Source organism: Asterias rubens, chromosome 10 (assembly GCF_902459465.1).
Source record: "Asterias rubens chromosome 10, eAstRub1.3, whole genome shotgun sequence".
NCBI lineage: Eukaryota > Metazoa > Echinodermata > Asteroidea > Forcipulatida > Asteriidae > Asterias > Asterias rubens.
This window is the reverse complement of record NC_047071.1, coordinates 8122343-8194431: the sequence shown is the minus strand read 5'-3', so window position 1 is coordinate 8194431 and position 72089 is coordinate 8122343. Positions and strand designations below refer to the sequence as shown.

General features: G+C 38.2%; 1 protein-coding gene across 1 annotated transcript; it reads left to right on the top strand.

The window, feature by feature from the left end:
* Nucleotides 1-20886: 20886 nt before the first annotated feature.
* LOC117295615 (gonadotropin-releasing hormone receptor-like) lies at nt 20887-43558 on the top strand. The gene is made up of 2 exons (XM_033778320.1): nt 20887-21326; nt 42830-43558. The coding sequence occupies exon 2, from the start codon at nt 43010-43012 to the stop codon at nt 43556-43558; it is 549 nt and encodes a 182-aa protein (XP_033634211.1). The 5' UTR covers nt 20887-21326; nt 42830-43009.
* The last annotated feature ends 28531 nt before the right edge of the window (nt 43559-72089 follow it).

Below are 72089 nucleotides of genomic sequence, written 5' to 3'. Positions count from 1 at the left end.
ATTTACCCGCTGACGTCCTATGCTCCCCATTGTTCGGAACACGTCACTATGGTTGACGAAATCCACGGGATAACGATCTGACAAAATTTATAATTTGTATAAGGAGAGGAAATGGGTTTTTTTCTTCAGATTATGCCGTCAAGAAGAGCGATAGATCTCCGCGTGACACGAGTTCCTGGTCCCCTTCAACTCAAGAGTGTTAATGAATCATGCAATGGGTAAAAGCTTCATTACAATTAGTGCCCATTTCAACACATTTTGAGGTGTACCGTGTGTGCGGCCCCTAAATGTAGCCCGAGCCCTAAATGTCGCCTACATTTAGGTCCGGGCGACATTTAGGTACAGGTTTTGGGCTACATTTAGGTCAGACGACATTTAGGGCTCAGGCTACATTTTAAGGGTCTCACAACCGTGAGAGAACAACTGGCCCCCAGTTCTAGTTCGTTGCCCAACATGTATTTTCTGCCTTTTTGTTTACAAACAACCATTGATACATATAAAAAATAAACAAAAGGAAAGTAATAATAAGTGTTTGCGTGGCTACTTGTTCTAATTTAACTGTTTATCTGGAAAACATAGCGCTATATGTTCGATGTATTTTTGAAAATGGTAAATTTTAGTGTGTATTTTTATACAACATCTTTTTAGACACGCAAAACCAAAACGCATTTCACTGTACAAATATTTTTATTTTATTTTTACAAGTGACAATAAAACATTATACTATTCTACTCTATAGAATGGGAATGCCTCACATTGGGTCTTTCCCGCGCGTCTTGCCGCATGTACAAGGGTTGCAGTCATTCACATTATCTGTATTATGAAAACATGTCATTTGAAACAAAAAGAAAGTTTCACTACAAATTTGATAGCTTTTTGCGCAAACAATTACCTGCTCTGGGGTAAAATGACATCACCTGATGTTTAGTTTTAAGTTCACCTTTGTTGGCCTTCATCGAATGATTCTAACAAATGCACTGAAACAAGAAAAGGTTTGCAACTTGAGATACTGACTTTCCCTTTAAAAGTATGGTAAATTGTGCCATAGAACATCCTCGAATGGGTAGTGTGGATTTACATGTTAGAAAATATCGTGATATGAAATCCTTGTTTTATATAGCCTACAACCAAGTCAATATTTATTTATTTATTTATAAAACTTAATCTCTCGGGTCAGAATTCAACCACACGTTGTGAATAGAAACCTCTCAGGTAAGCAAAGAAGGTTTGTAAATGATGCCGGGAGTAAAAAGGGGTACTCTATAGCGTTGCATAAGTCAAGCCATAAGCGCTACATCTTGTTTGGAGTAGGAGTCAAGAGATATATTTTTCATTTTGGAGGAACCAATGTAGAAATGATACTTTGACCAGATCATCTGTACACTACGCCATAAGGATGACATTATTAATAAATGTTGTTTTATTAAATTGTCAGCCAGTGCAGCGATTACCTTCTCAAGTTACCGCTCCCTGAGACGCTGTCTCTAACCGAACCTGTCTCTCACTCGGAGATTTATCTTTCCAAATTACAGCACAATTCTTGCGTAGTCAAACAGTGTTGTACCGGTGAAGGGCCGGTTGGAAAGATCAGAGGGAGCCGACCAGATTTCATCTGCTCCTTGTGTTAAGATGGGGACTGATTCATTTTATTAAGTAGATTGTTTTTGTCCCTTTCATGGCTGATGTTGAGATGGTCACCTCTTTCTTTAAGTTTATTAGTTTTGAAAAAGACACATATGACTAAAGGGACAGGTAAAACAAATGCTAAAAAGGTTGTTTTTTTTTAATAAAAAATAAAAAATGATAACCATTTTTTTAAATATTTTTTTTTAGGTTTTCTCGGTCAATTTCGGCAAATAAGCAGCCAATTTAACCACCAAGCTGTTCTATTTCGCGCGAAATCGAAATGCTACTGAAAGGGTCATTCGATTTCGTTGTATGATTAGCAAATGTAATGTTGCATCCTTCGATTTAACAAAATAATCATTCTATTTAACAATTCATCAAAGCAGCATTCAAATTCGCAACGCTTCTTGAGGCGTGTGTGCATCGAAAAAGAATGACGATACGCTTAATTGAACAGAGTGCTAAAGGAATTTGAATCGACTTAAACGAAATTGAATGGCCGAACTCACGCAGTAACAACTGGAGAGGCAAAACAGCTTTAACTCGAACGCATGAAAATGAAATTGGCTGCTCATTTTCTGAATTTGACCGAGAAAACCTATATAAGGGGAAATAATTTCGTCCCCTCGAAATAATCTTTTGTTTCCTCGAAGTTTTCTTTCGTTAGGCTCTCCATACAGGGGCATGCTGGTAACTCATAGTAAAAATGACATTTCCATGTGTAAGTATTTTCTACTGTCGCCATTGCCTTTTTGGCGTCAAAATTTTGATACTTCTTCAAAGAAAGCACGTTTTGATTAACACTTCAAATCAGTAACAAGTGAATTTGTTTTTAAAATTTATATTAACATTTCTAGTTACGCTTATTGGCAATTCTCCTTCTTATTCAGCATTTCTTTTCAATTTTAACAAAATGCCGTTTGTACTAATTATGGCAAAATTCACAACTGCACTGAGTTATACATATTGTAAAATGATAGCATTGATTTAAAGGTCATCCTAAAATATTATTTTCTGAACGTAATGAAGCAATAATAAGGCAAAGTACAAGTTACCTTCTGTTAGGTCTCGGAAATCGTCCATTTCGGTAATGAATTAGCAACGTAGAGTAGAAGCTGGCAATTATGTTTAATGTGTGGTAGCTGTTGCGTAGTTTTCAGTAATTAATTGGTGCTTTCATGTTACCATACGGAATTTTCACATTCAACACCTTCACATGTAACCCGTAATGGTTCCCTATATCATGCATAATATTTTATAAACGGATGCTGATGGTTCATAAGGTTTATAAATACAATTCTTAACGAAGCATTTATCGAGGAGTCGCACAATATTACAAGGTATGTTGAGCCAACTGATCCATTACAATGTTTGTACAAAAAGAAACGTTGTTTAGACTGTGGGAATTTATCCAAAATGATACTAATTATAGGCACTTTAATCAAAATTAAATAATGAAGTTAAACGGATACTAACGAAAGCAAAAATGCAATGCACACAATAGGGTTTAATGCGTAACGCAGTAAACCGATTTAACACCGGGAAATATGCATAATTATAATCACGTTGCACAGTCGGGGCTAAGCGATTGGGATTGTCAGGGCGCAATCAGCAATCAGACATGGTTCCATTGTTCTTTTCAACCAACCAAAGCAATGCATTTCGGGGAAAGGGTGCTTGTCTTTCTGGGAACCGTCATTGAATATACTGCCACCGAGGAGTTAAGATAGATTGTATAGTTGCGCAAAATTCAGTACCTTCTTGGCAACTCGCTGGAAGTGGGAACCGCATTGAAGAAATCCAAGGGATACCTGATGATGAGGGCGAAGATGGGCGGCTACAGAGAGTGGTGAAGCCGATGGCTTACTAGCCGGGCCAATCGGTCCAGGTGAGTCGTTACATTTTCAGACCTAATGCTGGGGCAAGTACAGCCCCAACAGTAACGCTAGTAGGTAACACGAGTACCGTGAATACGGAAAGGTTTCAAACATCTAGTGTGTATAAAGGGCCAACATTCTCAAAGCACGAGTACAGGTACACAAGGACAAGAAAGGGCGAACAATCATAATTTTTCTGGCAGCTTGCCGTTTAATATGAAAGTTAGTCAGAGCTTGTGTTAGTCAGGCCAATCAGGAATAAGTAACCCTAGTAGTTTAGTGTACAACTTGGCGAACTCTAGTCAATATTCAGGGTATTCCTTACGTAACAGGGATGGGGCATGTAATAGGTTAGGAGGGACATCATCTTCAATAGAACTGGGTGGTGCCCAACTTTCAAATGCAGGGTGCAACATCAACACATAAATGTAGCATATGAATTAGCCATCAACTCCCTTTAATCCATTGATATCGGTTTGTAGCGAACTGGGCGAGGGCCTACCGCTAACCTTAACATTTTAAGATTATTCATAGCGAGTTTGTGGATTTCGCTGTGATCTTATAAAGAAGAGTGATCCTATAGTAGTACAAACAGCGGTCAAGACACAATAATTTTTGCTGGCTGTAAACGAGGGGGGCTCTATAATATGGAAAGAAAATAAACACAGGCGTGCAATAACTTCTATACATACATGGACCTCTGCATTTTTGACTTATGCAGCAGTGTATTTGCGAGCTCATCTCCATAGAACACCTAGAATTGTTGAAATATTGTCAGATTGTACGCACAGAGAGCAGCAGCTCGTCCAATAAGGGGGGACAGTCACATGGAAAGGCGTTTTTGGGGCACGCCTGGACGGCTGGGACTAGGCTCAGGAGATTCCTGGCAAAAGGCGAGGTCCCGACGACAATAGTGTTACATCTAAGGACCAAAGATATCTTGAAGGAAAATTCGGGACAGATAAGACATAGGGTAAAAGGGAGCCTAAAGATGTTCATCAATCCGAAGCAAGAACGTGGGTACCGGGACAGTATCATTCGCCACAGCAGCGGCACAGTGGTGGTACAGTGACATGGAAAGGCGTTTTTGGGGCACGCCTGGACGGCTGGGACTAGGCTCAGGAGATTCCTGGCAAAAGGCGAGGTCCCGACGAAAATAGTGTTACATCTAGGGACCAAAGATATCTTGAAGGAAAATTCGGGACAGATAAGACATAGGGTAAAAGGGAGCCTAAAGATGTTCATCAATCCGAAGCAAGAACGTGGGTACCGGGACAGTATCATTCGCCACAGCAGCGGCACAGTGGTGGTATAGTGACATGGAAAGGCGTGTCTGGGGCACGCCTGGACGGCTGGGAATATGCTCAGGAGATACCTGGCAAAAGGCGAGGCCCCAACGACAAGAGTGTTATATCTAGGGACCAAAGATATCTTGAAGGAAAATTCGGGATAGATTAGACATAGGTTAAAGAGAGCCTAAAGGTAATTAGGAATAACCTACCCTACACACGGTTAATTTGGTCAGACATTTTGTTAAGGGCGAAGTATCAAGGTAAAGTTAAAGGAGGGCAGACAAACGCTGGACTTGGGATGTTAATATGTATGCAAAGAAGATACTTCGGGAGATGCAAAACGCACATGTTATAAAACACCCCCATCTCATTAACCCTTCCCGGAAGGTGCGTACTGGCAAGACATGATTCATTTGGTCCATCAAAATAAAAAAGGGGGGGGGGGTGTTTGGGCAAATTTTTATATCAAAATTTGCTTTGGCGGTAAGTTTAGGTTGTTCCTATAAACAAGAAGCTAATAGGCATGGTAGCCTGTGAGGAAGTGGTCAATTAATTTATGTGAATTGATATGGATAAATATGGTGGTAATAAAATGATGTGATTGTATATAAAGAAGTAAATTAATTTGGTACCTTCTTGGCAACTCGCTGGAAGTGGGAACCTCATTGACCCGGAGTTTTCTCCAGTCAATGAGTGCATTTATAATTATAATAATTGTAATTGGTCTGGTACCTTCTTTGGCAAATCGCCGAGAAGTGGGAACCTTTGCGGATTGGAAATTTACCGTTCGCAAAGTGAGGAATTGGGAACCTTTGCGAATTGGCTGCAAAGTGTATTTATAATTGGAACTGGTATACATGTACTTCTTTATGAGTGGATATCACTGGATGGAATTAAATAAAGGGAAATCCCTTATATTATTATGAATTGGCGTTTTACCACGGAATTCAGAGTACGGAATAAATTAACTCTTGGCAGAGTTCACTACAACAACAAATCCTTGGGTCTATTTATCAGGTGGTAATGGGGTGTTAAATCTGTCACATATATAGCGTAACAACACCCCCAAAATACAAAAATATACACCTAAGGGATTTTAAAACAACAATTATCTCCGCAAAAATAACACCATTGGAGCTATAATTATAATACCCAAATATGTTTTAATAGATGTAAATTTACATCGAATATAAAAAAATACACCCAAAGATGTTCATTTTGAGTACTGCTTCGGTACCTAGATTTAACAATACCGATGGTTTTAGGTTCTTCACTATAGTTTTGGTAGTGTGGCCAACTTAAGACTCCTGACTCCCTCTACACTCTTATTTTTTCTCTTGATTGGAGTTACACGACTCCGTTTATTCACACTCAAAAATATCTCATCATTCACAAACAAAACACTCCAAAACTTATTTACAAATTAAAGGCATGAAAGTAATTAATATATACACAGATTATTATTATTAGCAGCTTTATAACATTATTAGGTGTGCTTCCCCTCTTTCTTTTTTTTTAGGTGGGGGGGGGGTCTTTAATTGTGTCGACAAAGTATCATGTGTGAGTAAAGTCAAGGTTATCTTCTTTATCCCGAATGGAATTGCTGTACACTTTGAAGTTATTGCGGTACCGGTTGTTAATTAAATGTTTCGACCAGACCTCTCGTCCTCAAAAACACTTGACGGTCTCCCAGGCCCACTTTCAATAGCTTTAGCAAAAATGATCGCCAATGAAACCTTGTCTTGTTGTTAAACAGTTCTGGTAAGTAAAGCTCTACGAATTTTGGCTGCTTAAAGGGAAGGTATACGTTTGGTAATATTGCTTGGTGTATCCCAACATATGCATAAAATAACAAACCTGTGAAAATTTGAGCTCAATTGTCATCGAAGTTGCGCGAAAATGATGAGAGAAAAAACACCCTTGTTAGACGAGTTTGTGTGCTTTCAGAGAGGAATAAAAGACTTCTAGCTAGAAGTCTTTTGTTATTTTAGTGAGAAATTTTAACCACAGTTGTCAAGAGAGAATTTTGGCTTAATGTTAGTTATATTTCGTCTGAGAAACAACAGTCTGTTGAAGTATTTACAACTAGAATGATTTATGAATGGCGGAAGTTTTTTGCAATAAACCCGTTATTGCACATCAATTGCTTTTACTATCTCATGTTACTTTTCCATGCGTCCTCCTTTCAGGCAGACGACATTATCGTCTGAAAATGACATTTCTAGTACCAATCCTCCAGAGAAATATTCACATTTGAAGTAATGCTTTATCATTTTAATGTGTGTAAAAGCGCGTATAAAATATATGGGTTTATTTTTATAGTGTATTTTGTGTATATATGAATATTTTAGTGTTCAGCGAATTTGAACGAAATTGTACCGGAATTTGCGCTATATATAAATTAATTATAAGTATGTATATTATGATGCAAGTCAGGGATCTAGTTCATTTCCATTGCCACAAGCAGACACGGGCACGTGATTAATATTCGGACACAAACCCTCAAAAACAATGGTTGTTGTTGTTTTCACAGGCACCCGACAAAAATTGGTAAACTTTGTTTTTTTCACTAGAATGGAAACAAGTTCACATTTCAAAAAAAAACAACAATGTTATACCCTGTATCTTTATAATCCAAGAAATGACTATGTTCATCACAACGACCTTGTAGTAAGCAGCTTCATTATATTTGCCGGTACTTTAGCAAATGACAAAGTAGTCCTAATTGACCCATTAAGGGAGTTTTATTGCCGGTAAATGTTCTGTGTCAAGAAATAAAGCACTTGAAAAAAAGATGAACGAGGAACATTCAAATTGTTAGAGATAGATAGATGGGGGACCAACAATGATCAATGTTCAGTCAGTGTGAATGTTGTTCCAATGCATCCTGATGCACAGTATAGTAAGTAAAGTAACAACTATAATGCCAAGACTGTTAAAGCGGGACATAAAACAAACCTGGGCCCAATTTCTAAGAGCTGCTACGCACAAAAATTTGCTTAGCGTGAAACTTTTGCCGTGATAATAACATGATAACCAACCACATTTCCACGTGATTTATGGAAACAAAAGATGAGTACCTGTAACAAGCAATATGCAACAAATTGGAATTTGGTTGGTGTAATCCTGTTTTTGTCTTGGAAGAAATTTCATGCTAAGCAAATATGTGTGCTTAGCAACTCTATGAAATTGGGTCTTGTTATTTGCCGACTTTAAACTTGACCTTAGCCTAGTGTAGTGTAAGAATATTAAAAAGAGCAAAGTCAGTTTAGTTTAGTTTATTTTTCCACAAAGCGATGAATGAAACAGTCGCATAGTTTGTCTACGCCAGCCTTACATGATGTAGTCTGATTACCACCTACCCACGTGCTAGAACCTTAAAACCCACCTGAACAAACTTCTTATACTTTGTTATGACTACACTCTCACCGGTGTGTTTGTGTTTGACTTCTTTTTGTAGGTTATCGCGAGAGAGAGAGAGGAAAAAAACCAATCAGCTCTCTGTCGCCTTTGCTACTTTGAGTTTATTCCCTGCGAGATTATTACTTAGCAAAGGTTAAATCTCTCCAGTATAACCAAGAGTCTACTTTCCATCTCCCCTCATCAGCAATTAATTAGACGGGGGAGATCTTTTTTCCAGGAGATAGTGCTTATCTTAAACGTCGCAAAGCAGGGAAGATGACATCCCGTTCAGTCTCCACTCTTCTTCAAACCAAAAATGTCTCCCGTATGGCCACAAGACGCCAACAATCTTCCACATTTGACATACAAAACATGATTTATACGGAAGTCGCACTCTTCAAAAATAACCAGTTTGGATTCTGCCTCCTGTTTTGGCTGATTCTGAGCGGTACATGAGAGTTAGCCCTTATCACGAGTTGGCTCAACTTGTTGATTTCCACGGTGTTTATTCCAACTGACAGGCGAAGTTTCTCCTTCTCAGGATATGGTGTATAATCAATAAAATGGACTTGGCCGTCAAGACGCAAGGAGATGGATTTCACTCTTGAAAGTACAATGGCCCAGTGGCTTACAATCAAGGTTGTTGTTCCTTGATGGGCGTGCCTTAAGGCAGTTCAATCTCAATCAGACATCTGCCCTTATGTATCTCTCTATCACATCGTCCGGCCTTCATGCCTCATTTTCTTTGATTCCAGTCCGCTTCGGGGTCTTTCTTGTTTTTCAACTTAATTATAGTTTTTTCTTTTCATAAAATTCGCACTCTAGTTCTGCGAACTGTTGCTTTTTATTCAATGTATGTGATCTTATTTCATCTGTTTCCTATTTCTTTATGAGGTTAGTTTTATTATGTTTCAACCCAGTACGGCTTTATCAACCTCATTTTGTGTTTGCATTTTTTGTTTACGTTTATTTGACTTGGAAAGGGAAGCGTGCATTTGACTCAGTGGGGAAACGTGTATTTGACTCGGTAGGGAAACGTGTTTTTGACTCAGTAGGGAAACGTGTTTTTGACTCGGTATGGAAACGTGTATTTGACTCAGACGGAAACGTTTATATGACTCAATATGGAAAAGTGTATTGACTCGGTAGGGAAACATGTATTTGACTCAATAGGGAAACGTGTATTTGACTCGGTAAGGAAACGTGTATTTGACTCAGTATGGAAAAGTGTATTGGACTCGGTAGTGAAACGTGTTTTGACTCGGTAGGGAAACGTGTATTTGACCCACTGAAAATGGAAACTTGTTTTTGACTTAGTGGGGAAACGTGTATTTGACTCAATGTGGAATTGACTCAATAGGGAAACGTGTATATGACTCGGTAAGGAAACGTGTATTTGACTCAGTATGGAAAAGTGTATTTGATTCAGTAGGGAAACGTTTATGTGACTCGGTAGGGAAACGTGTATTTGACTCACTAAAAATGGAAACGTGTTTTTGACTTAGTCGGGAAACGTGTATTTGACTCAATGGGGAATTGACTCAATAGGAAAACGTGTATTTGACTCGGTAGGGAAACGTGTATATAACTCAGTTTGGAAAAGTGTATTTGATTCAGTAGGAAAACGTTTATGTGACTCGGTAGGGAAACGTGTATTTGACTCACTGAAAATAGAAACGTGTTTTTTACAAAGTGGGGGAAACGTGTATTTGACTCAATGGGGAATTGACTCAATAGAGAAACGGGTATTTGACTCGGTGGGGAAACGTGTATAAAACTCAGTATGGAAAAGTGTATTTGATTCAGTGGGGAAACGTTTATTTGACTCGGTAGGCTCAGTAGGGAAACATGTATATTGAATCGGTATGGGAACAATGTAATTCTGTCCACGGTTGTTTTTATACCGTTTGGTAATGTGAAGTGGGCCTACGGTTTTCTGTCTTTGATTAAAGTTTCTTCCGTTTCACTCCGAAATGGAAACGAAATTAAGTACAAACGAATTCAGCTACACAACAAATTATGCCAGGTTTGATATTGTACTGTGATGTGCTGTTGTTAAAGAAAGCAAACGTGTGCTTGGACTCTGTATGATTTATATCACCCAACAATTCCATAAGGCCTATGAAAAATGAATTAGTTTTACCTTCATTAAATTATTCATTCTGTGATGAGTTGACATTTCTTACGCAAACAGAAATTAAATTTCATAGTGCATGACTTTCTTTTTCACCGGGCAATGCTTTGCAGTTGCCATCATGGGGTATGATGTCTTAAATGTAATATAATTTAAGTGAGTTAATAACTTATTAAAAAAACGTGATTATTTTGTGTTCGATTATATAGCTAGATTTCTTTAATTATTTTTAGTGAGAAATTACCTCCTTCTCAAAATCTACGTTACTTCAGAGGGAGTTGTTTCCCACAATGTTTTATACCATCAACAGCTCTCCAATGCTCGTTACCAAGTCAGTTTTTAAGTTAATATTTGGTTTTGAGTAATTACCAAACGTGTAATCTTCCCTTTAAAGGCAGTGGACACTATTGGTAATTACTCAAAATAATTATAATCATAAAACCTTAATTGATTACGAGTAATGTGGAGAGTTTGGTAGTATAAAACATTGCGAGAAACGGCTCCCTCTGACGTAACGTAGTTTTCGAGAAAGAAGTAATTTTCCACGAATTTGATTTCGAGACCTCAAGTTTAGAAGTCGAGGTCTCGAAATCAAGCATCTGAATGCACACAACTTCGTGTGACAAGGGTGCTTTTTCTTCCATCCATAGATATCTCGCAACTCCGACGACCAATCGAGCTCAAATTTTCACAGGTTTGTTATCTTATGCATATGTTGACATACACCAAGTGAGAAGACTGGTCTTTGACAATTACCAATAGTGTCCATTGTCTCTAAAGGAACATTACAGAATTGGTTAAAACAAAACTCGTCTATGATTTACATTTAAACTATCACGGTCTAGCCATGAAAGTAGAAGACATCGCTTTAAATATTTCTGTCTGAAATGTCGTAAGCCCCCCCCCCCCCCTATTTGATGAGAAAGCAAGCGGTCTTTTTTTTTTTTTTTTTTTTCTTTGTCAAATCGATGTCTTGCAAATTGTGTTATCTGTTTTTCACCTTTTTTTTCGATGAACCCTGTTATAGGATCCCAAACCGCAAATCCATCACTCTTTCTACGTCGTTGAGATAGCGTTACTAATAAAGTCATCGTACTTTTCCAAGGATATTTGTTATTTTTTGGATTTTTATTTGAAAGTTTCACGCACAATTTATCCTCAGTGGTGTACTTCCGGCTTATTGTTAGACCTAAAAATCTAAAATTGTTTGCAAGTTGTAAGTGGTGTCACTTGTGTCACTAAACCATTGCTTCGTCCTTCGGATGGAATGTTAGGGCGTTGGTCCCGTGTGTTGTGTTACACACGTAAAATAACCCAGTGCACTTATCAAAAATAGAATGGTTCGACCCGGTGTTCCTGGCTGGATTGATGCGCCACAGCACCTTGTAAACCTTTTCATGGTGCTATTAAAATGGAGTAGATCTCATAATTCAAACATAGTCCACATACCTTGCAGGAAACAGGAATATGCTGTGTTAAAGCACCCTGAGCGTCACTGAGTGATGGATGGGCGCTTTATAAAAAGGCAACTAAGGTTCGATAGATTGTGGATTTAGCCTTCGGTTTCGGCGTTTGTGACGATTGAAAAGCGTTAGTGAAATCGGCCCCTAATGTATGTTATGCAAATGTGCTATATAGCACAATGCTAATTAGGTTTAAATACAGTCTAAATACAGTCACAGTCTCCTGGCGATGACTCTAGAGCAAGCTAGTCGAAATGTGAGACCAATTCAGAACTGACTCCGCGGCAGTACAGTTAATTTATCGGGACCACAATAGCTATATTTTGAAGTCGGGTATGATTTTTAGGATCTCAAGCACGAGAATGGGGCTTGAATCAAGTCTATCACAAGTCTCCCTCACCATACAACGTGTACAAACGAAATCACTCCGTTGTTGTACAGACCGGACGTTGTTTCACCAAAACAGCGTTCCAAATCTCTACACGACGGAGACTACTTCAGTTTGGCGCATACGTCGATCTATTTTCCTGCTCCCTAATACACTGATTGCTATTATTGCATCTCCATGCGAGCTCCATGCGTTAACGTGCGTCCTCTGTCTTGCATCTCCATGCGAGCTCCATGCGTTAACATGCGTCCTCTGTCTTTCGATTTCGGGACGGTAAGGCCATGGTGTTTTCCTCCATAAGGCACACATTGTTATTGCAGCCTCATCTTCCCTGGGGAAAACAAAACACGCTTAGATTTTTGTACCGTCCTGTGTTCTACCGTCCCGAAAATCAAAAGGTCGCTAATAAAGGAGAGTGGACGGCCAACTCGTTGACGGCCAACTCATCATGGGGATTTATAGTGAACGGATACAAACCTAGCCACATTAGAAAAGTATTTTAATGGAAAAGAAACAGGATTCCTGAAGTTGAACTGTTCAAGAGATTGCTTGTGAAAAATCAGCCATCTGAACATTTTTGTTTTCTTTGCGACACAATCGCTAAATTAACCATTTAGAGATATCCTTAAAGGGAAGGTACATGTTTGGTAATTACACAAAACAAATATTAACTTTAAAACAGGCTTGGTAACAAGCATTGTAGAGCTGTTGATAGTATAACAAATTGTGTGAGACAACTCCCTCTGAAATAACGTAGTTTTTGAGAAAGAGGTAATTTCTCACTAAAATAATAAAATACTTCTAGCTAGAAGTCTTTTATTCCTATCTGAAAGTACACAGATTCGTCCAGCAAGGGTGTTTTTTCTTTCATCATTTTCTCGCAACTTTGATGACCGATTGAGCCCAAATTTCACAGGCTTGTTATTTTGTGGTTATGATGTTATACACCAAGTGAGAAGACTGGTCTTTGACAATAACCAAACGTTTACCTTCCCTTTAAATAATATATTTCGACATTTACAAATCAGGGCATTTAGAGGCATCGTCTAAACTATAGGCAAGATCGTGTCTTTAATATATGTAGCAGTACTGCCATGTATAGGCACCAACCTGTCGGCCGAGACACGAAAGTAGAGCATTTTTCATACACATGTTATTTAAAAGAACTGGTGCTGCAATATTTATCTTGGCTTCCTTCTGTTAAGTGTAAAATTGCGGCTATAGAAAGTCCAAGCTCGGTGGACATTTAATAAGTACGTTATCTCGTGAGTATGGCCTATATTTCATGATAGGTGACAATGGCAAGTAATTTATTCAGAAAGCTTCCTAATGGTCGCAATCAATGTTCACTCAGCGCGAAAACCCCAAAAGCTGGATGTGGAGACGAGCGAAGCGCTAGCGAAGAACATTCCATTCAGTGTGTATGTGTAGACACGTTTTGTGCCACAGCTCGTTTAAAAGACGCCAAGCAGAGGTAAACGTACTGGGCCTGCACGTGCTGAGGAACAAGCAACCCTGCAATCTGAACCCCCTGTTATTTAAACCATGGATTCCTCTAAAAAGAACGTCATCACCTTTCTCTCAGGTCTCGAGAAGGTGTTTCAGGAGTAACCGACTACGATTTCTTGTGGGAGATGTACAGGCTTATCTTGCAATCTGCTGGTGTTTCAGAAGGAACCAATGTGCACATACAAAGGTGGATAGGTTTGTGTTGATCCCCAAGACTAGCCAGTGCAGGGTATCCTCGAGTTTCTATGCAGTGGTAAAGGCAACTGAGTAAAATGTGGAATTGAATGCCACTATTACTTGCTTTATATTTGACAACAGACTGGGTATAATATAAAAATTAAACATTGGTAAGTTAATGTCGATGTCTCTATATCTTTTTCTCTAATTGGTGTATTTTTACATTTTTAATTTTCACCCAATTTCTTATCATTTTCGTATGTTACAGTCAAACCAATCGACTTCAAAAAACATTATAATCAGCATATATATGTTCTCAGATAATGTACAGAAACAGTGGCAATGGGAACAGGAAATGTTTTGGTTATACTCAAGATGTTCGAGGATGATTCACAGAAAGAGTTGAGTACTTTTGGTGGAATCTGTATCATTACTCAGCCTGATGACGACGATCCCCATAATGAACAAGAATCCACCTCTCCATCATGTTGAGTGAGAGAAACGCAAGAAAGTCACGCACTCCACAAGACTAGCATCGACTGTTACCCCACGATACACACGGCTGATTTTCCTGAGCAAGTACAAGACAGACAAACATTGCCACGCGAGACTTTACTCCCCATGCACCGGTCTGAACAACTCCCATCCTGTTCTTGTGTCAACACCGCCTTGTCAGATCACTGGTCAGCGAACCTCGGCTGCATTGGAGAGTGAATCTTTAATCATTACTGCGAATCGAAAAAAGAAGAGCTGTTTTTTCCTTATCTTTTCCGTTCTCTACTGTGCTCTTATACGATTGAAACATCACTTTGATCTAGCGCTCGGCGCCTACCCTCTTGAGTAGGTGCAGAGAGTGGCTGTCCGCGCTCTTCCCCTCCCCTGCTAAATTAAAACAGCATCCCCAAAATGTTTGCTCGCGGCTAAACACCAGTCGAGCGTGGATTGAAAACAGCTCAGAGAATCTAAGGCCTAGATTTAGAGGAGTTTCTGTGTATGCTGGAGTGATGGTGAACCACGTCAAAATTCACGCTGTTTGAAAACAAGTGTTTTTTTATGTACATACACGTATCGAGCCAGGCATGTTAGATTCAGATTTTGCGATTGGAGTATTGTACGGTATCAGGCTCAACTTACACAAACAGGTTTTGGGCTGAAGTTGAGTAATAGGAGATGAATTGTGGAAAGTATTTAAAGTCAATGCATGAATAAGTGATACTAAAATGCAATAACTTGTTCTACGCAGTTCACATTGGTTTAAAAAAGATACTCTTTAGACAAAGTAACATTAATTTGGTTTTTGGAACCGTTCGATTGTTTTAATCCTATAAGGAAGCCCAAAGCATGTCCTCAAAAGAAGAAGAAGAATCCGTAATAAAAATTCGCAATCTGAGAATCGTTACAGACAGTAACAATTCTTAGATTAAGGTAATACAACTTATTATTTTTTTCTGCATAACCACATTATTTCGAAGTGAAATGTTTCTCAAAATGCTTTATATGATATGGAACGCTGCTATAGGTTTCTACCCACAAGTTTTTTATCGCCATTAGAGCGGTTCCGTATACCAAATTTTCCTTTATCCAATTCAGTGTCAGGTTATCCAGTGTGGTATAAAGAGTATTCATAAATACCCCAGACAGTTTCTCTACTCCTATTGGTGGAGAGCGCGTCACGTGGGTGTGCATAAAACTTGTGTTAGTGACCGGTACAAAGTGTTAATTCGTAAGCGTGACACGCGACCTTGCACCTGTTCTTATAATACAGTTTCTTCATTCCTATTGGTCAAGAGCAACGGCTAAAACAGTTGTGCCACATCACGCGATACGCGCGACGCCCACAGCATTCCCTTATAAGGAGTTGTGTACGCGAGAGCAGCGGAGGGCTTTACCATTTCATAGCTGTAGGGGTGTTATGTTTAAAGAAATCATTTAACAATTATAAGTTTTGCATTTATTTTACTTTTTGACCAAAAAGTGATGTTTTTGACCAAAAAGGTATTTATAAATAAAAATTATCAAGAACCAGGCCTCGTTGGTATTAAACTACTAGTTGAAAACCTCTTCACCACACATTGATTCCCTTATTACTTTATCGTACAACAGGTCTTTGTCAGACAATGTAGCTCTACAAGACGGTAAAGTCAGCTTTCGCTGCATATAACTGTACTTGTGTAGTTGGCTTGGATCGTTCTAGTTGGTATTTGAACAGCGTTTGTAAACTTTTGTTATTAAATGCATTATTATTGTTAAAAAGATGAATACAATGTAGAAAACAATGATCTACACAAATTTGCCTCGAATGTTTTAGGTTTTAGTTTTACCTCGTCGACTAACACGGTGGGCCATTTATGTGAGTCAATTTTTTTACTGCCTTAAATGGCCGACCGTGTTAGTCGACGAGGTAAAATTAAAACACACAATTTCGAGGCATATTTGTATGGATCATTGTGTTCTACTTTTAAAACCTCTTTACAACCATATGCATTTCATAACAAACGGTTTACAGACGCTTTGTATAGACCAACTCGTCCGATCCAAGGCAACGTGTTCCTTTAGGATCGACACGCCATTGCAACTTGCCTCGTATGAAGTTATAATGTCAATTCACCTATTGATTGATTGGGAATTTTTATACCAGAGTATGTATATCTACTCATTCAAGATAATGTAAAGCTTAACCAGACACAACAGTAGCTATTACTACAATAATAATAATAATAATAATAATAATAATAATAATAATAATAATAATAATAATAATAATAATAATAATAATAATAATAATAATAATAATAATAATAATAATAATAATAATAATAATAATAATAATAATAATAATAATAATAATAATAATAATAACAATAATAATAATAATACAAACATTTAAAAAAAAAAAAATACAAAAAATACCAGTAGTGGGCCTATAATAATAATAATAATACAAACATAAAAAAAAAAAAAAAAACAAAAAAAAAAACACGCATTATCCCAACACCAAAACAGACATTCACACTTACGAGATAATTGTTACCGTACAATATTCATTCAATGGGTGCGTTCGTTTAGCTTCCCTAGGTCGACCCCGGTGTGTGGTTTTTTTTTTTTTTTTAGGACGAACGTGTGCAGATAATTACCCACGTTCGTCCTGGGAAAAAAAAAACGCCACACTCCGGGTTCGACCCAGGGAAGCTAATCGAACGCACCCAATGTAAAGTCAACGTGAACGTCAAGTGATGTTGAGGTCACGTCTTCAGTTCCACATTTATCTGCACTATATAGAGGAAGACTAATACATCTTAAGTGGTCTTAACCCCCCTCTTCTCCTTCAAACCTTATTACACAAACCACATATGATTTATAGCGAGGGGCCTGGCTTGGCAGCGTACACACGGCAACGTGGGTAGAGATTTACGCCACCAGTTTACTAGAGAGAAAATGTCAAACATGTAACATTCTTCATCAGAGGTTTCTGTGGACCGAGGTTCAATGAGTAGGAGAGATGATGATGTCTGGGCTAGAGTTTCAATCGGAATAGATGAGAATTAGGATATTTGAAAATAGTGATATAATAAGAGATTTGTCATTTGCAGAAAGAGCATATTATTGCACAACACAGTCGCATTATAAGGACATCGACATTCACTCATTATTAAACGATTGCATTTAAATAATATAACAATTTGGTGGTCTTTTCAAGACAGTGATAGTTATACAGCTACAGTTGAAAGGCACACTATTGGTAATTACTCAAAATAATTATTGGCATAAAACCTTACTTGCTGACGAGTAATGGGGAGAGGTTGATGGTATAACACATTGTGAGAAACGGCTCCCTCTGAAGTGCCATAATTTTAGAGAAAGTCGTAATTTTCCACGAATTTGATTTCGAGACCTCAGATTTAGAACTTGAGGTTTCGAAATCAACCTTCTAAACGCACACAACTTCGTGTGACAAAGATGTTTTTTCTTTCATTATTATCTCGCAAGTTCGATGACCGATTGAGCTCAAATTTTCACAGGTTTGTTATTTTATGCACATGTTGAGATACACCAACTGTGAAGGCTAGTCTTTTACAATTACCAATAGTGTCCACTGCCTTTAACTAATGCTAAGAATATTTTTCACATAAATAAGATTTTTCCGAGTGAAAAGCCATTGCTTGTACAATGTTTTGTGTGATCAAAATCTTGAGGGGGGAAAACATCCATCCTTCCCTCGGCCGGATACAAACGTCAGTTCCAAATGTTAAAGCTCCTTCTTTGTATGGAGTTCATAATTATGGTTCGCTCTTTTTGAAGTGCTTGGTAAATTTATTTTGTTTGTGAAATGTATATTGTTTGACTCAGATAAACATGACTTTTGTAAGGCAAACATTTACCCGTGTATTATTCTATTCTCAAATTGAATAATGTTTCTATTCATGTAACATACCCAACTGGAGCAGTATGATGTATCGTGCCACAGTATGGTTCATTTTAGGCCCGAGCAAGACCCTTTATCAATGCTTCGTAATACCTTTTTATAATTTAACCGAACAACGTTTTCGAAAATCAACATTGTATCTCGTTGTACCCTTTTCTGGAATAACCTAAACTATGATATTAAAAAGTCTCGTTCACTTAACTCATTCTCAAAGAAGTTGAATCAGCACCTCTTGGGTATGTATTTATAGATATTGTATTGTACACACTAATTATATAAAGGTTCTGTTGATTGTTATTTATATTGATGAGTCGGCCCTTGTCATTGTTCGTTTGTTTGTTTGTTTGTTTGTTTGTTTGTTTGTTTGTTTGTTTGTTTGTTTGTTTGTTTGTTTGTTTGTTTGTTTGTTTGTTTGTTTGTTTGTTTGTTTGTTTGTTTGTTTGTTTGTTTGTTTGTTTGTTTGTTTGTTTGTTTGTTTGTTTGTTTGTTTGTTTGTTTGTTGTTTGTTTGTTTGTTTGTTTGTTTGTTTGTTTGTTTGTTTGTTTGTTTGTTTGTTTGTTTGTTGTTTGTTTGTTTGTTTGTTTGTTTGTTTGTTTGTTTGTTTGTTGTTTGTTTGTTTGTTTGTTTGTTTGTTTGTTTGTTTGTTTGTTTGTTTGTTTGTTTGTTTGTTTGTTTGTTTGTTTGTTTGTTTTTTTGTTTGTTTGTTTGTTTGTTTGTTTGTTTGTTTGTTTGTTTGTTTGTTTGTTTGTTTGTTTGTTTGTTTGTTTGTTTCTTTCTTTCTTTCTTTCTTTGTAAAAAAAGAAGTGTTTTCTGGGATTTTTTTTTCCTTGTCGTGTCCAAGTCCTCGTCTATCTCGTGGACATGTACGAAAGCTACCTTATCCTTTTTTAGCAAGCATGTTAATTTCACTACAGATATTGTCTTTTGAATATCTATGCTTTAGATGGCATCCATCTTAACTCATTTTTGTTTGTTTTCAACTGTATGCTTAACTGTCATTGTCGGCATGAACAATAAAATAAATGTCCATTGAATACAAAATAATAGCAATATTTATATTTTTAACGCGCACATATTCACCGATAGAGTATACCCAATGTGCCTACAGTATTACAATACAATGAACCTACACATATATGGAAAATGATACATCAAATGCGTTTAAAGTACAGATTCAAATTAATTTGTACTTTCTTACTATTGGTAAATGAGCACAAAACTTTACTTGGTGGCGAGTATAGGTATAACATCAAGTGGCTTAATTTGGGTAAACCCTGGCAGCATGTTGTGTTCCCTTTACGGTGGTATAACATCAAGTGGCTTAATTTGGGTAAACCCTGGCAGCATGTTGTGTTCCCTTTACGGTGGTATAACATCAAGTGGCTTAATTTGGGTAAACCTGTTTCTATGTCGTATTGCAGGCGTGGCTCTGTAGCTACCGCGTGCCACCTTCATCTTTGCAGGGCGAAACATTTGTAAAAATATCCGCAATTAAGTTGTTTATCATAACTATGATACCATACATAGTTGTTAATAAACTGAAATTATTTAGTAAAATTCACATCTAGTACGCTCTCATTAAATTATCGATTGTAATAATTCCGTTTGTGCACTATTAACTCCGCAGAATGCCGGGAGGTAATTACCCCCTTATAAGGTTTTATGCATACACGTTAAAGCCATTGGACACTTTCGGTAAACAGTATTTTCCAAAGGCCCACACTTCGTGTGTAACAATTTATATATAAAATAACAAACCTTTGAAAATTGTGGCTCAATCTGTCATCGGAGTCGGGAGAACATAACGGGAAAACCCTCCCTTGTTTCCACACGTTTCGCCGTGTCATGACATGGTATTACAGTAAATCCGTAATTCTCGCTATCGAGAATTGATATTGTTTTACTGTTTTCTCAAAAAGTAAAGCATTCATGGAATAATATTTCCAGAGAAGTCTTTCACCATTACCTTCTGTAAACCCTGTAAGTTATTTGTAAATCTGTGAACTTTTATTTTGTTTTCTGTTCCGAAAGTGTACAATGGCTTTAAACACAAATGTCCTTACACATTATAATAATTTCAATTACCAGAAGAAAAAAAAAATTAACTTTTTGGTATTTTTTTAAATGGATGTGTTGATTCTGAGTAAAATTTTGACTCTGTTTGGACACCACAGTTTTCGCTACATTAACATGGTTTTATTTTTGATTGGAAATAAATCCAGAAAGCTGAATACAGTCGTCGGCCTCCTGTTGAGTCCTGAAATTGATTTTAAACAGTGCAAAGTCCAGGAAAGGCTGTGTTTGCTCTATACATCAATGCACTGACGTCTATTCCCCTAATCAGACGAGGCTTCTACATCAACTCTGCCAAGCTTTTAACACACGTGTTCTATCTGCGTCCAATTAGGAACGTCCATTACGTGACGTCACCCCATCTGCGCAAACGGCAGTGATGATCACCATTTATACGCACCAGTGCTCGTGACTGATTTTAGTAGAGCGTAATTCATATTTCTTTCCACGTAACGTGGATCGAGGTAGCGGTCCAACACAGCTCATTGGTCTTGTCTACGTTGTCGTGACCGGTGGCGGGCTCGTCGAGATGTGCTCATAAAACAAGGCAGTTGCGATGATGCTTTAGTGCTACCCGTTACGTCCATGGTAGTGTTTGAAGTGTGGTTAAACTGTGTCTTGTTCTTGTGGCAGCAGAACGAGTGTATGTTGAGTACCTCCTTGCGGATTGATTGCGTACATTTCAACACTCGACTCAAAATATATAAACGCTTTTGTCGAACTCTTGAGAATAGTCGATCTTGTGAAGAGAGTTTTGTCGAAGCACTCGTTTTCAATTCTGGATGTTGGACCGATGTAGCAGAACGTTTGTACCTAACAGGTTTACAGACGGATCGTGGACATAAAGCCCATGTGGATACCACTAACTTGTCTAGATTTCGTTGCATTATGCACTGTAAGTCTATAAGACAAATGTAGAGAGGAAGTTCGACGACAGTTTTGGCTATTTTTTGGCGCAATATGTAAGTATAGTTTTGCCATACTTTTTGTGTATTTACCTATTTGTTTGGCTCTTTACAATTAGGTCTTAAACACATCCACAGTATTTGTGTGTAAATATGGTGACTTTCTCTCAGAGTTCTTTGCGTTTTGGTTTGCAGTTTCTAGCGACAAAGATACAAACAATGCAACACTCGAAAACAAACATCAAAACCCAAAACGCATTGATATATAATTAAATGTGCATTTAATTGGTAATCCAAACGTCAAGTAAGTGTCCATAACATGTGTTGAAACAAGTACGGACAAATACTGAAGGTTTTTCCGTGTAGATGCTAAAGTGCTTGTTTTTGTATTAGTTCAAGTAAATATAATACTTTTCGTCATTTTATGCTACCTTTTTTCCTTGAAAATTCCGATTTTAGTCTGTTAAAGTTTGAGTGACGAGAAATTGTGGATAATGTCAGGCACTACAGCTGCAATAGGCCTACACTTTTAATGTTACTAACAACTTTAAACTACACTACACAAATGTTGATGTAAAATTGACACCATGGTTGTTATGTCATAATACCGAACAGAGAAACCGTGTGTTAACAAATTGATCTCGTTTTGGTGTACATTTTAATTCTTTTTGGGGTATCTAAATGAGAAAACACCATGGTAACACCATACTTTCAGCTTTTTAACTTTAGTAGTGAACTCCGAACGCTAGGATTAAAGTTATTATCTCTTTTGAAATGGCAAATGTAAGAACACATGTGAATTGTATTTTACAGAGAGAGTTAGAAATTAAAAGTGAAAGCTGATTAGGGTGCCACCCTAAGATAGAAATAGGAGGATTGCCAAGGGCATGGTTTATCATCTTTCATGCCCTGGCGTATAATATCATTGTTTGATAACCCAGATATATGATATCATCAAAAAATAAAAGGAATTAACAAATTGAATATGAACCTCGAATATAATACTACATACATATGTCTTCCTTAGGGGCGACACCTATAGGGCTCTTTTGTTGCACGACACTTTCCAAATGTAATGGAATTTTACAGAGGTTTGTTTTCTGCATCAGGTGCCCACGGTCGTAACGATAATTACACGCAACAAGATATTGGTATCAATGTGATGAGAACTTCAAGGCTTAAAGACCTGGATACTATTGGTAATTGTCTAAGACAAGTCTTCTCACTTTGTGTATTTCAACATACACATAAGTACCAAACCTGTGAACTTGTTTAGCTCAATTGGTCATCGAAGTTGCGAGATAATAATGGAAGAAAAAACACCCTGGTCTCACGAAGTTGTGTGCTTTCAGATGCTTGATTTCGAGACCTCAAATTCTAAACTTGAGGTTTCGAAATCAAATTCGTGGAAATTACTTCTTTCTCGAAAGTACGTCACTTCAGAGGGAGCCGTTTCTCACAAAGTTTTATAATTTCAACCTCTCCCCCATTACTCGTAATCAATTATGATACTAATTATTTTGAGTAATTGCCAATAGTGTCCACTGCCTTTAAAGGCGCTGGACACTATTTATAATATTACTCAACATAATTATTTGCATAAAACTTACTTGGTAACAAGCAAAAGAGAGATGTCTGAGGAACGTAGCTTTCGAGAAACAAATGTAATTTTCCACATAAATATTTGAATTTGATTCCGAGACCTCGGAACTAGATTTTGAGGTCCCGAAATCAAGCATCGAAGAGCACACAACTTCGTATGACAAGGGTGTTTTTCTTCCATTATTATCTCGCAACTTTGACGACCGATTGAGTTCAAATTTTCACAGGTTTGTTATTTAGTGCATAATGTTGAGATACAGGAAGTGAGGCGACTGGTCTTTGACAATTACCAAAGGTTTCCATTGTAGGCCTATTTAAATAAACATTCATAATAATGATGTCTAGTTTTTTTAATTCAGTTGGCTAATGAAACTTTCGTTCTGTGTGTAAATCATGATGCTTTTCTATACGGTATTAGAAGGCATGACGTGCGATAATAATAAAACTTGCACGTGTAGAACGTATCTTTCTAAAACATGCAGGTTTCTTATTTCGGCCCTAAAAATAATTGCTCCAAGCGTTCCATTAGATACGTTGATTAAAATGAAACATTTGAATCAATGTTCCCGGATGAGAGTAAATTAAACTGCAACTTCACTCGGGGGAAACCTCTGTCCAATTAGCATGAAGCCATAAAGACCTTAATCAATGATTTGATCAATTTGTACACTGTTTTAAGGCCACGCACTAAAATATGACTTCCTTTGAGGGAATAATAATATGAATATGACTTTGCGGCATCTCGTAGAACCAGATGCCGAAGAAGAGTTTAAAGCCCCGAAGATGCTTGTGTGATTTTCAAACGGATTTGGAACAGTTACGTAGACTCTGTTTTCAAAACAGAGTCTACAGTTTAGCTGACCACGGTACAGATACGTATTGAGAAAACAGCATTTGCATAAAGAACATCGAATCCTTCTAATATACTTGAAGATAAATGCACGGTTCCTTTTAGAGTTAGATGTGTGGAGTTTGTTGGCACCTGTGAAAGTCTCAGCCAAACATAGATACTTATTGAGAAAACTTTAAACAAAGTCAATGTTTTTCAATAAGAATTCTTTAATCAAATTTAAAAGGCAACATCTTTTAAAAACAATTATGTAAACAAAACTTGATGTAAAAAATAACAGAGGAAATAATAAAAAACAAACTGATGAACAATAAATAAAATTAGAAATAAATGTTTGTTGTTATAAACCACCTTAAGCACAAGTAGGCTTTCGGATAAAAAAAAAACATTAGCGAAATATGACGATACCTTTAAAGAAGGGACCAGCGAGGATAGTTCGATTGTCAACTGTTTCCGTCAAACACTGTTGATAACAATGTGTGTCTATTCAGAACCTTTTCTGACAGATTATAAACTAGGTGAGAATTGATTAATCAACGGTTGAAGCTGAACTGTGTCAGGTATATCATGGGTATACAGACGCTGTCTACAAAGAGAAATGTCTGAAATTAAAGTTTACCATCACGCTGCCTTATAAATAGGACGAGCAAAAAACAGCATTCGGCCATCGAAATTTTACTTTTGTCCTTATGTTGCCTGGACTTTTCGAAGGCTTAGGCACTGGATACCTTTGGTAATGTCAAAGACCAGTTTTCATTTGGTGTATCCAAACATAATATGCATAAAATAACAAGCCTTAAAAAATTGGCTCAATTGGTGCTTTTAAATGCATATTAAAGGCTTCTGGCCTGAAGTATGTTATTAATTGACTGAGAAAAAGCCGTTTCACACAATGTGTTATAGTATTAACAGCTCTCCGTGGCTCATTGCCAAATAAGTTTTCCGCAAACAATTATTTTAGATAACCAATAGTGTCCAGTGTCCTGAACTAGTTCTAATGTTTAGATCGAATCTACGATTATTATATTTTTTTAATTGATATCAAAAAATAAACCACAAGGAAAACTGACTAGACAGATTTCCAATAATTTTTGACTGAACACATGAAATATTTCTTACAGCTGGACTTTAACCTGTGACCTCTGGATTAACGCGCTACCACTGGATTAACGTGCTAGCACTTTATTAGTTGAGTTATATAGCCCTATATATATTTCATTGAATTTGTCATCTCATTTTGTTTACCAGCAAACATGAACAACATAAACATGTATTAAACATTTGCACATCAAAGATTTACAGGTAAAAGCAATACATTGGTTATAAAAGGAATACTATAAAAACACTAGCAAATTACTGAGAAACGGTAATCTGCGGTCTCTTCAGTCCAGGTTACAATTGATTGCTTCTGACTGGCATCCCTAAATAAAAATTTTAATGAAGTCAAGAAACCGCCAGCATTAGGCCTACATAGCTGAGTTGGTATGAGGGCCAGCACGTCAGTCTCTTTCTTACTGAGACTGTGTAGTTTTAACACTTAGTTTAACACATTGGTTTAAAGCATGTTCATGAGATTAACATGACCAGTACTGTTTAATTTATTGCCACCCTTTGTTTCGATGGATGTTTTAACATGCATCGTTTTGAAAAACGCCTGTATCTTAAATAAATAAATAAATAAATATAAAAAAAAGGTACAGCAGATACTCAATTTCGGTCTTTGATTCATCAGAAAATGGAAAGGAACAATCAAATCAGCTGGGATTGCGTGGGATTCAAGTGACACTTTATAATTAGGAAATGTCAATGAGTTTATAACAGACACAGGGGAAATGAAGGAGTTATTCATTGTGTAATTTACAAATCCCTTGGTACACCTTCGATTGCTTTTCCCTCAATTACATGGACTAAAAATCAGTGCTAAAAATGCGTAGCAGAACCGTTCTCCGGGTGTTTCCCTGTGTGCTTGAAAAGGAAAGGATGGTCGTGCACCGCGGCACGCGTGTGATGTTTGTGTGTGTGCGTTTTGTTTCATCAGCTAAACATACATATTTTGTTGCATTCAATATGTTTGTGTAATGATGTGTGTAGATTGATTTCACAATAATCAGCATAAACACTTGGTGACAAGAATGAGATTAAACAAATAGCGTAATTTGTTTTTAATGCAATAGGCGCCTAAATATTATTGCTGTTGTTTTACCAACAACATGAATGAAAACTAATAACAAAAACACATGTGATTTGTTTTCTTTCAATCTCAAGAGCATACACGTTTGAATGGCCTTTCGATAAAAACAAGTTTCCGTTCAGAGGAGAAAACAAAAACAAGTGAGGCAAACACATTAATCTTCCCCGTTAAGATGTCTTAAATATTTAGACAAAATGGGTATAAGAAGCTCATCTTCAGTCAGCACAACTCAATAAGATTTGTCTACAGAAGTAGAAAGTTATGTTTCACTGTGAGATTCTAATCAGGCGTGTTGGTACAATCACAGCAATGTAATACCGTTGTCGGAAGCGTTTGATCTTCCACTGATTTACCCCCATCAATACTCTAGCTTGCAGCATTATTGATGTTTCATTACATTTTATTTTACACCTCTTATATGTTCCAAAACGTACTCAATATTCGTTGATAGCCTTTGGCTGAAACTGCTTAAACAGGGAAGTCGTGCAGATGATTTTTTTTTCGGTATAAATTGAACCATTTCTGTTTGTTTTTCTTTTTGGGTTTTCCCCCTCAAACTTATGCTAGTGGGTGGCGTATGTTTGTTTCACATCTTGTTTTCTTCTTCTGAAGCTAACCTTAAAAACAACCCGGCTGGAATTCTCCGGAGCAATCACCTCTTTTTATGGACACATCGGTCTTCTGTCAATATCGGATCTTGTTAACGCCCCGACCCCCACCCACCCACCATCAGCCCCCATGTCTACTATCCCGATCCTAAAAACATCCGTCTAACAAATTAGAATGGATTACACCAATGCGTATATAGGCTATAAATACTATTACGTTTGTGTGTTTTCGGTACCAGCGCCGTAATATTATGTCAAAATCCCACAAAATAATAGAGACGAATTCTTCGAGGGAATTCCCAGTAGACTACAAATGGTTCAGAATCCTCTTCATACCTCGGGGCGTTTATAGTCTAGCCGTACCATTAGTGTGACTTCTTGCTGTAACCAGACTATGTTCTGACGTCATCACTTAAATCTTTATATAAAACTGTAGTATAATTACACGTAAGAAACACAGGAAGGTACTTGATTGTATACATCAATCATTGTTGTTCCCTTGTGGTCGTAACCTTAAGAAAGAGGCGTCGAATGTAAATGCTGATATGAACTGAACTGAACAAATTGCCCTCATTTCCTGTGCCTTTATTATGGAGACCAAGGACAACAGAAAAAGAATCAAAAGATATGGTAAACTCGAAAGACTGTGGTGCTCCACAAAGAAATCTGTGAGTCTTTCAGGGACGAAGTAAGAACAAAAGAAACCTCTACGATGATGTATTTTGAGGAATGTATGGCTGAACTTAATTTGCGTTTCCCTTTAACAAAAGTACTTGATTCAAACATGAAAGCACCGTTGCGTTATATCCGCCACATAATATACAAACGAGGTTAATGTTTCGATGCTCCAGATTGAAACACTACGTAGGTCTCAATAAGTCTGTGTGTTTCCCATCTTGCCACAGTTGAACACTGCGCCTCAAGGACCAGGGTGCTAGTTGGCAAATAAATAAAGAACACTGTTTAATGTATGTTTCAATCCCTTAATTGGCGTGCTTTATTCCCCTGAGAAATCACACATGTTTCCAGTGCCATTGGACTGCCGCGTAATAAGTCCCAATATACAGGAAGATGGTCGTTTGGGTGAGGTTTTTGTAGAATCTTGCACGTTTCAAAATTCAATATAGCGGTTGGATGTTTGAGTTAAAATGAATTTACCAAAGTCACAATTTATGTTTGCTTGCAATGAGTTGTGACTAAAAAAAAAATGAGTGTCTATGGTTTCATCAATACAATACAAACTCTACTCATGCCTATATCAAATGTTTAGTGCAGTGGTGCCTAAACAGGAATGGCATTGTTAGTTGGACGGCTGAATTAAGTTTCCACAACGACACACCAGTGTAAACAAACAACCTGTAAAAAACCTCATCATATTGCGGTGCCTAAACAAGTTCAGTTATAAAAGAGTTGTTTAAAGGCAGGGTATACATTAGGTATCACTCCAGAAATGAATGACCATACAAACTTACTTGCGGGGTAAGAAGCGTTGCAGTTGTTGATAATGGTTAACATTAAAGAAGCATTCCCATTGGTTTTAGAGAGCGGGATTTAAAAAATAATTGAGAAAGCTTTCTGCAAGAAAAGCTTGTCTGACTCACACTGTGTATGCCGGTTTATCCATTCTGTTTGGACGTAAACCGCTCAAGATTTTCGCCGGTATCTTATTCGAGCTACCAACTATGAAAACATTTATGTAACTTCCATAACTAACCTGTATAAATTTTTCAATTATTCAAGAGAAGCGCGCTTCCGTCAGCCTCATATAATGAGTTTCAACGAAGACCCATCGTCTTCGTCTCTTTCACGAAAATAGTCTTATCTTCATTTTCACCTGTTACTCCTCAAAAATCATCATTTAAAGCCATTGGACCCTTTCGGTAGAGAGAAAAAAAAAAAAGATTTACAAATAATTTACAGGGTTTACAGAAGGTAATTGTGAAAGACTTCTCTTGAAATATTAGTCCATGAAATGCTTTACTTTTTGCGAAAACGGTGGTCATGACACGGCGAAACGCGCGAAAACAGGAGTGGGTTTTCCCGTTATTTTCTCCCGACTCCGATGTCCGATTGAGCTTAATTTCCACAGGATTGTTATTTTATATACAGGTGTATAAGTTGTGATACACGAAGTGTGGGACTTGGACAATACTGTTTACCGAAAGTGTATAATGGCTTTAAAGTGCAGTATCGTAAGCTGATGCTTTATCTTCAATCACAATCGGCGCTATATTTATTCTTTTTGAGATTAAAATCCCGATTTAGTTTTCTAAAGACAAGTTCGTTATTTTGTATTTTGAACTGCCCTTCTAGATTTATTGGAGAAGTAGCTATTTAGATGCACTTTTTAGTTTTAACATTTCCGATTAGAAGCATCGGTTAAGTTTTATTTGTATTTTGTTCCTGAAAAGTCCAAAGATAATCTGAGAGCGCGAATACTGTGTGAACATCGCATGTCACGATCTTGAATTGAAACCAACCTGTATTTAAAGCTAACGATTTCCTTTAAACTGCTTGATAGACCTCACCGCACATTTATGCCTTCGTCTCTCACAAAAATGAAAGGTTACTAAAAGAGAAAAAAAACTGCCGCGGCCTCTATCCTTGACTCCGAGATTGTGAGAGGGTCACAATGATATGCATATGCAAAAAATAGTTAACGACCTGACGTTTCGAACCTAGCAGAGTCTTTCTCGAAGGCTAAATGAGAACACAACAAACATGAACAGGTAACCAAGAACAACCGAAGGACTACAAAACTAAGAGTGAATATACTTTGCTTTTGCTTTTGTAATACTGGGTTTTTGTATTACTCGATATACAAAAATACTCGTTTTTTGAACCTATCGTTTGTTTGAATTCTTAACAAAAATATATATACAATAAAACTAACCAGTGAAAAATTCATGGGTGCGTTTTTGAAAAATCGCTGAAAATCCGAGTTAATCTATATCCAAGCAGGAAAATAATCCACAACAATACTCAATATGAGAGAGACATTTGCGTCATCATTATGATCAAATGAGAGCGAGATAAGAGTGAGGAGAGCCCTGGCATGGATGGCCCTCTATGGCATGAGGCGAGTGTGGATAGCTAGTCTCAACGATGACATTTGTTCGTTGCTACAGTTGAGTCTGTAGTACTCTGTAGTACTGTACGGAGCCCAGAATTGGACTCTGACAACCGATTAAGAAAGAGCACTAGACGGCGTCTTATACAAGTAAGCTACAGATGGCACTGTGATTCTGGGAAGATCATAATATGCCTAACTTCCAGCTCTATGATGCCCTACCAAGAGTATCTGTCAAGATGAGTGAACGGAAGATGGGGCTGGTGGGCAACTGTGTCCCCCATCCAGAGCTACCTGTGAGCCACCATAGTTCTTTGGGAAACCATTGATGGAAACAGGAGCAAGGGCAGGAGGAGACTAACATTCGTAGATCAGCTGAAGACGGACGCAACACAACAAGAAGACGACCATCAGAGGTTCCCGAGAAGGCGTCGGCTTAAGACAATATCTCGCTCAACTAATTGGTCTGATTAAACAGTGAAACTGATCCAATGGAGTCTATATCAGTGTAATTTCTCTATCAGGTTGCGTGCTTTCATCTTAATGCACTCGTGAAAACTAAGACCATATTGTGGTTGTATTTTGTTCTTAACATTTATTATACTTCAAAACATAGCATAAAAACAAAAGCCATCGACTTACAAATGTTAATGTGTGTGCATTTTGTTAATATTTAGTTACAAAATGAATTGCTTGAAAACACTTGAATTAGATATGAACCAACATCCCATACAGTCCTTTTTTTCGGAAGTATTTTTATTTTACGATTATAATACCTGTTACCATATTCATAAATACTTATATGTTTAATTATCTCATATATTAACGGTTCAGTGAGTAACTTATAAGCGTACATTTTAGTTCTACATTGGACTCGCCTAACCTAATTTTTTTGGACTTATCTAAAGCATTTGATACAGTTAACCATGCTATCTTGATGCGTAAATTAGAACATTATGGTGTCCGAGGAATAGCGCTAAAATATACTGAACGGCCTATTACTTGCGGTGTACCTCAAGGCTGGTACGTTCTGGGTCCCTTATTATTTATCTTGTACATTAATGACATCTGCAATACATCAGAAAAAAAAATTACATTTTGTTTGTTTGCAGATGACACAAGTTTGTTGTATTCAGATAAAAATGTAGACTTTAATATCGTAATGTAATATCATAATGTAGACCTTAATATTGAGCTCAGGGTAATCACTTCTTGGCTTTTAGCAAATAAATTATGTATAAACGTTCTCAAATCAAATTGTATTATATTTTGTGCTAGCCAGTTCAAGTACACTCAGTCTGTTCCTTTAATTCTAAATAATGTCAATCTTGAGCAGGTTAAGGGTACTAAATTTCTGGGAATTCATATTGATGAAAATTTGACTTGGAAGAAGCATATTGGCACTATAGCAGTTAAAATATCTAGAAATATAGGTATAATGAATCGGCTTAAAAATTTCCTTCCCTGTAGCATATTACTGACCTTGTACAACTCTTTTATTTTACCTTATCTTTATTACGCAATTTTGACATGGGGAAGTCCAACTCCTAAATGTAATAAACTTCTCACTCTTCAGAAACGTGCAGTTCGGGTTATTTCCAAAGCGGACTATTGTGAGCACTCTGGGCCTCTCTTTTGTAATTTAAAACTGTTAAAATTCGTTGACCTTTATCATCTTAACTTAGGAAAGTTTATGTATAAATATATGAATAATCTTTTACCTGCTTGTTTCAACTCCAGTTTTACACTTACCTCAAACATCCACTCCTATTATACCCGTAGCGCTGCTAGGAAAAATCTGTATGTTAACTATCGTAGAACCTCGTTGTCTAAAAATGGTGTTGTCCAGCGTGGCACTTTATTTTGGAATAGTCTGGATGACTCTTTTAAATCATTGCGTACTCTCTCAACTTTTACCAAAAAACATAAAAAACAAAAAACACCTGTTCATGTTTAAATGTTTGTTGAACTTTCAAACAAATGTACATGTCCAAAATAATGGCAGCACTTACATCCTTCACATTTTGGTTAATTATTCGTCTAATTTTTAGCAAAACAAAAACAAACAAAAACAACAACAGGTGGAACCCTATCTTTAGACAGGTCCGATCGACATGACCTATGACCCTTTGTGTACAGTATGACTGAAAGACTCAGAATCTGAAGTTAGAAAACACTTTCATCATAGGCTTGTTTGCAAGTTTAATACAGGTGTTAACAAAGTAAAACAATTATAAAAAGGTGTAAAATCGTCTATATGCAATATCTGAAAAGGTTATTACTTATTAGCTTAGCGAAAAATATGAAATCAACATTACGTATGATTAGTACACAATTCCAGTCGATCTACTGGCAGCCCCTGCAGTACCCTCCCCTGGCATTCGTGTGAATCTGAAAGGGGCGGGGCATCAAACTGAATTTGTTAGACTGGAATATTGTCCACTGGTCCCCGGTTTGATTGTGTATCTATTGAGTACTAAATTAAACATGTCACTGCTACATTGTCGACTATGTAAATCAAGCACTTCTCTTTGTTCTCCAATTGTTTGACTAGTAAAAGAGTCCCCATTAGTTTTGTACACATACTCGAAAGCGAAGCGAGAACGTACTCACTCTGTCAAAACACCCGGTTCCCTATTGAATGGACTAGACAAGCTTATCAGTCAATTCAGTGACTGGAAATTCTTTAGTTCTACTGAAAACATCTTTATTTTGTTTGTTTACCCCTCCAGCGATGTCCGTATTAGCACTGTATACACAGTACTGTCCAGAGATCTGTGAAAAAAAAACCAATCACAGGCTGATTGCTCAGGTGGGATTCGAACACACGACCTTTGCAATTCCAGAGCAGTGTCATACCAATTTGGCATGGCACAGAGCTGAAACACAGCGGTGTACATGTGTAAAACCACAACAAAAATTATTTATCCCCGATGCAATTTAACATCTATTACTTAAAGATAGTTCTTAACATGTTTTCCATAGCTCTGTGAAGAACAAATGTTTAAAATTGATTTTCTTGACGTTTTCCACTAGCAGTGTCTCTTGGCGGCCATTTTGAATTACCACAATACAGTTTCAAGTATTACACGACACTTCAGAATTCTTACTATAATAAATATAAGGTCATTTCATTATAACATCATTTTAAACATACATGTAGGCGTACAGTTCAAAGTCAAAATACATGGTGGCCATGACATGAGTAGAACCATGGTTCTGACCCTAGGATATGCAGCGACAGTCACAACACTTACTACGGTAGGATCGGCTCCGAGTTATTAAAGTCACCTGGAAGTGGTATTTTGTCAAAATAAAGCATTTGTCACTAAAATATGTGTTGTGATGAGTGGAATATAAATAAACAATGAACTAAGGCTCTGAAACATGTGTTTGCATTTTATTTACAAATTTAAATATAGGCCCGACCCGGTCACGGAGCAGACAGCACGCACTGTATGGCTGCTGTGCGGACGGTCCACTCGGATAACCCAGTACGGTGAATCGCATGCAGTGCCAACACAAGATAGTGACGCTTGGCGCAAGCTAAAAACATGCGCTAAAGGTTGAAACAATACCCAATTTTGTTCACGTAAGGCAAATACTCTTTTAGGTTCGTCACGTCTTTCAGGTACCCTTTGACTTCCCCCCTAGCTGGAAAATTTTTCATGTTTTAGAAAAGGAACTTTTCTCTTCATGTCAAAATTTGTGGTGTATTTCGGATTCTCAAAGAAACATTCCAGGTGACTTAATGTTGTATGCAAAAAAATTACGAGCACCTACAAACGCCCCCCTACATTAGTTATCGTGTGCGTACACGATGAGTTTTGACTTATCGTTTTGCTCTCCTCTGCCATTCTATACACCCATCAACGAAATAATAATAGCACTTTATGGGTTGAGCGACAAAGATAGACTTAATGCCCAAATAAATCTCTGTAAAATAACAGATCATTTGTGAAGTATATTATAAGTTTAATATGTGCTTCCAAATTATTTTATTTTCTTTCGAGGAAATCGTACTCTCGAGTCTCTGTTGATGCTTAGTGACACCTTTCATGTTGTGCTTGTGCATTACATTTTAATAATATCCATCAATGAAGCCAACGATGCACCCCTTCATCTCGACAAATTTGCTGACTTCCGAGTGATGTTTGTCGACTTTAAATCGCTCGGGAGAGGTGTCAATACCGAGCCAAAAAATGAAGCTAATGTGCCGCAGTCTCCTTTGCCGTGTTGGTGCTAAAGCCATCACTCGCAAGGGATATCATCCAGCGTGGTGAATGTACTTCAAACGAGGGCACAAACCTAATGAAAGTAAAAGTGGGCCACTTAAAAGAACTCCGGCAGGGATTAGAAAACCCTTACGAATAATACCCTTTAATCTATCGTAATGCACCCACTTTTAGAGTCGTCTTTAAGGAATATGTTGCTCATTTTGAAGGCAGGAATCTGTCTTGATTAAATCAAGTCCTTGGTTCTTGTTGACGTAGATGTTTGCCCCGTGTTATTGGCCGCTTATTTGTATGAATCATGTGCTTCTATGAATCCAAAGTGGTATTTCTCTAAGCCGCTCAACTGAAGAAAAGACACTTGTTCTTACATTCTTCTCAGACAGCGCCGGAGGCAGGGTAAAGGGGTCGCAAGGGGTTATCATTACTCTTGATCTAGGGGCACTTCTGGTCATCTTTACTTTGCCTTTTTTAAAGCCCCGATTCAACGCCTTTTTTTAAGATAATCTGTTAACATAACAATTTGAAACAAATAATCACATTAACACTCTAGGAACTCCAATCCACAAAATCCATAATTCAAATGGGGAAAGCAATATGAGGGTACGTGCCCATTGTGCCCCCCCCCTTGTTTGATTGACTTTGAATTGTTCAGAAGAGAACAACAAGGATCTTGTTTTGCTTTTTTAAATTCCGATTTTTCCCCTCCATCAAATAAATCATTATTCTGGAATATCACTGACCAATAATGACGTTCTAGTCTTCAGCAGCGAGTTCCGCATGGTTTGGAGGTTAATAACACACCTCATCAGCACCAAATAATCACCAATAGATCATTCTTCTTATTTGCCAGTCTAAGGCCAATACATATATATATTATTAATATCTAGATTGTAGTAATGCCCCCCCCCCCTTCAACCTTAAAGTCACCTGGAAGTGGTCTTTTTTCAAAATAAAGCTTTTGTCACTAATATGTGTGTTTTGATGAGTGGAATTATTATTATTATTTTTTATTATTATTATTTTATTCGCCATAACAGTACAAAACAAAATACTTTGACAACATTATACCCCAAGATGGGCAAGGGACAACAAAAGCAAATACATACTATGATCCGTAGATCTGTTGCCCCACACCTGGGGTACACAATAAAATTAATATAGATTTAACATAATATAGTACACAAAGCAATAATAAAAGCAGAAAATTAAAAATCAATAGAAAATGCTAAATATATATTAAGAATAAAAAATAAATTAAATTAAAAATAAATAAATAAGTAAAAATAACAGATGGGGTAAGGATAAACAATAAAGGGAAATAAATAAATAAATAAAACCTTAACTTGTAGATAAATTAAAACGACTTAAAATATTGCACAAGTGATAGGGCTAAAGCTACTATTCAGTAGATTCATGAGGTTGACAGACAGAAAATCTAAGTGATTTGAGAAAGCTGTGGAAGGGCAAGAGCAGTAGTGAATTACGAATGTTTTCTGGCAAACTAGACCAAAGTCTGGGAAAAAGATGAGGAGCAGATAAGTGCAGAGCATCGGTTCTAGCATACAGGTGTTTGAAGGTGAGAACATTAGGATATCTATGGTTGACAGAAATGATGTCTGCCACATCGCAGTGAATAAGGTTAAACTTACACTTAATGATAAAATACAAAACAGAAAAATTACGACGAATTGACAGAGACGACCAGTTGAGGGACTTAAGTCTATCGGGGTAGGACATCTCACCCATCCTCTGCCCAAGAATAAACCGAGTAGCACGTTTTTGTACCCGTTCGAGGTCCTGAGTCTGGAGAGATGTATGAGGGAGCCAAGCTGGCATGCCATATTCTAAAATTGGGAGAACTAGGGATTTATAAAGACAGAACTTAGCTGAAACAGAAGAATTGAAAGCAATGGTCTTAATGAGGCCCAATGTTCTATTGGCACTTGAAACAACATTTTTTACATGGTTATTCCAAGAAAGCTGAGCATTCAGAGTGACTCCAAGGTGTTTGACAGAGGATGTGGGTTGCACAGGAAAACCTGAAAGAGTGTAAACAGGGAGGTCGAGAGAGTGTTTACGGGAAATATGCATGATTTTGGACTTTGTAGGGTTGAACGTCATACCATTGGAAACACTCCAAGTGCTTAGCTCATCGAGGTCATGCTGGAGGGAACTTACATCTAAACAGGAACGGATTGGACGATAAATTAATACATCATCAGCGAAAAGAACACAGTTAGAACTGAGGTTGTAAGATATATCATTGATGAATAAATTGAATAACAGAGGCCCAAGAACACTTCCTTGAGGAACACCAGAGCTAACTACGGACCATGAGGAGTTCATACCAACAAATGTGACTCTTTGTTGACGATCAACCAGAAAATCTTTTATCCAGCTCCAGAGAGATCCACGGATGTTAAAGTTACTGGCAAGTTTACGAACAAGTATATGGTGGTGCATACGATCAAAGGCTTTGCTCAAAAGGAACAAAACCATGCTGCTTATCAGACAATAAACAATTAGAATTTAAATGATCTTTAACAGCATTAGCTAACAGTCTCTCCATGATCTTGCTAACGAGAGAAGTGAGAGCAATAGGCCTATAGTTGCTAAGAAGGGAACGGTCACCAGATTTAAACACAGGGGTGATGTTGGCAAGCTTCCAACCACGGGGAAGGCGTCCACAGGCAATGGAATCATTGAAGATTCTACAGAGAACCGGAGAGATTGTAGAAACTGTGTTACGCAAGAATTTAGTGTTGATTCCATCTGGCCCAGGAGCCTTCCCCAGAGGTAAGGAAGATAAGGTACGCTGAATATCATCAACTGAGAAGTTAATACTAGACAGAGCTGGAATGGGAAAATCTCATGTGGGAGGGTCTTGACAAACGGGGACATCAGCAGAAAAAACTGAAGCAAAATAAGTATTAAAAGCACAAGCTATTTCATGGGGGTTGACTAGTGTTTGGGCTCCATGTTTAAAAGACAACGGGGTAGGTGATCGTTTTCTACTACGAACAAAGGACCAAAACCGTTTTTTGTTATCCTTAGATGAAAACATGTTATCAACAAAGTGTTTATAAGCCTTGCGGGACCAATATTTTAGCTGCTTACGTACAAGTTTGTAAGTGTTCCAATCAACAAGAGATCCAGAGCGCTTAGCCTTGGAAAACAGTTTACGCTTTACAGAGCACAAATGTTTCAGGTCAGCATCAACCCATGGAGAATTGTTTCTTTTCCTTGTCCGCTTCCTAGAACCAGGAATGGCGTCTTTTACAGCAGCATTAATCAGATCCAAAACACCTTCCTATGTAGAGTTGATGTCATCTTTGTCAAAAACAAGATCCCAGGGTGCATATTGGAGGAGAGCGTTGAGATGAGAGATAGAATCAGGATTGTAAGACAAAAACTGTCTAACAACAGAGGGATGCGGAGGAGAAGTGTTCAGACGAGTGACGAACTGAACGGCAAGGTGATCGCTGGTAACAGGGTTGGGAACAGTCTCAACGGATACAAAGTTATGTGGAGAACTACTGAAGACCAAGTCGATAGTGGACCCAGAAGAAATGGTATCATCACTACAAGGGGGATGAGTGATGTCGGTGACAAGCTGAAATAGGTTCAACGAGTCGGCAAGTTTAAACAAACGAGAACGGTTCGGGGAGTCGGCTACCGCAGGATTACAGTCAATGTTGAAATCTCCCATGAAAATAATACAGTCAAATTTGAGAAGAAAGTGATCCATTCTTGAGACCACGGCGTTGAGATCATCCCAAAACGAAGTAGTGGCACAGGGAGGGCGATATAATGTGCCAAGAAGACATCTACCTCGCTGGCAGGATAACGACACCCACAAGAGTTCAAGATCGGGGGAGTCAAACTCGGCATGGTGGACAGGATGAAGGTTTGCTTTGACTGCAGCCAAGATGCCACCACCGCGAGAAGGACGGTCCTTACGGAAGATCAAGTAGTCGTCAGGGAGTCCCAAGATGGCGTCCGAATCATGTTCCTTGAGCCAAGTCTCCGTCAGAGCCAGGGATGTCAGGTGGGGTGGAAAGGCGATTGAAGTGGCAAGATCCAAACCCTTGTTTCGGACACTGCGAGCATTAAATAACAGCCCAGATAGGTGACTAGGGGATGCGGTTGGGGCTGATAGGGTGCTATCGGATACACTTGGAAGTCTTCTGATGTCAACTGATGGATGAGAGGAGTTTGGCAAGTCGGCAAAAGCTTCTTGGAATGAAGTGTCACTGCATGAAGAAAATGGCAGTGATGCACTCAAACAGTTGGGACAAAACCAGTCAATTGTACTTGAGATGAGCAGGGTGTACTGGGTAATGTTCATCTCAGGAATACACTTCTGATGCCAATACAGGCTGCAATCTTCACATAGGAGAGATCTTTGGTTGGATTTCACTGGGCGATTACAATTACCACAGGGGTCCTTAACAGGACCAGGATTGACTTCAATGTCTCCAGACATTGCAAGGGGTAAATTAAATGTAGCTGTAGAGTTTGGATAATAGTTAATTGAAGCTTTGCCAAACTTACTTCTAGAGCTGTGGTATCCAATAGATAGTTTGATGGTCAGCCATATTGGATGCACACAGGCTTGGTGTAGTCCATTGATTGCAGGAGTGGACAAAGGGTGGCATGGTCGTGACAATGGAATCGGCCAGGTGTGGACTGCATGATGCAACTGCCTTTGAAGACTGGTAGAAGTTGAGGAAATTCTGATGGGAAAACACGACATAACCCATCTTTCTCAGCAGCAAATCCATCAGGAAAACAACCATTCTGATCAGCAACCAATAACCTTTCATCTGGTATCAAATTTACACTGCATAGAGGGCTGTGGACAGCAAAATCAATAATGGGAGAGCCAAACACAGAGCATGCAAGCAAGTAGCCATCTTTACATTATTATAAACAGAATGTGAATAAACAGTTAACTAAGGTTTTAAAAAATCAGTTCTTATGTTATTTACAAATTTAAGAGTAGACCCCGACCCAAGAGGGCGCTGTTCGTGACGTCAATCGAGGCAGACTTTGCCTGTAATGCGTAGAGTAAACACAATTGCAAAGTACATGTAAGGACCAAGTCGTGAGTTTGTACGTTTCAAAAAAAACAAAAAACGAATTGGACATACATGTACTTTGCACGTGTGTTTACTCTACGCATGACGTCACAAAAGGGGTAGGCGGAGTCAGCCCCCAAACAACTTTATATATTTTTTAAACATATAAATCGTGACAAACAATTACTAAAAAAATTGTTTTATTGTTCGTAAGCATATACTCTTATGTTTGAAAGAAAAAAATATATTTTCCAGGTGACTTTAATAATAATTAATATAAAACATTCATCTATAGTCACCGTCAGGTTTAAAGGCATTGGACACTATTGGTAATTACTCAAAATAATTATTATCATAAAACCTTTCTTGATTACGAGTAATGGGGAGAGGTTGTTAGTTTAAAACATTGTGAGAGAAACAGCTCCCTCTGAAGTGCCGTAAATTTCGAGAAAGAAGTAATTTTCCACGAATTTGATTTCGAGACCTCAAGCATCAGAAAGCATACAACTTCGTGTGACAAGGGTGTTTTTTCTTTCGTTATTATCTCGCAACTTCGACGACCGATTGAGCTCAAATTTGTATAGGTTTGTTATTTTATGCATATGTTGAGATACACGAAGTGAGAGGACTGTTCTTTGACAGAATTTTTACCAACTGTCCAGTGTCTTTTTTTCATATGCTGTATAAAATAAAGTCATAAAAGTAAGAGGCCATGCATTGTGTCTCTTTAAAGGCACTGAACACGTTTGGTAAATGTCAAAGACTATAGTGTTCCCACTTATAGTGTATCCCATCATAAGCGTAAAACAACAAGCCTGTAAACATTTCGGCACAATTGGTCAACGAAGTTGCGAGCAATATGATGAAAGAAAAAATACCCTTGTTGGACGAATTTGTGTGCTTTTAGGTAGGAATAAAAGACTTCTAGCTAGAAGTCTTTTATTATTTTAATGAGAAATTACCCCATTCGTATAAACTTTGTGCTTCAGAGGGAGCCGTTTATCACAAAGTTTTAACTATCAACAGCTCTCAAATGCTCGTTACCAAGTCAGTTTTTAAGTTAATGTTTAGTTTGAGTAATCCAATCGTGTAACTTCCCTTTAAAAATACTCTTCATCAAGTCAGCCTTTCAAAGCATCTTCTGAGCATCTTTAAGACCAGTATTCTTCCCAACAAATATGCATAGGTCTACAATTAGCAAATCTATGGAAATTTTGACTCATAGAATTTGCAAGAGGATAAAGGTACAAAAAAACCTTGTTGCACACAATGTGTTTTCTTTCAGGCCTGAAGTATTTTAATATTTCATTACTTCAGAGGGAACCGTTACTCACCATTATTAATACTATCAACACCTGTCTATTGCTCGTTACCAAGTTAGTTTTTATGCTAGCAATTATTTGTGAGTAATTATGGACAAAGAATTCCCGATACAACGAAGAAAGCCCATTAGCGGACTGGACTGCGCAAATATCGCTTCTAGTAGAACATCATGGGAAAGTTGAAAGAGTGCAATTTCATTCCGTTTACACCTTTAATAAATACCTCGGAGAGTTCATGCACTCTGATTGGTCGACGATTGGTCACTTGGGGTGTATTAACCTGTGATGTTTAGAGACATCGTTAGGGATAGAGCAATTCATCCTGCTAACAATGTCTTCCTAGCTGTCATAAATAGTGCTTGAAAGAGAACAGCAGCTGCCGCTAACACTCCATAAAGGACGGTGACATTTCCGAAGATGTAAACTCTGTCCAAAAAGAATCCATCAAGCTGACAGCATCTGTTCTGATTCTTCATTGAGTTGCACGTTTACATATGCGGCAGAAAGGGTTTTTACGTGAAATTACGAAAAATTCCATCGCTTCAAAAATAAAACTGATATTTATATGCAGGTCATCATTGACAAAGATACATAGACTTGTCACTGATGACAACACGCCGATCATCATTTGTAAGAAATATTGGTGTGATGTTTTATCATATGAATGGATGCATGTCATGTGTATAAGCCTGTGAATTAGCACGTCTTGAAATGAAGCAGAATTAAACGCTATGGTAAAGATAGGCCTAAGTGTCATGCAGCATTTTATAAGGGCCTTGATAACATCTCGATTAGACTACTGCAATTTGTTATTCAATAGCAACCCAAAGAAGAAGTTTGGTCGCTTACAGTTTCTTCAATTATAAGGCTGTTAGACTGGCACCTAAGCACACACCAACTTCTCCCCCTTATTGCTGACATTACCTGGCTCAGAATCCTTCAAAAGATACAGTTCATAATCCTAATAGGAGGATTTTTGCAATACTTCTGAACTTCACTGAGTTACTCCATACCCAACATTCTGCCTATAATATTGTGTTTATCATGCAGAACTAGCTACCCTGGGTTTTCTGAAGTCAAATACTATACGGCTGGAGACGGTCTTTTCTCGTTCACTGTCCATACACTCTTATCATCACGTAAAAGTTGGATCATCTTAATGTGCGGTTTCAAAACATCTTAAAGAGCCAATGAAGGATGATCTCAATATTTCAACTATTACCTTTTTATGGCCAAATAGACATCGTAGATACCGGTTAATAACCATTTTACTCTAAAAATTTGCATTTTGTAACGAATAACTCGAGTCAAAAATGCACCCGGCCGCGCGGCTTTTTCAACCGAGAGTCAAAAACGGCTTATCTGTTATAATGACCTCTTGACGCCAGTGACGATATTCCCCTAATTGGGTGTGAACACAGTTCTCCAGCTTTGGCAAACTGAGGGCGCTATTTTCCACACCAAATAGCCGCCACTGACGAGATGATTCCTTTGTCGCGCAGGTTTGTTTGTCCCCGCGTTTTTCAGAAATTTTGCTAGAAGCGTTCTGTAGAAAAAATTTTTTTACCATGTTTTAACGTGAGGTAAGAGACTCGTTTCGTGTTTTTTAATGTTTCCTATAGGGACTCCAGCTATTAGAAAACTGTAAGAGACAGGGTACAAACATAAATGCGAAATTCCGGAAAATACGACAGAAGAAAAAGTCGCAAATTCACAGCAATTTAACGGGTTCTCTCGTTAAAAAATGATAGTTATTAATAGAAGTAACAGTGTGTTGAACCGGTCTTGACTATACTGTGTGACCCGTGATTACCATGCAGTCAAGAGCGGCGCGATAGTACTGCTATTCCATAAATAAAAATCTCATAAAAATTAATTTTTCAAATATTTTCCGGACGTTAGAGGCTGAAAGGCAGTGGACACTAAGTATGCCTGTAGGTCAACACTAACAATAATTATTAGCATAAAACCTTCCTTGGTAACGAGTATTGGGGATCTGTTAATAATATTAAACATTGTGAAAAACGGCTCCCTCTGAAGAAACGTAGCTTTCGAGAAATAAGTAAATTTCCACGAATTTGATTTCGAGACCTCATATTTAGATTTTGAGGTTTCGAAATACTAAGCATCGGAAAGCCAAAAACAACGATTAACAAGGGTGTTTGTTCTTTCATTATTAGCTTACAAGTTCGACAACCAATTGATGAGCTCAAATGTTCAACGGTTTGTTATTCTATGCATATGTTGAGATACACCAATTGAGAAGAATAGTCTTTGACAATTACCAGCAGTGCCCAATGTCTTTAGATAAGCCGAGGCTTGTAGAAAACAGTCTTCATACAGACAAAGAAAACAAACAGCGAGCCACGAAACAAGGACAAGACAGACAAAACGAACAATGAGTTTTTAAGATGCTGACGATAAATACAAAGCATTCAAGTATACCATGTTAACTGAAGATGACAGTAGGTATTCCATGATTGGTATTCCCGTCCTTGTTAACCACTTTGGGGGTTTCATCTTTAAGTTCTACGTATTCCTATAATGAGTGTTCTTCTCGTGTGTTTTATCAACATTGTCAATACCGTTATATTTCCACAGATGCTGTCAATGTGCGTCACGGCGCCAGCTTCAAAGTAATACGTCTCAAACAATGACATCAGATCAGTTGGGATCCGATTAACAGGATTCTAAGCAAAGGTTTTTGACATTCTTGCTGACAAATATAAAACTTGTTTAAGCTTTTAAAAAGTGGTCAAAGCTTTTTGGATAAAATCCAAGATGAGTGTTCAGTACACATCAGATGAGAGTGAATTCGCGTTATGTGACTTACTATCTTCAGCTACCGAATGCGATGAGAACACTACTATCGCCTTACCTGAATTCACGCCATTCACGGCGTTCAAGGTGGGCGTCTTGGCTCTCATGATAGTATTTTCCACCGTTGGAAACTGCATTGCCATTGCCGTCACCTGCAAGATCCGTGGTCGCCGGAAATCCACAGTGACTACGCTGATCCTAAACCTGGCAGTCAGTGACCTCATCGTGACGTACTGCCACATGCTGGTCCATATGATATGGTACTCCACCGACGCATGGCTAGGTGGGGAAGCTCTGTGTAAAATCGCTAAGTTCTTCTCTAACTTTGGCTTATTTGCTTCATCCTTCATCACTGTGGATGTTGGGTTGGACAGGTGCCTGGCAGTACTTCGCCCGTTGGGGCACCGTCAGCGACCGTTCCATATTAAGATGATGATTATAACCTCGTACATGGTTGCCTTTCTCTTCAGTATTCCACAGGTAGGTATTTTTGAAATTGTTGCTAAATGAAATAAAGCTAAGGCTCCATTTCAAAGCTGCTAAACGAACAAACTTGCTTAGCATATATACAAGAGCTGTATGGACAGAGTTGCGACACAGAGGGACATGGCTAGTTTTCCTGTGTTACCTAGTTACTGGACGCCATTCTCGGCAAAGCCCAGTTCGCAGTCATGCCAGGTATTGTTGAAAGGGAACTTACTAGGTCAAACTCAGTTTTTAAATGTGCTCATCCATTGTTCCAACAGCTACAAATCTCTAACTTCGAGTTAAAATGGTATACGATTGCCATCCTATCTTATACACTCCCATGGTGCGAAATTTGTTACATCCAAAAACATCCATTTGATTGCGTCACATTTCAATCATACGGATTTAGTCAATCCTAAATGTCCATAAATATTAAATCAAAGCGACGTTCATGACCTTTTCACCAACGAGAAATATCTAATGGGTTGTACAGTTTGATTTATTGGTGACATCCATTGACGTCATGTTTGAAAATGTTCTCTCAAAAAACATAAATATTGCAAATGTTTACACTTATTTAAAGGAACATACAGAATTGGTTTTGCTAACAAAACAGTTACTGGCAGTGTAGGCACTTTATGTAATCCACCGTATACATAAACTGACAAACCTGCAGAAGTTTGAGATCGATCGGCCATCTGGGTAACGAGAAAATAGTGACAACCGATTATACATTTACATTTAAACTCCAAACGCAAACTTAAATTATATATTTCTCGTCAAATATGGCATGTCAGGCAGAAATATTTGAGATGTTTTCAACTATCATCATCATCATTAGACCGTGTAAGTTTGATGTAAATCGTGATCTTCACGATTTTCTTTTCTTACCAATTTTGTAACGTTCCTAACGTGGGAGCACAGACAATAGAAATTGTACATGTTTTTTAAGGACAGAAAAAACACCTTAGTTACTTTTTAAGCCTAATCCAATATATATTCAGAGTAATTTTTTTAATTAGTTCTGAAGCCATGGGTATAATTGATTAATTGTAGATAGTGTTGTATTCATTTGGTGTAAATCCCTTCTCATTCAGAGTGTTCCGATGTCTAAAAAATACAAAGATACTTACTCTCCAGTCAAAAAGCCTGCGGCCGAATCAAATATAGACTTGTGGACAAGTCGTTAATATTCTGCCGCAGTGAGATAGTCGAGTTGTGGCGGTGCTCTCGCGAGATCACTGTCTCGCGCGAACTGCTGCTGGTTGAAGACTTCTGCTCCACATTAATTGGGACCGTAGTCCTTGAGAGCAGTAGTCTCGCGGGCCAGCAGTCTCGCGAGAATACCGCGGGAATCGCGGGAGATTCGGAATAGAGTCGGAACGCTATCGCGACAGACATTTAACGACTTGTCCACAAGTCTAAATAAATTACCGTATAACACTGTATTGTGAATCTGGATCCATATCCAGCGGTCTAGTGGACAACCTCTACGCATATAATACACAATTCCTTTTACAACTTTCAAAACGTAACCACTGAAAAGTAATAATTTTGAGTGCAAAACAAGTTTGTTTTTGTTTTTGTTTTATTTTTAAAAAGGCGTACATTCTATTCGATGAAAGTTCTACTTGCATTCTTGTTTGATGATATACTGCGTTAAAAAAAAATTAACGAGTCTGCATGGGTGAGCAAAACTTGGTTGTAATTGTACCGCTTCAATATCAAATGTGATGGGCTGACGTAAGATGGCGCCCACCTGCCAGCCAGCCAACGATCAATCTTAAATGAAGTCAAACAGTTCGCTCGTGTTGAAATGGGAGGTCCCTACTATATAGTACTTGAATAAGAACGGGAGGGCGCATAGTCTAGATTCGTCATATGGATCGGTAAAATCTCAATCAAACTGCGCCTATTAAGTTTGTCAGGACCCGGTGTGGCGGTTTCAGTCTTCCGCCGTGTTCAGTTTTCCGGGTGACGTAGCCGGACATTTCACCACGTTGTTGGAACGGTTTAAGCTTTCCGGCGTGTTCAGTTTTCCGGGTGACGTAGCCAGACAAAAATACAGCCGCGAGTACCCTGGCGAGTACTGTAGTTCTCTCAGTGACCCCAAATTGTTTATTATTACGATTCTTTTCTGTTTAGTCACATTCTCTTGCCCCATCTTTACACGTATCTTCACACTGCTTGTGCCACACCAAATTCTCTCATACGATCCACGCGTTCGCCGCTCGTTGTACTCGTGGACGCCGCCATGACCACAGCTACCGAAGTAACACGGATGACTCAATACAGCACTAAAAATTGACTACTTTTGTTTGCTGTGCGCAGGCATCGCATGACGTAATGTTACCGTATTTGGTCATTCGGAAAACTGAACACGGCGGAAAGTTGAAACCGCCACACCGGGTCAACACTGCCATTGTGTGTATTGCGTCCGAAACTGAATTGAAGGGTTTTGATACCTTTTGTAATATCAGTTTTTGGCCAAGACATGAATCTATTCTCACTGTGAATGTACTTGTAGAAGTTTCAGTTTTAAAGTTTTATTTATTTATCATCAATTTATGACATTTCAGACAAAAATAATTCAAGGGATGATTTCTACTATCATCATCATTTTGACCGGCGTGTAAGTTTGATGTAAATCTGTGATCTTCACGATTTTTGTTCTTACCAATTCTGTAACGTTCATTTAACGAATCAAATCCAATCATTAAGTAAAAAATTACATTACACAACTATTTCACATGGCTTTCTATGCATAAAAGCAGCCATAGAGACTCGGGTCTTAGCAATATCCCCATTCGACCACATTCACCAATCACCATTACTCTCACTATCAGCTACTGTCGACTATATCAAGGCTTCTGGGACATTATACCCAAAACGTGATCATATATAATGTGTATTACTTAAAGCCATTGGACACTTTCGGTAAACAGTATTATCCTAGGCCCAAACCTCGTGTATCACAACTAATATATAAAATAACAGACCTGTGAAAATTTAGGCTCAATCGGTCAACGGATTCGAGAGGAAATAACGGGAAAACCCACCCTTGTGTCCGCACGTTTCGCCGTGTCATGACATGTGTTTAAAATAAATCCGTAGTTCTGGATATCGAGAATTGATACTGTTTTAACGTTTATTATTTTAAGACAAGACTTTCACCATTACCTTCTGTAAACCCTGTAAGTTATTTGTAAATCTGTGATGTATTTTTTGTTTCCAATGACTTTAATCAGTGCTGCGGGTTCACTCTCGATGCTAACGCACCCTTCCAATGTTTGTACAAAATAATGTCGGTCCCCTTTTCCTTCAGACACTTGGCCATTTCCTTGGGAAATTCAAAACTGTGATGTACTCATTTTACAATAGAAAGGGTTCTCATACGACTGGGGAATTTTGTTTTCTTCAAGTATCTACCCTTGCGATAAAATGGTGCAAATTACCATTGCATTTTATACCCTCCCAGTGCGAAATGTGTCAATGTACAAAACATCTAATGACACCATTTTGAGAAAAAAAATGGGTCTTTACATTTGTGTTCCATTAGTATTCCATCTGAAATTAAGCATTAACAAAAGAGAATGAACTGTGTGACCTGTGACATACTTCCGCACCCTAGAAACTTGCACCTGTAGAAATTGTGATAAAACGTTTTATTACGTTAACACACATCTCCTTCTTGCGGCAAATTTCCACTCGTTCAATTTTAAGATTCTATCTCACTTTTATTTGGGACCATGCATTTGATTCATCTTTTAAATGTGAACTCAGATTACAACATAACCTTTCTGTTGTAGTGTGGAGTGAACCTTGTTATCATGACACTTTCCATTTTGTTTTTAAATTTAAGTAAAACATGCAGGTTTTTTTTAACTACAGGTTTATCGGTGAACGTGGATATCTTTAATGACGTCATTTGGTGATTCAGATTGAATGCTGTCCAAACATGTCTAGCCTATGAACCTATGGTGTATTATTAATTGATGTGTCGGACAACGCAAAGGTGCTGCATGTTTTATGTAAAAAGGTCACCCTTAATAAAAACATTTAGGCTACACATTAACCCTTCGAAAGTGTGCAGGTGTATTGTATCAATTTAATCATCTGGAACGGAGCCTTGCATTTGTCAGGTACATTTAAATGATGTTGCCCACCTAAGCCCCATCACAGTGTTTGGGTGCTTCTGACTCTGCCTGGTAAACACCGAACCTAAAGCTCAACCTTTTCTCAAAACCTGCTAAGTTTAAACCAAACCGTGACCGTGAACCAGTGTGTAAAATTACAACAAATCATGCCACCACAAACACGTTAAGAATGTCCAGTCGAATGTTTGTGTGTTTCTAAAAAAGCTTCCCCTCTTCCATTTTGGCTGGTTTTCCAGTAGGAGTCAACCAGAATCAATCGATCGTTGTTGCTCTAACCTAGACCTGTGCGTTAACGTTCAGATGCTAGTGTTAAAGACAACGGACATGGTAATTTTCAAAGACCAGTCTTCTCACTTGGTGTATCTCAACATACGCATAAAATAACCAACCACTGAAGATTTCAGCTCAATTGGTCGTCGAAGTTACGAGATTACTATGAAAACAAAAACCTTGTCAAACGGAGTTATGTGCTTTCAGATGCTCGATTTCGAGACTTCGGGTTCTAAGGTCTAGAAATCAGATTCGTTATAGAAAACTAAGTCACCTCGGAGGGAGCCGTTTCCCACAATGTTTCATACTTTCAACCTCCCCCCATTACTCTTTACCAAGTAAGGTTTTATGCTAATAATTATGTTGAGTATGTACCAATAGTGTCCACAGCCGTTAACGTTGCAAATAGAGCAGACGTAGTGATCAATCATCGCCAGACCAGCTGCAACTTTATGCTGACTCTTGTCTTTCAGAACGGTTTTAGAACGGTCCATTTCTCAGTCAATCATGATGTTACAACATTATTGGGCTAAACAAATACTTGTCTTTTACATGGAAGAAAGGTGTTATTCCCAGTTCATATCAAAAGCTTGGGTGTTAAAATTTACACCTTGGGTGTTGTCAAATTAAACAATATTAACATCTGGCGGTAAAATACCTTATTTTTGCTGAAACAATATTTATTATTATTTAAAGGCAGTGGACTCTATTGGTAATTACTCAAAATATTTGTTATAAAAAAACCTTACTTTGTAGCGAGTAATGGGGAGAGGTTGATAGTTTAAAAAATTGTGAGAAACAGCTCCCTCTGAAGTTTTTAAGAAAGAAGTAATTTTCCACGAATCTGATTTCGAGACCTCAGATTTAGAATTTAAGGTCCCGAAATCAAGCATCTGAACGCACACAACTTTGTGTGACGAGGGTGTTTTTTCTGTCATTATTATCTCGCAACTTCGACGACCGATTGAGCTCAAATCTTCACAGGTTTGTCATTTGATGCATATGTTGAGATACAGCAAGTGAAAAGACTGGTCTTTGACAATTACTACCACTGTCTTTAACCACCCTGCTATGTTGTCTGTCAAAAGCCGTGGTGTCAATTTATTCACCCCAGTTTTTACTGTGTCAATGTTTTATCAGTGTCACTGGTTTTTATCTCCTTCAACCTGGTGTACAGGCGACTTTCTAAAAAAAAAAAACATCACACCCTTGGAATTCCCCCTAACTTTTCATTTAAAGGCTAGCCCAATTTGTCGCCGAAATATATTATTACGAATGCAATATTGTTTGCTGATTTTGTTTGCTCTGAGCGAATTTTGGCAGACGCTGTGTTTTAATCAAATTAAATTATACAACAGCTTGTGCATAATGATACACAATATACATGTTACATGCAAAGGTGTTTGTGCATGGCTGTTGGACGTGTGTGCGGCAGCTAAATTGAGCCTGAGCCCTAAATGTAGCCTGACCTAAATGTAGCCCCAAACATGTACCTAAATGTAGCCCGGACCTTTAGGTGCCGCACAGACGTGAGTCGAACAATGCCAGTATACCGACAATCCTTTATTCATAGTTTGATACCACTTACCATTGACGGATTAACCCTTAATTAAATGTAAACGTATAAATACTTTCTCGAATCTATGGAGATAGCTTATCAAAACTTATCTAAATTGGTGGTTGCCAAATTTACCTAAAATCTTACCTTGCAATGGTGTGCAAAAACATTGAAAATACCAATTGGCAATTTCACAAAGAGTGTGTTACACTTTTCTTGTTGTCTGTTTGTACATGGGGCTGCAACTGTACTGAAACGCACAACCTAAAGAACAATCTTTAACCAGTTGTCAATTACGTCAATATAATTATGGGATGTAATTGAGTTTGGTTCTTGGCAATGGCAATGTTATTTAGTTCAAAATTAGGGACACGTTACCAACTCGACCAAACCTCGCAAAGTTCTACATTATTTGTCCTCGTAGCACAGTCTCAACGGAAATTCGTTGTTACATTAACATTGCATTCCTGCTATTTGCCACAATTCCAACGAAACATCCAACGGTGCTCTGTGATTGACTCTAGATTACTTTACCCAACAGCACTGGCCATGTACAAATTTGTAACTGATATCATTCAAATGCCATTAAAGCCATTATACACTTTCGGTAAACAGTACTGTCCAAGTCCCACAGTTCGTGTATCACAACTTATATATGAAATAACAAACCTGTGAAAATTTAGGCTCAATCGGTCATCGGAGTCGGGAGAAAATAATGGGAAACCCAATCTTGTTTCCGCACGTTTCGCCGTGTCATGACACGTGTTTAAAATAAATCCGTAATTCTCGCTATCGAGAATTGATATTGTTTTAATGTTTTCTCAAAAAGTAAAGCACTTCATGGAATAATATTTCAAGAGAAGTCTTTCACCATTACCTTCTTTAAACCCTGTAAATTATTTGTAAATCTGTGAACTGTGGGCTTTAATGACTGCATATTCCTAAGACGTTTAATGTTGGATGTGATAGTCTGTTCTATTTGTTATTTATTGTTAGGTGTTCGGCCAACAGCCGAACAACTATTGTTAGGTGTTCGGCCAACAGCCGAACAACTATTGTTATTGTTCTGTTTTTTTTTTTTCCTCGCGTTCTTCTTTCCCTGCGAACCTTCTCCAGCAATTTTAAACAAAAGTAAAGCTTGTACAAACTTAAAACTTACTATGTACATACGCTGTATCTCAACGAATATGAATGCTATGATGTTCATACTTGGGCATCAGATAGATAAAGACTTGGACAACATTTGAAAAGTTAACGCCAAAATCGTATGACCTTAACTTCCGGTCGTTACCCTGGGTCAAAGTTCGCCTTCGCATTTTTTCATCAAAAAACAACTTTTGAGCTTTAAAACAAAAGCAAAGCTTGTACAAACTTAAAACTTACTATGTACATAGGTTATAGTGATTAGATGAAACCGCCACTTTTTTGGAATGATGACGTCATTGATGACATCATGACAGGGTTTTTAATGTTCAAAAATGATCATTTGCTTGTTGCTGTATCTCAACGATTATAACAGCTATGATGTTCATACTTAGGCATCAGATAGTTTAAGACTTACACAACATTTGAAAAGTTAACGCAAAAATCGTACGACCTTAACTTCCGGGTCGTAACTCTGGGTCAAAGATCGCCTTCGTGTTTTTTTATTCGTTTTTTTTTCATCAAAAAACAACTTTTGAGCTTTTAAACAAAAGTTAAGCTTGTATAAACTTAAAACTTACTATGTACATAGGCACCAGTGAGTTGATGAAACCGCCACTTTTTTGGAATGATGACGTCATTGATGACGTCATGACAGGGATTTTAATGTTAAAAAATGACCATTTGCTTGTTGCTGTAGCTCAACGAATATAAAAGCTATGATGTTCATACTTGGCCATCGGATAGATAAAGACTTGGAAAACATTTGAAAAGTTAACGCCAAAATCGTACGACCTTAACTTCCGGGTCGTTACCCTGGGTCAAAGTTCGCCTTCGTGTTTTTTGATTCGTGTTTTTTCATCAAAAAACAACTTTTGAGCTTTTAAACAAAAGTAAAGCTTGTACAAACTTAAAACTTACTATGTACATAGGTAATAGTGATTAGATGAAACCGCCTCTTTTTTGGAATGATGACGTCATTGATGACGTCATGACAGGGTTTTTAATGTTCAAAAATGATCATTTGCTTGTTGCTGTATCTCAACGATTATAACAGCTATGATGTTCATACTTAGGCATCAGATAGTTTAAGACTTAAGCAACATTTGAAAAGTTAATGCAAAAATCGTACGACCTTAACTTCCGGGTCGTTACCCTGGGTCAAAGTTCGCATTCGTTTTTTTTTATTCGTTTTTTTTCATCAAAAAACAACTTTTGAGCTTTTAAACAAAAGTTAAGCTTGTATAAACTTAAAACTTCCTATGTACAGTATAGGCATCAGTGAGTTGATAAAACTGCCACTTTTTTGGAATGATGACGTCATTGATGACGTCATGACAGGGTTTTTAATGTTAAAAAATTACCTTTTGCTTGTTGCTGTATCTCAACAAATATAAAAGCTATGATGTTCATACTTGGGCATCGGATAGATAAAGACTTGGACAACATTTGAAAAGTTAACGCTAAAATCGTACGACCTTAACTTCCGGGTCGAAGGTCGGGTCAAAGTTCGCCTTCGTGTTTTTTTCATAAAAAAACAACTTTTGAGCTTATCTACGGCATAACTCAAGATTGAGATCGATTTGAACCTTGAAACTCAATAGATAGTTGAACACTAGTATTTTTAAGACAACACAGGCCTAATTACGTCATAATGACGTCATCAGGTATTGAATAACAATAAAATGTGTAAAAATCATATGGCGCAAAAGTTTTTGGGGGAATTCCCAACAGCGCTCTCTTTTTGCCCACCAAAGAGGGCGCTGTTGATTATCAAATCTGTGTACAGCATCAAGTGCAGGGGTGAGCTAGATTTTTAAAGGGCTTTCATAAGTTGCAAACAAAAAAAACTGATGCCAATCTCACACAAACATAATTATTGCATTTGTGAAGAAACAAGGCGTTCAAAAGTGTGATACAAGTTTAACTATAAAATAACGACACATTGTATAAAAAACATCTTTATGGTTCAATGTTTTTGAACTACGTCATCACGTAACGTCCAACCGAACACCGTGTTTTTGTAATTAACAAAAAACACTATGTCTAGTTATTGTTCTGTTTTATTATTTTTTTTTCCTCGCGTTCTTCTTTCCCTGCGAACCTTCTCCAGCAATTTTAAACAAAAGTAAAGCTTGTACAAACTTAAAACTTACTATGTACATAGGCAATAGTAAGTAGACGAAACCGCCACTTTTTGGGAATGATGACGTCATTGATGACGTCATGGCAAGGTTTTTAAAGTTGAAAAACGACATTTGCTTTTCGCTGTATCTCAACAAATATGAATGCTATGATGTTCATACTTGGGCATCAGATAGATAAAGACTTGGACAACATTTGAAAAGTTAACGCCAAAATCGTATGACCTTAACTTCCGGTCGGTACCCTGGGTCAAAGTTCGCCTTCGCATTTTTTCATCAAAAAACAACTTTTGAGCTTTAAAACAAAAGTAAAGCTTGTACAAACTTTAAACTTACTATGTACATAGGTTATAGTGATAAGATGAAACCGCCACTTTTTTGGAATGATGACGTCAATGATGACGTCATGACAGGGTTTTTAATGTTCAAAAATGATCATTTGCTTGTTGCTGTATCTCAACGATTATAACAGCTATGATGTTCATACTTAGGCATCAGATAGTTTAAGACTTACAAAACATTTGAAAAGTTAACGCCAAAATCGTACGACCTTAACTTCCGGGTCGTTACCCTGGGTCAAAGTTCGCCTTCGTGTTTTTTTATTCGTGTTTTTTCATCAAAAAACAACTTTTGAGCTTTTAAACAAAAGTTAAGCTTGTATAAACTTAAAACTTACTATGTACATAGGCACCAGTGAGTAGATGAAACCGCCACTTTTTGGGAATGATTTCGTCATTGATGACGTCATGGCAAGGTTTTTAAAGTTGAAAAACGACATTTGCTTTTCGCTGTATCTCAACGAATATTAATGCTATGATGTTCATACTTGGGCATCACATAGATAAAGACTTGGACAACATTTGAAAAGTTAACGCCAAAATCGTAAGACCTCATCTTCCGGTCGTAGCGGAAGGTCAAACTCTACAATTTGTTGTCATAACTCAAGATTGATATGGAATTTAACATTGAAACTCCTCAGACAATTGAACCTTAATAATAAGACCACACAAACTTAATGATGTCATGATGACGTCATCAGGTTTTGAATTACAACAAATCAAAGTTAAATGTTTTAAAGAAATCATAACTCCTGAACCACATAATGGATTTTGACAATCTACATATCATCGGACAGGTCGATCAAACTTCAAAAAACGCTACACACAAAATGACCCCATTTGACCTTGACTTCCGGTTCAAACCAAAAGTTGAACAATTGTACAATTTTTGATCTCTAAAACTACGTAACATTTCAACATAAATTTTGCATCCCGTTATAGATGAGTGATCCTGCTCAAACTTTCCCACAGAGATGATACCAATTTGACCTGAAACTCTGGTCGAAATCGGACGATAAAGCCCACGGATGTGTTGACCCGCGTGATAACTGTGTACACTGCAAAAGCGCTTTGGCTGGCCGTTCCGCTCCATTGAGCACACCTTTATCAGTCCACGTATGGAACGCCAAAGAGGCATTTAATCATCGGTGGTGGTCCTATGCGATCGGTGATCAACTTTAGCGAGCGGTGATAAAACACGATCGGTGGTCCATTTTAGCGATCGGTCATGCATATTCATGATCGGTGATGGTATATAGCGATCGGTCATGCATATTCACGACCGTTGATGGCTTTTTGCAATCAGTGGTCAACTTTAGTGATCGGTGGTGGCTTTTTGCAATCGGTCAACTTTAGCGATCCGTGGTGGCTTTTTGCAATCGGTCAACGTTAGGGATCGGTGGTGGCTTTTTGCAGTTGGTCAACTTTAGGGATCGGTGATGGCTTTTTGCAATCGGTCAACTTCAGGGATCGGTGATGGCTTTTTGCATGCGGTCAACTTTAGTGATCGGTGGTGGCTTTTTGCAATCATTCAACTTTAGTGATCGGTGGTGGCTTTTTGCAATCGGTCAACTTTAGGGATCGGTGATGGCTTTTTGCAATCGGTCAACTTAAGGGATCGGAGGTGGCTTTTTGCAATCAGTCAACTTTAGGGATCGGTGGTGGCTTTTTGCAATCGGTCAACTTTTGCAACCGGTGATGGGATTTTGGGATATCCGAATTTTGCGTCCGGTCGGTGCAGGCCTACTTCAAAACCTATGATTGTGTAGATTGTGGATATTAGTTGTTGTTATTTTCTAGTTCACACCACCATGGAGGAATAAATTACACTCACCAGCGGGTTGACTGACATGCCAAACATTTTTAGAACAGTACCATTTTATAACTATGTAAGGGGGAACGCAACAAACATCAAATTAATCAGCTCTTTCTAAAAAGATAATAATAATAATAACAAATGGGTAGGAGAGGGTGTGGAAGGGTTATCTATGTCCCACAATTGGTTGTCGTCTTCCGGAAATGGTAGGGACTTTTCGTTTTTGACGACGGATGGTTCTGCGACGGTTGTTCAGCTAAACGTTGTCGTTTTCAGCACAACGAAGATTCATCCCAAGTACTGTCGTAGAAATTGAGGGACGACCGTCCTCAAAGCCGACGCATGCGCAGATGACGCCAAATGTCATCTTTACCGTCGCAGAACCATCCGTCATCGAAAACGAAAAGTCCCTGGTGTATGCCGGGGAAATACAAATATTTATATTCAGTGAAGGGAAATGTTTTTGAACAAGAGTCTCTACCGATAGTTTTGTGTGTAAGGGGAAATCTGAAATCATACAAGTAGCCCTGTGTAAACAGACCCGGAGGTGAGAACATTATGACCACACAAAAACCGTTTTGATGGAAAACACATATTATGTGCATCATGAATGTGATGGACAAACACAGACCGGGACGCACTCAACACGTTTTTATAAAAGGCTAGGTAAAGTATTATACAAATATTTCCTTGTAATAAACGGAGAGGCACGTATTAATTGAATCCAAAGCGAAAAACGTACTATATAAAGTTCTTAATTTAGGGGGGGGGGGGGGGGTTGTAAAGTATAAAGATACAAGAGTTAAATCTTATATAAAATTGAAGCTTTAAAATAAGCTTTACTCTAAACGTAATTTTGTTTTAAATTATTAATTAATTAACCTTGTGATCTTCATTTGCATATTTAATTAGTAAATCTTAGTAGAGCGCCATATCTCAAGAAGTATACTTCCGGGTCAACCGGAAGTTGGCCCATTTTTTGTTTCAGTTATACTACACAATCAATCTTCATTTTTTGTTTCAGTTATAGGCTCCTTTTAAATTTTTACTTTGGAAAACCGTGACCCCATGTTGACCTCTATTTTCGGGTCAACCTGAATTGGGACCAGATCTCAAGACCTATACAACCTATTTCAAACTTGTTCCAGTTTCCGCGACCCCATGTTGACCTCTACTTCCGGGTCAACCGGAAGTGGGACCATATCTCGAGAACTATACAACCGATTTTCAAACTTTTGTTTCAGTTGCACACTCCTTTGTGTTAAATATTAACTTTGAAAAATGTGTCCCCTTGTTGACTTCTACTTCAGGGTCAACCGGAAGTGGGACCATACCTCAAGAACTACACAACTAATTTTCAAACCCTTTTTTACTTAGAGACTCTTTGAGCATTAAGGATTAACCTTAAAAAAATTTGGCCCCCATATTGACCTAGCTCTACTTCCAGGTCAACCGGAAGTGGGACAATATCTCAAGAACTTCACAACATATGTTCAAACCTTTTTTCAGTTATAGCCTAACAAACAATACAGTATCAGACCAATGGTGGCATGTACCGGCGTCGAGTTTCGATACGGTGCCGTTAATTATGATGATGATATTGAGCCAGAATTGGGCCAGTGCTGGCCTTCTTCCGGTCAAGCGTCATGTCCTTGCTAGTAAAGTGCCCACACTGGGCCAATGTCGGTTTTATAGAGGCAAACTATTTTAGTTAGGACGGAGGTTTGCCTGTCTTGGCCAATATTGGTTTTGTGCGGCACAACGTTTCGGCAAAATTATGAACCTTTAATGGGCCAATGCTGGTTTTGTAGCGGTGCACCATTTTGGGAAAGTGGTAGAAAACCTGCAGTTTCGATACGGTGCCGTTAATAATATGATGATGATATTGAGCCAGAATTGGGCCAGTGCTGGCCTTCTTCCGGTCAAGCGTCATGTCCTTGCTAGTAAAGTGCCCACACTGGGCCAATGTCGGTTTTATAGAGGCAAACTATTTTAGTTAGGACGGAGGTTTGCCTGTCTTGGCCAATATTGGTTTTGTGCGGCAAACCGTTTCGGCAAAATTATGAACCTTTAATGGGCCAATGCTGGTTTTGTAGCGGTGCACCATTTTGGGAAAGTGGTAGAAAACCTGCAGTGGTCCAATACTGGTTTTGTGGCACACCATTTGGGAAAACAGGCAGAAAACCTCTCATTGAGCCAATACTGGTTTTGTAGCTGCACACCATTTTTTGTCAAAATGGTGTCATTATAGAAAACCTTTTCGGAGCCAATCATGCCAATTCTGGCTTTGGCAAAACGGTAAAGAAATATGTTCTAATGACTAAACCGACTTGATATTTAAAAAGGAATTAGCCCATGCAAGTTATTGAAGCTGGGGTGGATTTCACAAAGAGGTAAGACTAGCCTTATCTCGAGTTAGGAAGAGTTAATCGTCCTAACTTAGGACTAGCCATACGTTTCTTATATCTCCAAGGACTATGTCCTAAGTTAGGACTAGGCCGAACTCTCTGTGAAATCGACCCCTGATGGTACCGGCATTTTGAGAAACCGAATACTATTAATAAAACAAACTTCTAAAATGTATACCTCCTTTTTTAGTTTATGGGTTTTTACATAGCATTTTTAATTTGATTTAGTCATTGCTGCTGTTTTTTCATTTTTTATGTTTTGTGTTTGTCATGGACAACTACACTTTATTGTAATGAACTTTTTTATTGCAAAGTAATTACATTTAAATTTAATATATTTAATATACTTTTTGCATTTTTATTTTATTAATAAAAACTTACGAGTTAAAATGCTGGTTGAATTTTCGTCTGATAATGAAAGTTTTACTTTCTGTCATCTGTCTACTGGTTTCGAAGTGGCACACCATTTTGGCAAATAATGGTATAAAACAACTTTTTGTGCCAATACGGTCAACTTAAGGGATCGGAGGTGGCTTTTTGCAATCAGTCAACTTTAGGGAATGGTGGTGGCTTTTTGCAATCGGTCACATTTTGCAACCGGTGATGGGATTTTGGGATATCCGAATTTTGCGTCCGGTCGGTGCAGGCCTACTTCAAAACCTATGATTGTGTAGATTGTGGATATTAGTTGTTGTTATTTTCTAGTTCACACCACCATGGAGGAATAAATTACACTCACCAGCGGGTTGACTGACTTGCCAAACATTTGTAGAAGAGTACCATTTTATAACTATGTAAGGGGGAACGCAACAAACATCAAATTAATCAGCTCTTTCTAAAAAGATAATAATAATAATAACAAATGGGTAGGAGAGGGTGTGGAAGGGTTATCTATGTCCCACAATTGGTTGTCGTCTTCCGGAAATGGTGTATGCCGGGGAAATACAAATATTTATATTCAGTGAAGGGAAATGTTTTTGAACAAGAGTCTCTACCGATAGTTTTGTGTGTAAGGGGAAATCTGAAATCATACAAGTAGCCCTGTGTAAACAGACCCGGAGGTGAGAACATTATGACCACACAAAAACCGTTTTGATGGAAAACACATATTATGTGCATCATGAATGTGATGGACAAACACAGACCGGGACGCACTCAACACGTTTTATAAAAGGCTAGGTAAAGTATTATACAAATATTTCCTTGTAATAAACGGAGAGGCACGTATTAATTGAATCCAAAGCGAAAAACGTACTATATAAAGTTCTTAATTTAGGGGGGGGGGGGGGGGTTGTATAAAAGAGTTAAATCTTATATAAAATTGAAGCTTTAAAATAAGCTTTACTCTAAACGTAATTTTGTTTTAAATTATTAATTAATCAATCGGTCAACTTCAGGGATCGGTGGTGGCTTTTTGCAATCAGTCAACTTTAGGGATCAGTGGTGGCTTTTTGCAATCGGTCAACTTTTGCAACCGGTGATGGAATTTTGGGATATCCGAATTTTGCGTCCGGTCGGTGCAGGCCTACTTCAAAACCTATGATTGTGTAGATTGTGGATATTAATTGTTGTTAATTTCTAGTTCACACCACCGTGGAGGAATAAATTACACTCACCAGCGGGTTGACTGACTTGCCAAACATTTTTGGAAGAGTACCATTTTATACCCAGATAACATACATACATTGGGCAATCAGTTATTTCAAATTATTACATTATTGCAATCAAGATTTATTAATATCTACAATTTTGGGGGAGATTTTATAGCAAAAAAAATCTCAACAAATTACATTACTTTGTCATTTTTTAATTGTTTCGACAATCTTAAGACATCCTGTGCCACAGCTTTGACACCCTGCCTTGAAAATTGCATATTATGACCAATGTCGGTTCAATGCCGGCCCAATGGTGGCCGTTACCAAATCAGTATTGGCACAAAAAAAGTTGTTTTATGCCATTATTTGCCAAAATGGTGTGCCACTTCGAAACCAGTATTGGCCCAGAAAAAGTTGTCTATACCATTTTGTCAAAATGGCGTGGCGCTAAAAAAAAAGTATTGGCGCAGAAAAGATTGTCTATGGTGCAGCTACAAAACCAGTGTTGGCACAATAGAGGTTTTCTACCATTTTGCCAAAATGGTCTGCCACTTCGAAACCAGTAGACAGATGACAGAAAGTAAAACTTTCATTATCAGACGAAAATTCAACCAGCATTTTAACTCGTAAGTTTTTATTAATAAAATAAAAATGCAAAAAGTATATTAAAAATATTAAATTTAAATGTAATTACTTTGCAATAAAAAAGTTCATTACAACCTTTTTTTGAATTGATGACGTCATTGATGAAGTCATTACATTAAATAGCTAGAAAATTTATATCTTGAGAATCACAAATGCTACCAATAAGCTATTTTTATGGTCTTTTCCACGACAAAATTTTTTTGTTAGTGTTTGACCTTGCTTTCGTTTAGAACCGGCTTTTTATCGTGACATAAGATTTTCAGTTGAAAAACTAAACCTAAAAATCCGGAGTGGCTTTGCATTAACGATCGCATTATGGCACACTTTTATAAAACATTTTAAGGGGATTCTCAAATCTGTAATGCACATTTAACTATAAAATAACGACACATTGTATAAAAAAGATCTTTATGGTTCAATGTTTTTGAACCACGTCATCACATAACGTCCAACCGAACACCGTGTTTTTGTAATTAACAAAAAACACTATGTCTAGTTATTATTATTATTTGTTCTGTACTTGACTTCGGAAAATAAAACCATAATTCACACATCTTAAAGACCACCGAAACTGGCAACAGCTCGAACTCATTCTTAAAATGTATTCAATCAAACATGTCTTTAATTGTAAGCTAAGGCCAATCATTTTGGATACCCTCCTTCGGTGCTTTACAGAATGGTCAACAAAAATAACTTTACGTCATCAATCCAGTCAAGTCATTTTTATTGGGGCTCCATTTTGCAAAACCGCTTCGTTGCAGAATGAACGTACAACTTGCAAAGCAACTTCCGACAAATTACGTCAAAGTATAGTCAGTTTGACGCACGCCAATGGCAATAGTGTACAAATTGTTCAAGAAAATATGAGGTTATATTATAAGGTTTTACTGTAAACAAAAACGTGTATTGCCATCGGGAGCAATATGGCTATTATTGTTTAATGCAGGATTGCCACCGATCATTCTCCATACCGTTCGGCACAGTCACAATATCCAGAATTCCTTCACTCTTTTAGTTTTAAACATAGGAATACTGTCCAATAAACCGACTTGGGTTCTCACTTTTTAGATGGTACTTAGTGATTCAGGTTTCCGCGACCGAACTGCTCTCTTGAGATCACTGCTCTCGAAGTTGCTGGCTGCCGACTACCTTAGGCCGAATCCGAATTGGCGGCCATGGCTACGGCTACGGCAGTTGCTAAGGGTGTTTCTAGGGATGTCCTATACCTCAACGCATAATGACGCGGAAAACTAGCCGTAGCCATAGCTGTAGCCGCTAATTCGGACACGGCCTTATACATATTGTAGTTGTGAGAGCAGTATTAATCTCGCGGGGCCAGCAGTCCCGTGAGAATACAGCCAGTGTCGCGGGAAACGCGGAGAGAGTCGGAATTGCAGAGTTAGAATCGGAACGCTATCACCGCGACAGACAATAACGACTTGTCCACAAGTCTAACTCTGACTCCACTGTGACTATAAAATCGTTTACCGGACTGACTGACCACCCTGAATTTTAACAACTTTCGCTTTATAATTATTTTCTTCATTCAACGGTCTGTTTTAATCAGAATCGGAGTTAAATTGCAATACAATGTCATTTGCCTGTCCTACATCAGTGCTAATTGAGAGAATGCAGACCTCTTGCGTATTAATTTAGTATTTCATGTTCGGGATTGTTTCTTTCTTGCTCGTTGAAGCAATTATCTTTGTCGCCTGGATAAGTCGTGGTTGATCCTTAATAATCTTGCTCCTAATGAAAACGGCGCATGCTTTTTTACTTTTAAAATTATATTGACAAAAAGTGTTCGCAGTTATTGCAACAACAAAAACTTATTGCAAGGAAAATGTCGGGCGTCAGCGTTTCCACGAAGTAGCGCGCTGCTATACCAACACAAAACAAACAATCAGATAAAACGGCCTCTGAAGTTGAACACTTTTTAGAAACCCACTTTTCTTCAAAACTTCGAAGTATTTCTATTTAAACTTCTCAATGTAGATAGTTGATGATTTGAACTTAAAAACTAGTTATATTTTGACTCATTTGCATAACTAATTATGAAACTAGACACGAGAGAAGATCCGTGCTACTTCGTGAAACCAAACAAGTGCGAAATATGTCTTTTTGCGTTTTCACGAAGTCGCACTCGCCTATGCATTTTACCTTATGAAACTAGGTCAGCGCGCGCGCACTCACACCTTGCGTGCTACTTCTTGAAAACGTTTTTACCTCACTTTGACTCGGTCGAGTGCGTGCCATGCATAACAATGGTAAACAGAGGTTGAGTGCTACAAAACATGCCACAATCGTGCACAAGTTAAAAACACTAATTGGCTTAATTAAAAAAGTAAAGCTGTCTGAGCTTTGAAACTTCGTGGAAATGTAGGTCTTCATGCATTATCAATAGAAACTGAAGAGAAAAAAAAATGAAAAATAAAATAGCAACTAGGGTGCTACTTCGTGAAAACGCTGACGATTTAAGGAACGAAACCTTGCCTCTTGACATTAACTAAGCGCTGTTAGAAATGGAAGTATCTTTGAAAATACAAGATGTTTCAAATAAAATCTTTTTATAAACAAAGAAGCAACTCTTATTGATGCATTTCATGGTGAGGTATGAATGTATATTCCGTTTGCTAAAACAGCATGTGTACTACTTTGATTATTTTGTTGTTAAGGGTGAACAAGGTCTCGCTTCGTTTACCGCCGCGGACTTAATTTCTAAATTCGGAAGACTAAGTTTGGAAAAGAACTGATCCGCATTTTCAACACGTTTAAATAAAGTGTTCAAGTTAACGAACTGTTCGCTTCAATAGCTTTTAATAATTGCATAAAAGCAGAGGGAAATATTGCCTTGTGTTTCATGGATCTATTAATGGTGATTCGGGTTTGTTTGTTTTCTTGAGCATATAAATATTTATGATGAATGTAATTCATTGTCACGACACTAATTGAAATTGTCCGTTTACATCTTTGTATGGCGTCGACCACCTGTCTGCAAACGCAGAATTATCCTATTTTCATAGAGTATTTACGGAATTAATAATATTCCAACGGCAATCCATTTAGTAAAACCTCATTTCAGGCACGTTTTTCAGTTTCATTGTCACATCAAGAAAGTATTGGGTGACTCAATGTCACTAGCCATTGATTCAATTAAACGTTCCTAATTGTATCTAGACTGCCTGATGGTCAGTAATGGAATAGTGGAGACAATGGGTAGACAATGCCGGCAAGGACAAGAAAAGAGGAACTGTGACAAACAATGGAAGGAATTTGACAATGACTTCTTCAAATGGTTAGCGGTGCATCATATAAATTACGATGACATGTCATGGATAAAGGTTACTGGCGGTGTGGCAATACCGAACACGGAACTAGATAAGTATTAAGGTTTTTCACGGTGTGACAATACTGATCACTCGAACAGGGAACTGGAAAAGAACTCATGGTATGACGGTGAAACTCGAAAGGAGAACTAGATAAGGATTTCAATTACTAAAGGTGTGACAGTCCCGAACATAAAACATAAGAATTAAGGTTACTGACGGTGTGACAGTATTGAACAGGGAACTAGAAGTTAGGTTACTGGCAGTGTGACAATACCGAAAAGGGAACTAAATAAAGTTGTAGGTTACTGACAGTGTGACAATACCGAAAAGGGAACTAGATAATAATTTAGATTACTGACGGTGTGACAATACCGAACAGGGAACTAGATAATAATTTAGATTACTGACGGTGTGACAATACCGAACAGGGAACTAGATAATAATTTAGATTACTGACGGTGTGACAATACCGAACAGGGAACTAGATAAAATTCTAGTTTACTGACGGCGTGACAATACCGAACAGGGAACTAGATAATAATTTAGATTACTGATGGTGTGACAATACCGAACAGGGAACTAGATAATAATTTAGCTTTATACTGACGGTGTGACGATACCGAACAGGGATAGATATTAGCTTACTGACGGTATTACAATACCGACCAGGGAACTAGATAGTAATTTAGCTTACTGACGGTGCAATACCAAACACTCGAACAGGGAACTAGAAAATAATTTAGGTTACTGTCATGACGGTGTGAGCGACAATACCGAACAGGGAACATAGAAATGTGTTTAGGTTACTGGCGGTGTGACAATACCGAACAGGGAACAAGATAATCCAACACTTAAATGTTTGCTGCCATAGTTTTTTTCCGGAGGTTAGCTCTAGCTAAAGCAGCATCTGTTGCCTCACCATATTTAGAAAAGTACTTCCATGCAATTTAAAAAATAAAATAAAAATACACAATAAACAAAGTAGAAAACCCACGGTATAACTAATTGAAGGAAGACAAAATAGAAGACAAATAATTATTTGTCTTTGATACTAACATGTGATATATTCAGAGAAGAAACAGTGGTTTAAAGAGCCAGTTGGTTTGTTCTCTTATACGTTTTGACTGCTTCGTATCCGGTCGTTGTCGACGGACAGGTGACCTCTGCTGATGAAATCAAAGTCTTTATATTATTAGTTGAGAACCCCATCCCACGAGATACTTACTCTTTTGTTAGCGATAAAATTTGATTGAATGTGCGGTTAAATATACAACCGAAAGTAATATCTGCGTATTCAGTATGAAACGATTATAAATCCAATCTGTCATTGGTAGATGAGATTTGGTAATTTCAAATGAAAGTCATGTATACATCGAAGACAGCTTCTACAATGATTAAACTGAAATATGGTAGTTCATCCCAAGTGATGAATGTACGCTGCAGATTGTTTTTTGTGTTGGAGACTTTGTGCCGCGTATTTATTAATGCAGGAGTACATGCATTGTCCAAGTGATTTAATGCATCAAAATGTGACGTGGAGTTGTGTTTGTTAAAAGCTTTTGGAATGTGATCTTTTTTACTTTTGAGGTACTAGTAAAGGCCTTTTGTGGTATAGTTGTGTCACAAAAAAAGTGTTGGGAAAAGGGACACGCACGCGCGAAGGGCGAACCACCTTGGCTCAATTTTATAAAGCTGTTAAGTAGAAAACTCTGCTTAGCAAATTCTTGAGCAAGCAGAAAATGACCAGGGTACCGGTTGCAGCAGTGGTAAATGAACAGTTTTGTGTTTGCAAACGTGTTTGCTAAAAGTTTCTGTGCTTACAGGCTTTAATAAGCAAGCTTTGGTGCTAACTGTATCTGACAATGTTTTGCTACTAAGCGTATTACACAGGTTAGCCAGAAAATTAGGCGGCCACCGTGTGTGTGCTTACAATGGATATGCGTAGTGGCGTAATTAATTGTTTGAGCAGTAAGCACCGGAAAGTAATAGCATGCCTTTTCGTGCGCTTATGATTAGCAGTGCAATGAGATAGAAATCGCACAGTAAGCACACAATCAGCCGAAAGAAGCTCTATGAAACTAATTGAAATAATAAGTATTGCTCATATTGTAAACTGCTGAAAAGATACCCAATCACAATGTATGCCGTCGCCTTTATGATTTGTTCGGAATGTTGCTATCCTGGCAGGGTAGCAAAAACTATAGGAATAGTTATTTTGAAAACGCCCTCCGTGGCTTCGCCACTCACGCGTGTATAGTCTCCTGTTCATGTCGCTTAGAGTCCACAAAGCCATCTCAGAGCCATGAAGGCATGGGCGAAAGGCTAGGACCAACTCCGGAGAGCGTACAATAATTGTTATCCATATCGTTCTCCATGTCGCGGCAGAATTCATGACAAAATAAAGGATGACGTTGACAGGTTTTCTACCAATAAATTACAAGGATTCCGGATTATGTGGTTTACAAAAGAAATAATTTTTTGTTATATAGGATTTGGGGCGTTGCATGGTGAGGTATCAATATTTCTTTACCATCCGCCCTGGTAATAGTTAATAAGCAGGACAGTTCTTTTCAGAACTGAGAAGTCTCCCGAATGACCGAACAATCTACGGTACTCCGCGTTCTCTGATACACACATGGTGTTACGGCAAACCTAGCCTTGCTCAAGGCAGTCGAATTATTCACTCCGAAAAAAGACCGCCGCTGTATAAAAACCCACCCGTATTCACTGTACGTAACATCGCACCCCCCGTACACTATCCGCATGCGGAGGCCGTCAGGCCGACAGCCTTGTAGGGTCTATGTTGAAGCCACTGACCTCATTACTATAATAAGCGAAGAGTTCCCACGGTCAGCTCATTATCATAATGCCCGCGAAAGACGAGATCACACACCACCACCACCAGCGAGCATGATAGGCGTGTGTGATTGGACGTTAAAATGAATAATTCATTTGCCTCACATCCTGTGTTGTCTGATAGGTCTGACGAAAGATATACATATTCATGAGCTGCATACTAGCATATCCGAGAGCCCCCCCCCCCAATTTTTTCCACTAGTGGAAATTGTTCAATACAACACATTAAACCCGGAAGTTACAGACCCGACAAGGGTGTCGGCCTGACGGCCTCCGCATGCGGTTAGTGGTACGAGTGCGGATGACTTGTGTGCACAGTAGTCGTACGATGTGACAGTGTGTATACGGGTGGGCCATGCGGTGAGATCGCACGCACCACGCACAGGGTATACGGGTGGGTTTACAGCGGCTTCTTTTCGGAGCGAATAATGCGACTGCCTTGAGCAAGGCTACGGCAAACCAAATAAATTTATATATAAACCCATGTAATTTGTTTTCTCCGAAAAAGGGGAAACACTGTTTTCGCCTGTGGCACATGTCAGATGTTTATTAAATAGGGGAATCGTTATTTTATCAAGCTTGTTAAAAGTTCATAACATTTAATTTATCTTGTATTATCTTAAGGCTTAATGGATTTGTTTTGATCGTGTATTATACCTGTAAATCTCATTCTTAATGTTCGTCTTATTCTACTGCTGCGATTCACGATGTAGTAAATGCACTCTAGATTTCTGAACGCTATTAAAAAAGACAGACAATTACTCATAAGATTTGTGTGAACAGTCCGTCTGTGACGGAAATCTTTTCACTTCCTGAGTTTTACACAGGCATGATGGAACAAATATATCCCTCGCTTGGGAAATAAGAATGTAGATGGGGATAAGTGCACTACAAACTATTGTAAGATGGTTGAAATTGCAATGTAAATAAGAACAATGACACGATATGTGTACTGCTCGATATCTGGCATGGTGTCCCCCTCCCCCTCCCCTATCACATACAACAAGGCATTTGTAAAGCGCCACCACGTGAAGAAGAACGCACTGAATTAGGTTAGGTATAAATAAATGTTGATACACTTCTTGCGTCTTTGGGTTTTGGGGATCTCGGTATTCTTAAGAGGATTTTTAAGGAGTGGTTCTTCTGAACAAGAGAGGAATGGTTTATAGAGTACACGGTGGATTACCGCAGCCATTTTATGGGTCATTATATGTGATATAAAATCCCCAACAACTTTGTTTTAATAATTAAGTAATTTTCCATGAATAACAAAGTAAAATCAATCAATATTACGAAAATAGTTTTACGTTAACCACGAGGGAAACTGAGTGTATACAATTTATACAATTTTTGGCTGAACAAATAAAAACTTGACTACAGCGGGACTTCAACCCGCGACCAGGTTCAAGACTTGCTCTATATGGTGCGTTCGATTAGCCTATACATGTTATGTGTGTTAAACTAAAACGAGAGCGTTCAGTTAGCCATCATACCCGCCTCTGCCCTGGTGTCAGCCACCATATCCCCAGCTCGCGAGTAGGTTTCTGGTGGATGCCCAGACGCAATGACGTAGTTTCCGGCTGCAGGCGAATCATAAACAAATTTGCGAGGGACAAGTTGGGTTCGACGTGAGTTCAAGGACTACAAATTAATACACAGATTTATCGTCTGTGAAGCAATTATGGCAAGTGGCAAGGATAATATGTACTTCACGAAAGACAAACAGTTGGTCACTATGTGTAAAATAATTAAATTGTGTCGTCCCGGACACGTTCACACTTACTCAGCAGACGACGGATCTTTTTGTGTATACCTGACGCTAGCTACGCAGGGAACATTTTGGCCTTAATTTTGCCATAGTGACGTGACACCTCGTTCGATTAGCCTCGTTTCGTGGTGGCTACGGCGAATGTAAACCCCCGGTACACACGTAGAAGCTAATCGAACGCATCTAAGTCAAGATGTGGTTGGTCAACCCGAAATCAAGTTACATAAACATCCTTACAAAGTCCAGACTTTCCTGACAATGAACTGAACGACCTCAAATATTGCCCGATGCACTTATTGTCTTCTGGTTTCATACTCAATAGTCGTATCGACTGGGAAATTCTGTTCTGTTAAATTGCTAAATACAATAGAACCATTTCAAAAAGTGGGTAGACCGTTTTATTGAATATATTATTTGGTGCACTTAATCGAGTGCAGTTCATGAGCAGTCTGCTTGATGTGCGCGCATTTATGGGGTTTTCCCAACTAAAACGTTTTCCCAGTATAGTAGACGCCTCATCCAACAAAATCATGACGATTCCTTTAAATGGGATATCCACTGAGTCTGTGGAGTCTCCTGTTTCCATGAGTTGTATCGGATCAATAGAAGCTCTCTCATGACGGAAGAAAAACCCCGTCCGGAGAACGTGGCTAGCCGGGCGACTGGTCGGGACTGTAGCTTGGTGGGTTGAACCCGTCGAGTTGCACGGTCTGGACAATAGACTAGTACATTCTACTCATTGAAAGTACGTCGACCATTCCATAGGACTTGATCAAAAATATCTGCCATTCTGTAAACTCCTGAGAGGCCCGGGCTTTTCTCTCTTGAAAGATGTGTTTATTGTATGAGGAGCTCTGGGAATATCAAAGAAATACTCAAGTTTTTATAATTAACAGGAAGGAATGAAGTGTTCATTTTAAACATCAAGACTCCACATGGGAATATTTGACGTCTTAAAGAGAAAATGTTAATTTACGTGCGGATCATTTTGTTCAAATTTGTTTTAAATCTCCTTGAAAGTTTTGTTACTTTTGAATGTTGACTATATAATGACTGTAAATTAATGTTAGTCTCCACAATGAAAATGGTGGAATTATGAAAGAAGAGTAATTGATTATGTTTTGGACGTTTGGTGTGTGTACGTAGGGCCTACCGTCTAACGAGTACTTATGTTTGTTCCTCGTCTTGAAATTGCCGTTGGGCGAACAAATATGGAAGCTTTAAAAAAGTCTATTATGGATGGATTGCGTTTTGTCTTACTGATTCTTGTCTGCGATATTCCGTCGTCGTGATTTGGTTTGTGAGTTTGTCCGCTAGTGTGCGTGGTTCCGCCGTTCTATAAAATGTTAAAATTCGAAATTGTGAGTGCTTTTTCGTTTCGAAAGAATCTGTCGAAATTCGTTCTTTTCAGAGAACACAATCTCTCAAAAGAAGTTTCATTTGGCAAGACGAACTGACTATGCAACTTTAACACTTGATCTCCCCCTGCCGCAGTCTTCAGATCCATTGGGTCGGAAGGCGCCCTTTTGGAGACTATAAACACACAGTGTGTATCAACATCACGACACGACCGTAGAGCAGCGGCGATGACGCGTGTCAATAAAAAGCAGTTTACAAACGTGTTATTTCATCCAGTGTGATTAATGGAGTAAACCAGACCGGCTTGGAGAATTCTGCCCAGGGTCAAAACTGTTCAATGTGTCATCACCAAGTGCGATTATGTGATCCTCCATTCCATAAGAACCTAATGTTGTTTCAGTCTCAACGCATCGTCCCAACCTAATGAGTAAACCACTCCACTTTAATTAGGAGATCGTTTGAGGGCAACATTTTGCTCCCCTGCTTTGGCTGAAGAGGTTTTGCATTCCCATGATGTCAAAATGGATAGAAAAGTCAACCGGCTGATGGCTCCCAAGCACGCCAGAAAGTGGAGATTATAGATGGGGTGATTTCGCTGTGTGTGGCACTACTACTTCAAGCATTGAGGAATAAATTAAAGTTAGACCAAAATGTGCAAGTAATCAAACGTGTGGGATTTGTTTTATGTCAAAACGAAAACATCTCTTGTATGTTCTGTTTACTTGTTGTGCCAATGTCCAAACCATTCCTCAATTAATTCTACTGATTAAACATATGACTTTATATTCCGACACATGTTCCGACAATCCTGTGTTCTGAACAAAAACATGATGGTTTACACACGCTAGGATTAGGGTTATGGGTATATGGTTAGGGTTAGGGTTAGGGTTTAGGGTCAGGGTTAGGGTCATGGCTATAGGGTTATGGTTATGGTTAGGGTTATTAGGGTTAGGGTTAGGGTTAGGGTTAGGTTTAGGTTAGGGTCGGGGTATATGGTTAGGGTTAGGGTTAGGGTTAGGGTTATAGGGTTGGTGTTAGGGTTGGGGTTCGGGTTAAGGTTAGGGTTAAGGTTAAGGTTAGAGTCAGGGTTAGGGTTAGGGTTAGGGTTGGGGTTAGGAAAATAAACTTGCGGTGTTAAAAAGTAGGGAGGACCAACTCGAGGGGTGTTGAAACATTAGGTTGGCGAAACATAAGGGTGATTAATAAGACAATCGAAAAGATTCACCTGAATAGGATAAAAGTGTAAAATCTGTTTCCTGTTTACACCAAGGCAAGAGTACACTGGTCCTCTCTTTCTTGTGCCTAGCTCCGAAATATCAACTTTTTGTACAGCATTGTCTAAGTTTTTACATCTGTTTAAAAACCTGTTTATTTATTGCTGTATAGACTGTATACTCATTTGTAGGTTGGTGATCTAGAAAAGTTTTGGTGATGCAAAATACGTGTCTGTCGAGTTTTCATACTCTTTAAAGGAACACGTTGCCTTGGATCGGACGAGTTGGTCTATGAAAAACGGTGGAAACCGTTTGTTATGAAATGCATATGGTTAGAAAGATGTTTTAAAATAGAATATGATTCCTCAATGGCCGACCGTGTTTGTCGACGAGGTAAAACGAAAACCACGCAATTTCGAGGCATATTTGTGTGGACCATTGTATTTTACGTTTACAACATCTTGTTAACCATACCGATTTTATAACAAACGGTTACAGAACGCTTTTCAAAGACCAACTCGACCGATTCAAGGCAACGTGTTCCTTTAAAGTGATTTTCAACGAACGAATTTAAATTGCAGTTGCACCATTTTTGCGATGTACACTTTCTGAGAACTCAGCTGCATCAAACCAACAAAACTGAAAAGTTGGGTGAAACATGCATTTGTGGAGTTTTACGTGGGCGGTATTATGGTTCGTCAATTATTTTAGTTCAGCAATCTGTCATCACTACGCATTGCTTCGATTAAGATATTAAATCCTGGTGAAGGATTTTCATCCGGTGTTTTGCAAAAGTTCAATCTGGAAGAATCATTTTGTTCAAGACTTAGGCCCTGAAAATGTTCCGTCTCGCTGGATACTGTAATTGGACCGTACTGATGTACTGTTAACCATTTGAAATAATAATTATTTTTGATATAGATATTTGTTTTTCCTTGTGGCTTAAAGGGTCTGTATACGTTTTGGTACTGACTCCGACAATTAAGGCAATACAAACCTACGTGGTAAGAAACCCAGCATCGTTGGATAGTATAATGCATCATTCACTTCGAAGGTCTGCGGTTATGGCAAATGATATCACGTTTTATCCCCAACAAATCAACATAAGAAGCGTTACCGCGGTAAAGTTTATTCAGATAGTTTATTCCGCACGGTGACACTCAGCAGGGTCAACAATATTTAAAGCTCGTTTCATATCATTCACTATGATTTATAGCAGATTTCTCAAAAAACACTATTTTTTACAGGTTAGTTTTACGGAATATATAAATAACTGTAAAGGGACAACAAAAACAGTAGGTTCCATTTACCAAACTTTCACAGTTATCAAACATAAAAATACACATCTAAGTGTCTTCGATGAAACAGCAATTTTGTATTTTTCACTCGTCTCAAAACGTCAAAAAAATAAAACATTGTCATGTCATGCTCAGAATGATGGATAATGATGAACTTATTGGCGAACTTGTCAGGTTGCTGTGTTTATAGAGTAATGGAGACCACCGCAGTGTTATAAGATCCTAAAGGTAACATACATGTTTGACAAGTGACTGGCAGTGCACGTGGCGTCTAGTTATTGCTTGGTCCTATAGTGTCGATACTTCCTGACTACGGTGGATTCCACTAGTAATACGGAACGCTTTCGGATTGTTTCCCTTTGCTCAGGTTGTCTTATTGGGTTTATGAAACAGTCCTGGTCACGCTGCTAACTCCAAACCGGTTACTTATATCAATTACTTTACCCAAACAGTGCTCACTCCATAACCTAAAATTTCTGAGTAGTTTCATCTAGGCTATTCGGTCGCCTTTAAAGACACTGGACACTATTGGTAACTGTCAAATACCAGTCTTCTCACTTGGTGTATCTCAACATAATATGCATAAAATAACAAACCTGTGAACATTTTAGCTCAATTGGTCGAAGAAGTTGCGAGATAACTATGAAAGAAAAAACACCCTTGTCACACAAAGTT

Coding starts and splice junctions, on each gene's coding strand:
- LOC117295615 (XM_033778320.1), top strand. CDS start 43,010: ATGAGTGTTCAGTACACATCAGATGAGAGTGAATTCGCGTTATGTGAC.